At 46.8% G+C, this 70742-nt stretch overlaps 5 protein-coding genes and 2 pseudogenes across 5 annotated transcripts; 5 read left to right on the top strand and 2 right to left on the bottom strand.

Annotated features, from left to right (window-relative positions):
• Positions 1-39748: 39748 nt before the first annotated feature.
• LOC136547522 (ABSCISIC ACID-INSENSITIVE 5-like protein 3) lies at positions 39749-42174 on the top strand. The gene is made up of 3 exons (XM_066539467.1): positions 39749-40889; positions 41045-41116; positions 41958-42174. The coding sequence occupies exons 1-3, from the start codon at positions 40284-40286 to the stop codon at positions 42057-42059; spliced, it is 780 nt and encodes a 259-aa protein (XP_066395564.1). The 5' UTR covers positions 39749-40283; the 3' UTR covers positions 42060-42174.
• Positions 42175-43913: 1739 nt separating this feature from the next.
• Positions 43914-45113, top strand: LOC136547521 (L10-interacting MYB domain-containing protein-like). Its single transcript, XM_066539466.1, has 2 exons — positions 43914-44312; positions 44390-45113. The coding sequence occupies exons 1-2, from the start codon at positions 43959-43961 to the stop codon at positions 44948-44950; spliced, it is 915 nt and encodes a 304-aa protein (XP_066395563.1). The 5' UTR covers positions 43914-43958; the 3' UTR covers positions 44951-45113.
• A 305-nt stretch (positions 45114-45418) lies between these two features.
• On the top strand, positions 45419-46559 carry LOC136544699 (uncharacterized). Its single transcript, XM_066536766.1, has 3 exons — positions 45419-45448; positions 45639-45930; positions 46108-46559. Exons 1-3 carry the CDS (start codon positions 45419-45421, stop codon positions 46557-46559), a joined length of 774 nt encoding a protein of 257 aa, XP_066392863.1.
• A 2543-nt stretch (positions 46560-49102) lies between these two features.
• LOC136544698 (protection of telomeres protein 1a-like) lies at positions 49103-51956 on the bottom strand (annotated as a pseudogene).
• Positions 51957-53636: 1680 nt separating this feature from the next.
• Positions 53637-54029, top strand: LOC136544697 (DIBOA-glucoside dioxygenase BX6-like). Its single transcript, XM_066536765.1, has one exon. The coding sequence runs from the start codon at positions 53637-53639 to the stop codon at positions 54027-54029; it is 393 nt and encodes a 130-aa protein (XP_066392862.1).
• Positions 54030-55046: 1017 nt separating this feature from the next.
• Positions 55047-56669, bottom strand: LOC136547520 (E3 ubiquitin-protein ligase EL5-like). The gene has a single exon (XM_066539465.1). It carries the CDS (start codon positions 56635-56637, stop codon positions 56062-56064), a length of 576 nt encoding a protein of 191 aa, XP_066395562.1. The 5' UTR covers positions 56638-56669; the 3' UTR covers positions 55047-56061.
• A 2823-nt stretch (positions 56670-59492) lies between these two features.
• Positions 59493-61643, top strand: LOC136547616 (uncharacterized; annotated as a pseudogene).
• The last annotated feature ends 9099 nt before the right edge of the window (positions 61644-70742 follow it).

The following is a 70742-nucleotide window of genomic DNA, read 5'->3' as shown; positions in this document are numbered from 1 at the left end:
GATAATTGGAAGGAAGCTACTGGCTGATAATTAGCTTTTCGTTGTATTACACATGCAAATACCTTTGCTGCAATCCACCGTCTCTCTCTTAAGCCAATTGCATGGGCACCATGAGATACTAGAAAGAGCCAGAAAGGTTTCACCCAACTCAAAGGTAGAATGATGGACCACCTGTATATTCATTCAATGTGGACAATAAGACAAACTCATTAGCAGGCTTACATGATGACAATATATAGTATATAAATCACAACTTTTCATCATTAGAAAGGTTACCGCACCAACTCACTAGGGAAACCGTAATAGCACATTATATAGGAATTCAAGACATAAAATAGAGTTCAAAAATCAAAACTCATGATAACTGATCTAGATTATATTTCTCGACATGAGGGGGGTATGACTGCCCCCACAGCATTCCAATAAGAAGACCTCACCAGGCCAAGAAAACCCCCCGAACCCCCGCGGGCCGCCCCAACCTTACACAGCGGAATCCGTTGCCCAAGTGAGAATTGGGCCAGGCCTTAGACCTGTGCTTTGGTTTATGGGGCGGACGAGGGGATTTTTTTTACCTCAGCCTGAAATTCGCTCCCACGGGGAATCGAACCCAGGACCTGAGGTATGCTACTCAACATCCTAACCACTAGGCTAGGCGCCCTTTCGCATCTAAATTATATTTCTTCTAAGAAGCAAAACCAAAAAGAACTTAAATCTGAAACGAACATGAGATACATAGACTCAGATGTCATGATAGGAGGGGCAAACTCATAATTAGGAAGCAACATGGGGCAACCATGCAAATGCCCCTTTCCTTTATATAATGGGACAATATGTAGGATAGCATAGAAGTCAACAATTTCTTCATATGCTCTTGCAAGCAGGACATCTAATGTAGTATGTGACATCTTCAAGGACAAAAGATAGGCCTTACCCTAGAGCAGGTATTCCCTCTCCGGCAAGTTTCAAAAGAATAACCGGGCAGGATCGAATGAAGTTATCCTTCTCTTGGGTTGTTCGCCCTTGATCATTTCCTGAATCCAAGCAGAAAAACTTCATACGTTCACAGTGCTTCTCCTTACAAAGAACCTCATCTGACACAGGAGGATTTATGCTTTGCCTGGAGTCCCACAGTTCCCTACAGTCAGAAAGGAATATACCATGCTTCCCAGGGTGCATCCACATCAATGGCAACATATTTGCAACCTCTGATGACACCTCATTAGCATTTGGGGCTACATCTTCCTCCAAAACTTTGCTCTGCTTGTCAAGGGAGGCTAATTTAGAAGAATCTGTTCCCTTGACTGAAACTTCTCTGGGGTCATGAACTACCATGGATAGTATAGCACCAGGCTGAAGAATGTCAGCATTATCAATGACGGATGCTTTCGAAAGATGAGGGACGGTAAGGGAATCTAGGGGAGTATCAGTTGATGCAGAGATATCACTTGTATCTGATACCATGTTGATCTTACTTGAACTGCATTGTTAATAAAAAAGACATAAATTAGCATGCCTTGGCACCTTTGTTTTCTCACTGGTAACAGTAACTTAGTTCCCAAAAAGAAGAAGAGACTTACTTGGTTGGATGCAAAATCTTCTTAAGAGATTGCATAGCCTTGCATCCATTGACTTCCAATCTTGCAATTTTTCCCTCTAATGAGCAACATTTGACAACACCAGCGGAATCTTGAATCTGTAGTGCAGGGCAGGATATTATATGGTGAGATGAAAGCAGGAACCCTAGTATTACAAGGAGGAAACTTGCTTCTAGTAACTGTTACGCAGTAGTAAGGATTACATTGCACAAGGTAAATTATGCTCACCAAATAGCATCTTAATTCCTACATTCAGATCATAAAAGCAGAAATTTCTAAAGTGCTTAGGTACTGAGCAGGTGGATGTTTCTCATTAGGATATAAAAACTGGTGAATGATACCTTCAACCATGAAAATGACAAAATGACTAGTATTTTCTGGTCAACAGATCAAAACACAACACTCAACTCATCTGTTTGTTTAGCGAAGCTAACCAACAAAAAAAAGGCACGAGGTTTTCTTTTTGTCATTCCTCCTATTAAACACAAATTGCGGTGCATCCTGTATTTTCTGTGAGTAGTTTGCACTTTAATCTGAATAGGAAGTGCAAATACAGTTTTACTTGGAGTCATGTATTTGTGCTGGTTAAAAATAAAAAAGAGTGGCAAAAAAGTATTCTACATAACTTACATCTCCCTTGCATATCCACACACTCACTAAAAGTATAAGAAGTTCTCTACAAATTAGTGAAACTACCAATTCAAGGAGCGAACTACTTAAAAAACTATTTTCAAATTTTAGCGTACTGAAATAAGTTTCTCCTTTGCCCTCCAAACAAACCTGAAAACTGCAAGTTAAAGCCTTAGATAAGAAATTGAGGAAGCACCTGTCTCTCACATGCAAATCTTATTACACTAATCCCTTCATCAAGTGCAGCGGGATGAATCCATATCCACAACTGGCGTCGTGAGGAATTGCCGCTTTCGTTGTGAATGCTGTGAGAAGTGCATGGATCTCCTTCAATCTCAGATTTGTTATCTGCTCTTGAGAATGGACGCCACATATACGTTACTGGTCCAACAATTTGAGAATGCAGACTCCTAACATCCCAAAGCTGGAAAGAACAATTAAGTCAGAGTTGTCACTTTAAATACTTGTACCCCATACTGTCTGTGGTGAACATGTAAATACCATAGCATTCTCATAGCAAACACCTCGCATAACTTGATCTTGTAGATGCTTCAAATCAGGTGTGTTTTCTACAGGAGATGGGCGCAGAACCATTCTGAGAATGGATAACAGGGCGTCCTGGAGTGAGCGGCACACTCAGTAAGATTGTTGAACCATCAGAAGAGAAGCCACTCATAACAGCTAGGATGGGGAAAAATTACAAGCAAGCAAGGGAAAGAGAACAGGAACGTGTACCTCTGGACCATCTAGCTCAATTGGAATGAAGTAGCCAGCATCATGGATAGTCGTGCCATTTTTCAGACGCTTGAGAACACACCTTGAGCCCCTCGCCCTGGAATGTATAATAACCATGTTAGGGCTACAAAGTTTCAATTACACCAGGAGCATCTACATATCACAGTATACAAATCAGGTAATGGAGTTGATTAGAAAGAATTCCCTCCTCTCCTATTAACAGATGCTGCAGACAGGGAAAGGTACCAGATTGGCCATCTTACAACATCTGCATTTCAGATTGGTCAAGCATCCTCTACCAGGACTGCCATTTGTATACAAGCTAAAGATTGAAGCCAACATTAAAACAACAAAATACTCTTTCGTGGTGCAGTAGGGTTACAAAATAAATATCTTTTTCCCTGCACGGGCGGCACTACTGCCAATTTACTGAGGAGCAAACAACTTAAAAATACTGCTTTCTTTTACGATTGTAGCCAACTGAAGCCGAAAAAAATAAACACCGCCGTTGCTCAACTGAAGCCGAAAAAAAAAACACGGTCATTGCTCACCTCCCCTGGGCGCCGACGGGCAAGATGAATCCCCACCGCCTCTCCATGAAGAACCTTTTCGCATACCACAGGTGCGTGCGCAGCCGCCGCGCGCCGTCGCCGGCGACCGCGAACCCCTCCGCGGGGTTGCCAGCGAGCTCCCGCCGCCGCCTCACCGCCCTGGACTGTTTCCGCGCCGGGAGGCCGCCGTCGTCCCCGGGACCCACCTCTCCGGCTCCCCGGCGGCGGCGCTTGTTGGGGAGGTGCCCTGTGGTGCGGCGGCGCGCGGAACGGGGCTGCTGCGGGCCGCCGGCGTCGTCGAGTCTGGACGACACGGCTGCGTAGAGGGAGCGGAGCTCGCCGGCGCGGGCGGCCGCGAAGCGCCGCACCTCGAGCTGCCGCGGCGGCGGCGGCACACCGGACATCGAGGGGGAGGGTTTTGCGAGGGCTTCTTCTGCGACTTGTTTGGTCGACGGCGGCTTTCTTTTTATTTTTTTTTGTTCTTTTTTGAGCAGAGAAACTGATTTTTTTTTTTTTAGTGATAGCGAGATTGGAGATGAGACGTTCTGATGAAGGCCCGGCCCAATGCATTCGGCTTCCTGCAATCCAGCTGGCTGCTGCTCTCCTCCGGCCCAGACCACTGCACGGCACACCTGATGTGTTTCTAGCTTGTCCAGATTGAAAACTAGAAACATATGTTTTTGGACAAAGGAGTATGATTTATGCCAGAAATGACGCTATATTATTATTAGTAGACGCAAATACACCCCATCAAAAGTTTAAAAATAGTGAACATAATCAAAATTCACTATGTATATACTCCCTCCGTCCAAGAAAAAATACAACTATGGGTTGCGTGACGGTTAAAGTGATTCACATTTAACCAAGCTTATAGTGACTGGTATTCATATTTATGGCTCCAAATATATTTATTATGAAAAATACATTTTGTAACTAATCTAATGATATGTATTTGATATCATAAGTATTGATATTTTTTTTATTTATAATTAGTCAACTTAAGATACTAAAATATGACACTGTACTAGAATTGCATTTTTTTCTTGGACAGACGAGTACCTATATAGCACAAGTCTACACAACAAGGCAAGTGCCTTCCATATGATTTGCTTTAGGTCCGCTAGACCGCTACTGAATTAAGCAATATGTACTAGACAATGTTAACTAGTTTAGTCCAAAGGGATATGTTATTGCCGGTTATTTGTTGGTTATATAATCACAAAATGCACTTTCGGAACGGAGGCAATATATTACAGATTATTATTCAGAATCTAGAGAGACCATAGTGCCCGTTCGGCTGACAGAATTTTGGTTGAAACTGGCTGAAAAACACTATTCTGACTGAATTGTTGTGAGAGAAAAACACTGTTCCGACTGAAAAAAAGAAGCCGAATATGGGATAAGCCGAACGGGGCCTATAAATGTGGATTAATTCTGGTAAATCACCGTCCGAACATTTAATGCACTGCACTGCACTAGGTATATATTGAGATTATATATATTTTTTTCAAAATATAAATTGGAGCAATTAGGAAATATAAAATGGTGCATATCAAACGGCCGGGCAGCTCGTCTTACCAAGCACGATAATTGATAATCGTCTGCGAGGTTAATGATACATCTAGTGCGCGTGCGATGATGATGGTCACGAGCTATATGGATCTCTCAAATCCGGGCATGGTGCTCCCTGATGAGCCGGCTTTTTTATGTACTAGTATTATTGATTGATCTATATATCCTATTCCTCGTCCTCCTCGCAGCCCTCGAGATGGAGTGTCTGCCCATGGTTGAGCAAGAGTCTGGAAACTGGATAAACTACTCTATTATCACCTCATACACAATTGACAATGTCTCCCCTAGGGTTAGTTCATGCAGATTATTCAGATCACCTTAGCTGAGCCGCCGTGAACACCGCCCAAGTACCGCTTACTTCCTCCGTCCAAGAAAAAAATACAATTCTAGTACAATATCATGTTTTAGTATCTTATAAGTTTGATCAATTATAGATAAAAATGTATTAATATTTATGACATCAAATAAATATCATTAGATTAATTAAGAAATATATTTTCATATAATATATTAATCTGGAGCCATAAATATGAATACTCATTTGTTAGAAACTTGGTCAGACGTGGACCGCTTTGATTGGCACACAACACATAGTTGTATTCTTCTTGGGTCGAAGGAAGTACTTTCATTAGCAACAGCAAGACACTTGAATCTGTGGGTAGAATCTTCTTTAATTCCATCCTCTCGCTCATAAAAAAAAGGAAAAGAAAATATGTGGCAAAATAATAAAATCTGGATACACATTGCCAGAGGGAGATGAACACCTTTGTACTCCATCAAGCTTATTAGTAAACCACCCCCTCTCACTCTGTGTTTGGAATGGTGTAATCACCGGTCCTTAATTTTGGCTCGAGGTGCCATCTAGATTATCAAACTATATCACAATGCACATCCAAGTTTTTAAACTTATTAAGCGTGTCATATGAAGTCTAACCGAGTTAATCGATCGGCCTAGATGACACGGAGTATTTTCTTTATCTTTATTATCATATAAAAGAGAGGAAAGTTACCCTACCTAGGCAGACAAAGGGATATGTCAAGTATACATACATGCATTGGAACTTGAATTCTTGACTGGCCTATCCCCCCCACCCCCAAATATTGCAGCATACTCATACTCTCTCTAATCTAGCAACGAGACCATATGTGATATTTCTAGATATTTCTATGCCAAGTTGTGACTTGTTCTTTGGTTTCAAAATGAGGTTATCAGTATTTGGTAAGGCTCCACTCTTCATAGTCTTTGCCCTTTGTGGAAGTCAAGCGCAATGAGGTCAGGCAGCCATGAGTGCGTCCACTCCTTTTTGCACACAACAATACTATACATTATATATACAAAAGCCAAATTCAAAGATGGATACACTGCTCAAGAATCGTGAATTTTTGGTCCAGTACTATCGTGCAGTTTCAAACGTAAATACACTGTACGGATGAAAAAAAATATAGAGAATTTAGTACGAGTGGTCTACTAAAGGTTGCGACGGGAGTTGTGATTGGCAGGGAGCGTGTCTGCCAGCGAGCGTATGCTTCGCCATTTCTTTACTCGTCTTTTGCTAGTCTTTGCATGGAAAATAAAGGAGAAAGAAAAGCAGCCTGAGGGCTGAGGGGCATGTGCAACCATGCAACACTGCACAAAAGACTGCGGTGGATCCGATCCAAGAGCTGCTAATACTCTCTCAGTCCTAAAAATGAAAGCCATCTAGGATTTTTTAAGTTTATAAAAAAATATTAGCAATATTTGTATCTCTAAATAAGGTTATTGTAAAAATACATTCAATAATTAATTTAACTATACTTATTATATACCATAAATATTAATAATCTCTTGTATATGTTGGTGAAAGTTGAAAATATTTGATTTCTCAAAAAATAAGAATGACACTGGTTGTGGAACAGATGAAGTATTATAATTAACTTAAAAAGTTTTTCGGTTCTTGTGCATTAGTCGACCTTGTAGACTTACAACCAACTTTTCTTCTCTCTCCTCCACCCATTATAAAGTCTACTAATAATCTTTTATTATATAGGGTGCTCGGCTGGTAGCTTATTCCACTGTAGTTCGGTTGGTTTTGGATGATTCAATAGTGTTATGTGAGAGAGAATAAGCTGAAACAATATAAAACAATCCAAGACCAAATCAGTCGAACACCCCCTATATTTGCTCTAGCATGGTTAAACTATGACCATGCTGGTAGCTGATGTGGCAAAAACCAATGTTCGAATAAAACCAATGTTGAGCCTTGAAGGAGCAATAAATCCAAAGCGCATCGAAGCTGAAGGCTAATGAAGCCGCAGGTAGCTAATGGCTATAACAGCACACACGAGCGAGCATGGTACCTATAGTCATGTTGCATCATTGTGCTGTCTCTTTTTTTTTTTTTGACAACATGCGAATGCATCATTGTACTATCTGAATAATAGATAGAAAATGTAACTCTGGAGGGAGACCCCTACATACGGTACGCAGCTGAAAGACTCGAGCTAGCTTTCATATGGCTTTGGCATATGGCTTTATTCTTGGGCGCATGCATATGGCTTTGGCATCACATAAGTACGTTGATGAGCAGCAGGAGACACGAGCCCATGCCCATGCCCATGCATGCCTGCGGACCCTTGTTAAGCTTGGATTGTGTATTTCTTTGGAACAGAGGTAGCTCGTAATATACGAGTAAAACCAAGCCAAACAAAAAATGTATGGTCACTACCAGCAATTCAACTCAATCCAGGCAGAAATTGCACTGCTGAGTGCTGACTAGCTAGGAGTGTATATATATAAAAGGTTGATGCTTCCAATTTGTTTCGGGGTCGACCAGATTTGGCTGTCCCCCTGATTATCGAGTGAGTGCTTAAACAAGTTGACAGCCAAGGAACGAAGGAACTGCCCTGCCCCTGTGACTGACACTGACTGCGAGTGACACCGAGACAGTGATGGCGTGCTGCCACCTGCGACTGCGACTGTCTCGGCCACCGGGCCCCGATGCTTGCATTGCACAGCTGCTGGCTGGCACCTGGCAGCCTTGCAGTTGCCAGTTGCTGTGTACTCTGGCTCCTACAGTAACGTTCACCATCATCATCATCATGCTGCTGTGCTGCTTTCATCTTTATCCAACTGCATTTCTAGCACTGTAGTACGTAGATTATTGGATCAAACACAAGCACGGCTACAGTAGTAGCAGCTAGCGATGGCATCATGCATGTGTTTTCGTTTGCTTTTGCAGCACGGACCTGAATAATAATAATAATAATAATGGCGTTGAGTATACGTACTCCTACAGTAGTAGTACTACTCGCAAACTGAGCTGCTGTAAGTAACATCGGCTAACTGACTGTGGCCATGTTCCGCCAACGGTGTTTTACTCTCACGAGCAATCAGCATAAGCCAAATTTCAGCGAAACCAACGGAGCCGGTACGCATGGTAGCGCCGATTAGAGAGTGGTAGCAGCTGCTCATTGTCGTCATTGGCACCGTTAGACTTGTACGTACCACCTATGGTGACCGCTCGCAATCGCATGCAGCAGCCCTGCATCTCGATCATGCTTCAAGCAAGCATGGGGCTGGCTGGTTGCTTCCACTTCCATCCGAGATGGATACACAAGTGTCAAGTGTGGGTGGCGCCATAAGGGCATAATAAGGCCATTGGCTTGGCCCAACCCAAAGGCCCAAGGGACAGGTCAATAATATGAGTTACTGTACTCCGGCCATCTGCTGCTTCTCATCAAGCTAGGAGAGCCTTTGCCTTGTGCAGCTGTAGGTGCAGGTGCCACTGCATGCTCCAATATAAATCGCTACAGCAGCCTCCAGGACACGAGTACGTAGGAGAGCCTTTCCAATGGGCAATGGGCCACCCAAGTTTCGCTCTTTTCGTCGATCAAAAAAAAAGAAGAAGAAAGTTTCGCTCTTCTCTGAATTTGTCCTTGTCGAGGGAGCGAGCGAGGCTTGGAGAATTCGAGCAGGAGCAGCCCCAGCCAGGCAGCCTTGAGGTCTTGACAGGCACCAGCGGCCCTTCACTTCAGTGGGATCACGATCTTCTCGTACCATGTCCCACTCTGTCTCTCGCTTTCTTGCTTGCTTGCAAAATATCTGCACCAACACAGTTGTGTGAACCCATCACTCCATCAGTCCAACACAATGGTTACTATTTAATGTCCCTAACTAATAAAAATCAACTACTGGTATTAAGTTGTATGTTTTTCTGTTTTATTCATTTTATAATATAATATAGGTACAATTATAAAACTAAGCTATATATGTTGTCACTATCCGGTCGTGGTGATCTGTATGGAGTTTTATCTATATCCATAGTTTTTCTTTCGCATGACACGCTTGTGTATCTTGATTATGCATTTGATCAGAAACATTAATTGGGTCAAACTATTGTAGCTTTTGTTGCGGCCCATAACTTATGTGGCCATGAATCTAAAATTTCAATTTCCAAATTTTTAATATTATAGATTTGATACAGATCTATAATTATATTTGCGATGATGATTAGCGTCTACAAAATTAAAGACCATATGTCTATGACAATTGTGAGAATTTCTAGGATTTATATCTTCCCCTAGCGAGTCTGTTGTGCCTAGGGATAACTTTGGTTGAAAGATGCAATGATTACCATCATTAGCAGATAAGCTTGGCCCCAAATTTTGCTTACAAGAGAGGATTAATCATCTTTCTTAGTGCATCTGTTTAGCCTCTCATTGGGCCAGCGCGGCAACTAGTACCATGTGTGATTCTTCACTCTAAAGGTGATGCTGTTTCATACAACGGGAACCGATGAATTAATAAATTCAGAAATCACAATAGATCTATGTATCTATCTACCTGTCGGTGTTTCGAGTTGCCACCGACTATTAAATTTCTAATATTGCGCGTCTGGCTCGGATGGTGTGCTAAGAGGACACGAGGTTTATACTGGTTCGGGCAGAATGTTCCTACGTCCAGTTCGCTGCTGCTGCTCGTGTTACTAGCCCTGAAAGTTTGTAGTAGGGGTTACAAACGGTCGAGAGAGGGACATGTTCCAAGTCTCTGGTGAGAGGAGCGAACGGGTGCCGAGAGCTCGGTCGCTTCCCGACTGTGTGCTTATGTGTTCTTGTCGGTTCGGGATTCGATGGATTCGAGTCCCAATTGATGCGAAGTGTTTCGATACCTCTTATGGGACGCCATGCTTTTCCTTTTATAGGCCAAGGGAAAGCACGAATTACAGTGGAGGAAAAAGAGAAGAAGGAGATGGAGAAGAAGTCCTCCAGGATTGTCGGGTCCTTCTTTTTCTTCACGCGGGTCCCACCGACCCTGTAGACTTCAACAGGGACAGCTCCACATCGTGGCCCTGTCCGTCATTGGCGCCATGCGCAGGCGTCGTCTCCTGGTTGGGGCGCTCCACTCCGTCCAGGCGGACGTCGTGGTGAACTGACGCGCCTGCCAGTGCTCGTACGAGGGTTAGGCAGAACAGCACCGGTACGCCCGACGATGTTCCTAATGTGAATCCCCAGGTATGGCCCGTCACTGCCACGGGTTATATCGGGGCGTACCGGTCACCTCCCTGGTGTCAGAGCTTTGACCCAGGCCCATTCGCTTGGACATGGAGTGGTTGGTGGCGGTATGGGTCTTCGTCGGGCGAGACGGATCCCCCGGCCTCGGGTCGGTCGAGGCGGAGTCCCCCCCAAAGGCCGGGCGAGGCAGAGGCCTCGGTGTCGGGCGAGGCAGAGCCCGCCCTCAGAGGTCGAGCGAGGCAGAGCCCACGACCTCGGTGTCGGGAGAGGCGGAGCCCGCCCCCACAGGCGGGGCGAGGTGGAGCTTGAGCACCTGGGGGTCGGTTGGAGCTGTAGTCGCGCTCTTGACTGCTCAGATGAATCAATGTTGATGGTTATTAGCTCCTACTCTTCGGATACCTTCGTATTGGTTCCGACACTACCTATATATGCTGCCGGCGAAAAGGATACGGATATTCCGCGACTACATGTAACGACACCGAGGGAGCTCAGTCTGATGCTCCTTCATTATTATCACTTGTTAAGGGCCTTTTTTCCCTGATAATGTTGGAGACAGCACATTATTCAGTGTCATATATATTTCCGTTAGCATATTATATATAGATCTTTAGCCAGGTGTCTTATTTCAGTTATTTGCTAATGAAACATAAGGAATGTTCATGTTTGTGGTAGTGGTACAAATTTATTCCCTGTCGGATCAATTTCATTGCTACTGCATAATCATGCATTGTCATGAAAATGCTCCTCCTCCTTTACATAAATGATACTGATCCCTTTTTGCTTATTTTTTCTTAGGGAATCCGGGCTGTTTCATTTTTGGGTCACAATATGCTATGCTATTCTATAATTGAAAGGCATAAAAGAGAAGAAAAAGGGCGGGGTGAGAAAAAGAAGATTCGGTAAACGAGCACATTTGATTTCTTGGTGGGGAAAAGGTAAAAAAAAAACCCGAGCTTTTCTTGCATCATGGCAGTTTTGACAGCGCCCATTCTGAGAGATGAAAAAGACAGGGCATTAGAGAGTACGGGCCTGCTCCTTTGGCTGCAAGACTACAGGAGTAGTAGCATGGGACGTCACGTCAGCTCAATAGCAAGGGGGCTGTTTAGTTCCACCCAAACGACAAATTTTCCAAGATTCCCCATCACATCGAATCTTTCACATATGCATGAAGCATTAAATATAAATAAAAAATAAAACTAATTACACAGTTTAGATGAAATCCACGAGACGAATCTTTTAAGCCTAATTAGATTATGATTGAACACTGTTTATCAAATAACAACGAAAATACTACGGTAGCATTTTACCAAAAATTTCGTGAACTAAACCGGCCCCGAGCATCCTTGACCCACAGGCCACAGGAGCTCAGCGTCACTGCGTCTGCCAGCAGCCTCCATCTGTTATCGGTGGCCGCCTTCTCTATCTCTGTCCAACCGCAAAAGCTGCTGGTTTCTAAAGACCAGCACTGTCCCTGAAGATCATGCGCCCTTCTGTTCATGGAACAAGGGCAAGTGGGAAATCTACCATGGTTTGACACTGCTTTTGGATTATTTTCTCTGGACCGATGAACCCAACGTGCCTATCCCTCTGGTTGCGTGTGTATGGATCCCATGCGATTGCCAAAGTCTCTTGATAAGTGTTCTAGCCCACTTGTAGCGAGCTACAACTCATCCTTCCATTATATGTGAGTGGAGACGTCCTATCACATTCATTTCATTTCATTGGTGATAGCCGGTAGATTTATGACCATCTATATATTTAGGGATGTTTGATTCTTTAGTCGCTCCTAAAATTCATATCATATTGAATTTTTAGATATTAATAAAGAGCATTAAATATAGATTAATTATAAAACCAATTACATAGATAGAGGCTAATTTGCGAGACGATTTTTAAGCCTAATTAATCTATCATTAGCACGCGTTTACTGTAGCACCATGTTGTTAAATCATGGACTAATTAGACTTAAAAAATTCGTCTCGCAAATTAGTCGTAAGTTGTGTAATCAGTTTTGTAATTAGTCTATATTTAATACTCCATACATGTGTCTAAACATTCGATGTGACAAGAATTTTAAGAGGACCTGTAGAAACCAAACACCCCCTTAATTAATGTATACATTAGATCTATAATTGTTTTCCTCTGGATATTAGCCTCATACCTCCTTCATTTCACCATCTCAAAGAAACATGTCGACGAAATCTAGTCGGCAGTCTACCGAGTAGTATATCCACGGTAGTAGATGATTGGTGGAGGTGCGCATAATAGGAACCGGATGGTGACACGGCGCATAGACAGCGATTTAGACAGGTTCAGGCCGTCTGATCGACGTAATAACCTACGTCATGTGTTTTTGGTGTATTGTATTGAATATGAGCTGCATTCGAGGGGGTTCCTGCCCGCCTTATATAGTCTGGAAGGTAGGGTTATAGGTCGGTTTAGGTATAGATCTATTCAGCTATATGATAAGTATTTATAAGGAATACAATATCTATCATATCCGAACAGGTCTTCCTTCATCGCCAAGATGTCTTCTGATGGCCTTGCGGTGCACACCGACCAGAGCCGAGCACCGTAGGCCTTGATCCTATAGGATGGACCTCCCCTGGTGGTGCGGCCCATGTTCATTGCCGTGGGTACCTAGGGTTATACCCCCCACATCTAGTCACCGAGCGCCTTGTGTCGGTACAGAATGTGACCAACTAGTGAATATTTGTAGTTTTGCTGTACGTTGTGATCGAAGGTGGCCTAGCACTCAATGATACATAATTTATACTGGTTCGGGCAACGTGCCCTACGTCCAGTCAGGGTCGGTCGGTGACTTTATTCCTGAGCCTAGGTGCTCGAAGTTTACAGTGGGGTTACAAACGAGAAGGAGAAAGATGGGGTGTACAAGAGGTCTGATCGGCTCCGGTCGAAAGGGCCGAGAGTGACAGGAACTTCGCTATGAGCTAAGTGTTCAAGCGGGTGCTTGAGGCCCGAACCTAGCGGTTCTGTGGTTGAGAGCTATCGATCTAAGGAACTCTGATCAAACTAGAATCGGTCTCCCTTTGTTGGAGGAAGCGCACCCCTTTTATAGATGAAGGGACGACTTTACAAGTGAGAGAGAAAGGGTGCGTATGCTACCGAGCCTTATTGTCCACGCCTACCGAGCCTTGTTGCCCACACCGATGGGTACAAGATAGTGGTAGGCGCCTACAACATTGTTGCTGTCACTGTAGAATGTTAGATGCACACGGAAGGTCGTGCTACATTTTTTAGGGATGGTGGACGTCGGTATCTACAAATACTGTTTGGTGCTTAGAGTCATGTGAGGAGTCTCGCTATGTTCACCCAGTATGGTAAATCCGGGTGTTCATACCGCTATCGATGTCTAGAGACATGCGGGGGGGCTTACCGTATGAGAGTTTTAGCGGCCCCTACAATACTGTAGAGGGAGATGTCGGCACCTATAATACTATTTGTGTCAAGGTGGTTGTAGAGTACTGTTCCATGTAGGGTATGGTCCCTGGTATAGTGGTTTTGACTTGTGAGCCTTGCCTTGCCTTTCTCCGCACGTCTTCTAGTCCCTACTGAACGGGCGTCCCCGGTCGGATGGCTCTAGTCGGCTCTGAGTGCACCAATCGGAGAAGAGAGGTGAGCAGGGTTCCTACGAGCCCCGGTCGGAGGGACATGGGGTCGGAGTTGAAAGTAGCGCTTTGGGCTAGGTCTTTCGATCGGAGAGGGTGTCTAGAGGCGGCTGGAGGACGAAGCGAGTGCTCCGATCAGAGTGGTGGGCCCAAGGAGTCGACGAGCGAGCGCCGCTCCTTTCGATCCAGACCTTCTGGTCGGTGACTGGGCCATCCTTCTGCCCTGTTGTATTTAGACTCTTGGGCCAAGCCTTGGTGCGGAAGCCGGTCCCCGAGGGACCCCAGGTTTATGAACCCGACAGAAGCCCCTGAGCCCCTGGGCGATTTAGGTCGAATCGTTCGAGGGATTTTTGTCTTGCTGATAAGTGCGCGCGAGCGCACCCATGGGTGTAGCCCCCGAGCCCCCGAGCGGTTTGGGTAGAACTGTCTGGGGGTGTTGTTCTAGTGGGCGTGTGTACATGTTTTTAGTCTGAGACGGAATTTTGTCGCCCGAGGCGTCGTTTGTGCAGCCGAGGCGGTTTTTTAGTTTGTTTTGAGAGATTGGGTGAGAGGGAGCTTGTGGATCCCGGCGTCGGTGCGTGTCGTGGAATCGAGCGAGGGAGTTAGTCAAGGGTTTTGGATGAGACAGAGCTCACTGATCCTGGCGTCGATGCGCGCCGTGGGATTAGGTGAGGCAGTTAGTTTCGGACGAGACAGAGCTCACTGATCCTGACATCGATGCGCGCCGTGGGATCGGGTGAGGCAGTTAGTTTTGGATGAGACAGAGCTCACTGATCCTGGCATCGATGCACGCCGTGGGATCGGGTGAGGCAGTTAGTTTTGGACGAGACAGAGCTCACTGGTCCTGGCGTCGATGCGCGCCGTGGGATCGAGTGAGGGAGTTAGTTCGGCCGTGAGAGAGCTCACTGATCCTAGCGTCGATGCGCACCATGGGATCGGGTGAGGGAGTTAGTTTGGACAAACCCTAGCATCGGTGCGTGCCGTGGTTTCTAAATAGTTAGTTTAGGGGTCGGATGAGACCGAGACCGTGGGTCCTAGCGTCGGTGCGCGTCGTGGGACCGAGCAAGTCAAAGTCATGGATCCTGGCCTCAGCATAGCCTGGGCGGCCGAGGTAGTTAGTTTAGTTAGTTTTCATGCGAGTTCAGAGTCATGGTCCCTGAATTTTTGGAGCGCAGTCGGAAGTGAAGCCATTACGCGAGTTTAGAGTCGCGGTCCCTGGATTTTTGGAGCGCAATCGGAAGTGAAGCCGTTACACGTGTTCGGAGTCACGGTCCCTGGATTTTTGGAGCGCAGTCAAAGCGTAGTTAGTTAGTTAAAGATCGGATGAGACAGTGCTCGCGAATCCTGGCGTCGGTGCGCGCCGTGGGGCCAGTCGAGTTGGAGTCGTGGATCTGGCGAGTTCGAGGTCGCTGTCCTTAGCGTTTGTCTTGAGCCCCCAAGCCCTGTCGGGCCTTTATGGGGGTCGATGTGAGTTGTGTGCATTACCCCATCCGGTTCCTCACAATCGGAGGGGCTGAGTTTCGTCTCTTGTCCTGATCGCTCAGGCTCGAAGACTAGCTCGGTGAGTTCGCTAATGGGTGTGATCGAGCAGAATCCGGGTCCATCGTTCGTGACGGAGTTGGCATAGCCCTCTTGTGACATTCCACTACTCCTTTACCTGCAACCCGACAGATGCCTTGGTCATTTCGGAGATCGACCTGGGTGGCCTAACGGCCTCTCCTCAATGGAGATTCTGTGGATTTGGCGAGAGGTTTAGGATCGAACGAGAAGGTTGAGATGACCTGGTCTGCCAGATCGGGCGAGGGCCGCATGGGGCTCATCTACGATTTTCTCCCCTGGCTCTGTTGGTTGCTCATGTCGAATGAGGCAACCGCCGCTTCGTGACGCAACACGGAATGTTGTGATGCATTTTGCTGCACGTGCGATGCTTAGTTCCTGAGCCCTCGGGCGGTTTAGGGCCTGAATCGTTCTGGAGGCACGGGCGTATGGAATGAGATGCGCGTATGGATGTATGAAATGATTTATAAGAAAATAGAGGGGTTCGGTACTGCTCACCTTAATGGCTTTAGTGACGGGGTTCGGAAAGCTTCAGTCAGAAATGTCCGACCGGGACCCGCGCTCGTCAATCATGGGTGAGCCCTTGTGTGAATAGTTTTTGTATTTAATGAACACATGCTCACCTTGATGACCTGAGTGACGGGGTTCGAAGAGCCTCAGTCGGAAATGTCCGACTGGGACCCATGCTCGTCGTTCGTGACGGAGTCAGCATGGCCTACATGGGGCGCCCCTTTGCTTCCTTACATGTCTCTTGGTGTGTGTCCTGAGTGATTTGATCGACTCAGGGGGTCAGATGGTTTCTCGATGGAGATTTCATTTTTGGTCTCCCCAAGTCTGTCCTGGGGAAGTGGGGAGTCGCCCGCATGCGGTGGCGCTATGGTTCCTGTGCCCATCATGTGGTAGTGGTTGATCGTGCGGTAGTGGTGGCCCATGGCCAGGCCACGTCCCTTCTGATCAGGAGCTGTTCCGTCGGGCAGAGCACGTCTCATCAGTCAGGGCACGTCTTATCTGCATTAAATGGAAAAGAGAAAGGTTCTCGCTCTATCGTTCTGGCTTCCCCGATCAGCGCGTCCTTCCCTAACCGCTGTTCCCTTTTCCTTAAGTAGAAGGGAGAGGGTTTTCGTTCTGTTCTTTTGCCTGTTCTTCATCTGCCACAGCCTTCTCTCTTCCTTTTTGCCGTGAGCATTCCTGAGAGCCGTGGAGGTTTCTAGGAAAGAAACGGGAGAGAGCGAGGGAGGAGAGAGGAACTCACAGAAATATTGGACCAGAGGTCGTCTACCATGAGGACGTCGGTGCTGGATGCTTTCATCACGAAGGGGCTTTTGCCGCCATAGGAGGTGGCGCACTGGAGGGTCCCGGGAGGGAGGAGGTCCTACAACCTCATCCCGACAAAGGTGGTTTCTTTCCTTACCTTTCATGAGCGCGGATTAGAATACCCCGCGCACTGGTTCCTACGCGGGCTCCTCAACGAGTGGGGTCTGGAGTTGCAGCACCTCAATCCGACAGGGGTGTTGCACATTGCTGGTTTTGTCACCGTCTGCGAGGATTTCCTCGGGATGGAGCCACATGTGGATCTCTTTCGGCTTTTCTTCTCCAAGAGAGCTATAACAGCGGGGAATTCGGCCGTGACCGCACCGATGGGTGGGTTCGCCCTGTAGAGGAAGCTGAGCATGGGAGGCTCGTATCCCATGTACACCCCATGTGACTCCAACCAGGGGTGGCATGGGGAGTGGTTTTACATTCGACATTCGGTGGAGGCGCCGTTTCTGGTGTTCACCGGTGGGCGGCTGGTGAAGCAGAAAAGTTGGTCATGGGGTTGCGCCTGCACGGAGAGGCACAAGGTGGAGGTAATCGAGGAGGAGCTCCAGAAGCTCATAAGGCACGGCCTTGATGGGGTGCGGGTGTTCCACACCCTCTTCCACCGCTGGGTTGCACCATTGGCGGAGAGGACATAGCCGATGTGGATGTACGGTGGCCAGTCAGACCCGGACCGTGTGTCACCGGAGGACCTGCCAGACGACAAGGTCTAGAGTCACCTTGGCTAGGTGCTACAGTTGAGGTCGAAGGATACGGTTGTGGGGAAACCCATACCATTCAATGCCTCGGTCGTGTCCAACCTAGTATGATCCCTTATTTTGTTCGTGTTTCTTCCTCTACTTTTGTTGTTTCTTGATCCCGGGCCATCCGTTCCATAGGGGCTTGAAAGGTATAAGTCCCAGCCGCACCTTCCTAAGGGACCAAAGGGTAGGGCCTGGCAGGCCGCCCAGAAGGAGGCGACAGATGCCCAAAAGAAGAAGAGAACTAGGGAGGTTTAGCAGAAGGAAGAGAAGAAGGAGGTCGCTCGACGCGTGAGGGCCAAGGAACATAGGAGCAACGTTGAGTCAGAACTCGCGTCAGATGATCCTATGAATTTAGATGACATGGTCTTCTCCAATGAGGAGGAGAGTCAGGGGGTCGCTGTGACCTCGGCGGAGCATCGCGACCCTACGGCGACGTTCGCTGGTGAGGAGCAGGAGGCCACGCGGCGTGCGGAGGTTCCTGCATCGAGGAAGCGTGCAGCAAGTGCGGACGTCGTAGGCGAACGGGTGGCAAAGCAGACATGGTCACCGTGCCTCTCGGTGGCGTCGCTGGTTCCATCATTGCCTGTGGCAGACGCGGCTGAGCGAGCCGGGCAGTTTGAGGAGCGGACTGGCATTTGTGCGCCGATGGGACCGGTGCCAATGCCTGGCTCGCAACCGGAGGAGGTCCTGCCTACCGTGGGTGTGGTCGAGCAGTCCAGGCAGTCTAAGGAGCAAACTAGCATCCGAATGACGTGCAACTTGCAGTCAGAGGATGCTCCGCCCGCTGCTCCGGTCGGGGAGTCCTGAGCCAGAGGTCGTAGTGACCCGCAGGCCGGGAAGGAGCCAGTCGGGATGACTCTGCCTCTGTCTAAAGTGAGGGGGGCATGGGCCGCTACCTAGGAACGGTCCTTGTGCTATGGGCCCATCGACATCGGGCTATGCTTTTAGAGTCATGTCGCTCACCACCCGGTATGTTTTTCTTTCTGTTGTTTTTCGATATTCTGTTGGTTGAGCTTTTTCGGGGGGTGACTTACCCACACTTTCTGTTAGTGGACGGGGGATGCTGGGGTTGAGCGTCGCTTTGACCCCCATGCAGAAGATTCGGAGGGCCACCCTACAGCGTGTCATGGCGAGCGAAGGGGGCAGCAGGGTGGCGGTGGTAAAGCCTTCCCTCCCGGAGGTGGTGCCCCCTAGGTCAGGTGTTGATAAGGCGGCAGCGGTGGTGGTGGTGTTGGTGGTGATCCCAGTGTCAATGGTGGGGGTTGCATTAGAGGTAACTCTCATGGCTCCTCCTCGGTCGGTCACGGTGGAAGAGATGAGGGAGGGCGAGCTTCCTATCTCACCGGGTGGAGGGCCATACGGCTTATCCTTGCCATCAGAGCTAAAGGCGCTGGAGGGAAGTGCAGCTGGGATGGAGTTGGGACGCTTGGCGATGTTCCACGTGAATGAGGTGGTGGACATCCCATCTGATGACAAGGCGGATGTCATGGCGGAGCCGCCAGTGTCACCGCGGGAGCTGGCGGTGGTCTAGTTGGAGGCTGGGCCCTCCAGCTGTTCATCGGAGGGTGACCTAGAGTGGCCCTGCCCAAAGGACCCATTGAAGGCATGGTTCATCCTCTGGGATTCCCGGGAGCATCAGCTCTGGGACATTTTTGGGGGGCAAGGGCATGCCGTGGTGTCCGAGCTCACCAAGCTGTCCACGAAGCTTGAAAGCGCCCGGAAGCAGGCTTAGTTCACTCGGCAGTTGGTTGAGGGCGACCTGCAGCTCGCCGTGGAGGTGAGTTTCTGGTACTTGTCCTTGCCCTTTGAATCTTTCGTCGGTTGCTTTTAGCATGCTTGTTTTTCATAGGATATAAGAAAGATGTAGTCCCGCAAGTCTTACTTCCTCCGGGCAGAATACACCTGGATGGCTGAGCTCGAGCGTCGGGTAGAGTCCGCTTGCCGTGAGTCCTAGGACTAGGCAGTCGAGGCAGCCACAGTGCGGACGAAGGGGCAGCATGCAGCGGAGCGGGTGACTACCACCGAGCAGGGGCTCAAGGCGACAAAAGCCCGCCAGGTGGAGACTGAGGCAGGGTTGCGGGCATCCCTAGCGAGCACCGAGGTGGTGCTTCAAGAGGCCTTGGTGGCCCTTGAGCCAGAGCGGAGTGCTTTGGCGTCGGAGCGGGTCACCCTGGAGTCGGTAAGGAAGGCCCTGGAGGCGGGGCAGAGGGCCCAGTCAGAGGCGGACCAGGAGGTGCTCGCGCTTTGGGGCCGGGTGATGGAGATGGAGGAGGCGAACGCCCGACTATGCGCGTGGGTGGCTCGATAGGCGGAGGAATTCTCCGCCCTTGAGAACTCCCATGTTGGTACGTACCTCTTTTTTTTGTTTGTCGTTGTGTTGGTTTCCTCAGCCTGTTTCTAAGCTTGTCGCCCTTCTTCTAGAGCTGGGTGAAATGGTGAAGACGCTGGAGCAGGACCTAGAGACAACCAAGGCGACTGTCAGTCAGAATGCGGAGGAGCTAGCCAAGGCCCATGAAGAGCGGCATGCTCTCAAGGGGGACCTTGACTAGATCCACAGCGTTGCCCAGCTCGTCGTCTCGGAAGTCTTCAGGTCGACACCAAGTACCAGCGCGCCCACGGTCCAGCTGGCGGAGGTCCCGGACACGGTCAAGGACCTTGTCAGGAGCAGGCTATTTTATAAGGCATCGGGGTGCAGACCTCAGTGGCGACGCACCACCCGAATCTAGACTTCGCCACTATCTGCAGCGGGTATGCTGAAGGTCTGAGCATGGAGGATATCTAGTCGATCGAGGAGAGCTTACTGCCGCACACGTGGTCGGTGTTGGAGCAAGTCTCCGCCGAGTGGGTGATGGATGTTTGTCGTGAAGACATGGCCCACAACATGCGTGGGGAGGACGCTTTCGAGCCTACGAATAACACGGAGCCTGGTTTGGGGGGGGGGACGTTGCCTTAGCCTTGATCAAGCCAAACATCATGCTGCCGGGGAGTGAGTAGCCTGCACCTTCATCGGTCGCGCCGTCAGCAGATGCCGCCGGGGCGATCCAATCGCTTGCAAAATATAAGTAGTTAGTAAACATAAAAAGTTTAAGTTTGTGGGGGAGCCCTGTGTAAATAATACTGTAGGCTTAATGACTACCGTCGGTTTTATTTTCTATGATGGAATTACCCTGTTCGGGGGAGCCTGTTCCCTTTTGTTCCTTAGTTTTTCCTTAGCATAATTTTGTTTTTTATTCTTGCGTTCTCGTACCTGCCCGTTTGACCCATAGGCCGCGACCTTGTGAGCCTAGGGCATGGCCCGCGAGGCTCGGCTGCTCGTAACCGTAGGGAAAGGCGGGGTGCGATCGGTTGGAATGTTTTTTAAAGCAAAGCTACATAAAGCAAAACTAAGGAACGAACTATCCCGTTAGTTGGGTAGGAAGGAATTCCATCATATGTAAACAAAACCGGGAGGTAGTCATTAAGCATAATGATAGTAGTGTATGTAACACCTCGGGTGTTTAAATACTAAAACATGCCATGTCATCATATGTATTGCAAAGCATTTGACATTTAGTGAAAATTTTGAGATGCATACACTAAAACAAGTTTACCTTTATGTGGTATGTGTTGAATTGTATTGTTTGAATGAAGTTAAAAATTTGGTTTGGATTTGAATTTTAAAGAAAACCCTGATTTTCAGTATTTAAATCCTACCCTGAAAACTCATTTCAAAATCTAAGCATATTTTGGGGTTGAGCCTAAAATCAAAAGTGTAGAGCTTGTCAAGTTATACAAAGTTTGTTTTTGGAGTTTTCAAAGTTGTTATGAAAAATTTGAAGTAATTTGAAAAGGCGAAATTCTTTAAATGTCCCCTATTTGAATTCAAATTTGGATTTCAAAATGTAGACCGAATTAGGGGGTGGTTATAAAAGAAAAGTTGTAGAACTTTGAATTTTGAGCAACTTTTATTTTTGGAGATTTTTTAGTTGTTATACAAATTTGGAAGTAATTTGGCTTTGAAAACGAATGACAATTTTGTAAATAAGTGGAACAGTGCCATGGCGATCGCCCCACCGCCGGCGTCCTTCTCTGGGCTTCCAATCATGCCTGTGGCCGCCCTTGGCTTTGTGCTGGCGCGGAGCAAGCCGCGACGTGTCTTCCTCTTGCTTCCTTGGTCGCTCTATAAAGCCCTGGTGCTGTCGCCGTTCTTCCTGTCCCTTGCTCTATTTTTCCCGTCGCCTCAGCTCAACTCCGGCGAGCCCGCACCGTCGCCGTAGTGCTCCACCATCACAGCCAAGCCAGTTCTAGCTTTGTCTCCTTCTTGCACATCCATCCAGCTAGCTTGGGTCGCCTGATTCCACCAGGAACCCGCGGTGCGAACCTTTCTTCCTCGTGGCCGGCAACCTCAACGGTGATCTCATTTCACCGCGGCCAGCGCTCTTCGGTGAGTCTTGGCTCTTGCTCAGTGTACCTACAGCTTCGTCTCGATGCCGTGGTGCTAAATACCTCATTGCTTGGTCAATTTGTCCATCACAGTCACCAGTTCACCGCCGTCGTCGTTGTTTGCGCCGTCGTGATCACCGTGGACGTCGACCAACATCTCCGTTGATCCTCCGACCTCGCTCTTTGCTCCATCGCGTTTGGGGTGAGCTGCTGGACCTTCCTGTGCCATTTATTTAATCGCTACCGGGCTCCAGTCGTCGGCATAGTGTCGTCGAGCCACCGCATCCGCCATGGCCGGCGTCAGGCTTGTATTGTGTCGTAATTAATCTCCGTAGTGCCACAAATCGATGCGCTAGTCATGGTGAACGTGTTGGTATCTTCGCCGTCGCTGTTAGTCTCACCATCGACGAGGAAGCGTCGGTCAGCGCCGTCATTGCCGTAGTCAAACGCGGGAGGTTGAAGATGACATGTGGGGTCACCTTGTCAGTGACTCAGCGTTCAAAATGGATTTTTCTATTTTGTATATTTGAATGAATAGTGATAGGTTTTGTTATTTTTGTGTAGAATTATTTAGAGTTCCAAAAATTATGAAAATTTTTGTGTGACCTCTCTGTGATGTATATTATTTAATAAAAATATGAAATATTGTTTTTCAGTACTTTTTGAATGTGATGAAAATTGCTCAATTAATTAATAAATGGGTTTCCATGATTTTTCTAGGCTTAATTAATTATTCAAAAAATATGAAAATTGTTTTGCCACTTAGTTATCATGTGATGAACCTTTACAAAAATTTTCAGCTCAATTGGAACAAGTTGATTTATTTCGTAATTTTGAAATTATATAATTAATTCATAAAAGCAAATAGTAACCTTTAATGATTTAGGTTTTGTTTGAAATTTTGGATTGAGTGATGACCTTGGGTCATTAGTTGGTAATGATCCTTGACAATTGGTGTATGTGTTATGAAAAAGGTTTAGTTCGATTGACTTGCAACTGTACCGCGAAGGAAAGTTGTATTCGAATTGTTAATTTTGCATCCATTATCAAGCATCATATTTCGTATCCCGCATCATGTTAAACATGACATTGTTACTACGTGTAGTGAACGAAGGTGAACACATGGTAGTTAATCAAGTTGCGGAGGAGGTTAATCCGTCTGTTGAGGTCGGATCGGATAATTGTGATACGTCGTAGGAACCTAACTTTTCTGTCAATGAAGGCAAGCCCCGGATGCATTTAACCCTACCTTGTGTTTTACAAATTTTATCACTTTTGCTTTTATATACTGCGTTAAGTGATTAGGAGTCCAGTGGAAACCTAATTGGTGCATTACCAACCTTGTTTTTCCATATCTACCTTGTTACCAGTTTTAATTCGTAAATGACTAGTTATGCTTAGTCCTGCTTAGCCAGGTGATTACCTGTCACCTAAGAGTTTTAAATGGATCTTTGGTTACTTATGTTATCATGAGATATGAGCATGGGAAGTAATAAATCTAGATCGGGCGGACTCAGTGTGTGAGAGCCACATGACATGGAGGTCTTGTGAGCGGCTTCTTTCCACCTGTGTCGATTAAGGTCCATCCGTTGTTGAATTGCATGAGGTGAGACTTTGAAGTACTAACCACATACTCCGGTAAGCCTTAACTCGGCTATTCTATTACGAGAATGGCTACTCGCGCACTGGGAGTGGAGAGATGGCGGGAATAGCGTGTACCCATGTGGCAATGGGTAGGATTGGTGGAGTACTATATTCTCGGGTGGCGCGGACCCGTTCTTGTTTTAGAAGATGTGAGGGTTGGTTGATATATGTAAGTCGGGGACCTGCATATGTTGTGTGGTCTAGAATCCCCAGCTGGGTTTATAATCGATTTGAATCGTCGTTACTCCTCGGTTATGTTGACTCAACTCACTGTTCATCATCGTAGTTAATAACTGGAACTTGAGTAAGGATTAAGAAAGTGTTGGATATGAAGTTTCATGATCTCATTACGGATCATGTCAGCTTTGTATATGATCTTTTGCAGATAAAAAAGTTGATATAAAGAATTTTGCTAAAGAGCTTTTACGTAAAAGAACTTTGATTATTGCTAAAGCCAAACCTTGAATCCCTGAGCCTGCATTCGTGAGTCCTCTCAGTTTTTATTTTGGTTAAGTCTTGTTGAGTACTTTTGTACTCAGGGTTCGTTGACCCTTGTTGCAGGTGATCCTCATGAGCAGGTCTATTTTGGACCTTGTTGCATGTCTGTTGTTCCTATCGATGACGATAAGTGAATGTATGATCCTTGGGCAGGATGCTTATTTTGTGTGTTATGTTTATGTTAATTATGCCACTCCACTACTACTATGGTTTGTAATAATTATCGAACTTAGTTTGTAAGGTTTGAAACAACTAGTTTGTAAATTAAGTTATCGTAAGACTTCTGCTATTTTACTCTGATGTATATATTTGAATAAATGTTGTAATACTGCAACGACTCTGTAATGTGATCCTGCTCAGAAATCGTGGATGATTCGGGGTTCCTCGAGGACACCCAATAGACTTCTTAAGTTACTTGGAACATATGTATAGTTGTCAAAGGTCGTTGGACAGTGACAATTGCATGTGGGTCCTATAATTTAGGAGGTTCTACCACAATGTACCCTAGTGAAGCCCCTGAACGCCCTGGGCCGAAAAGTGTTTAGGTCGGGGTGCTTTTGTAGGAGCATATACTAAGTAAATAAAGGTAAGACTAAAACTTAGGAAAAGAAAAAAAAACAACATAGCTATTCCAAGGTGCTCGGAGAGAGCGTCATCGTTGTTGTCCTTCCGTTGGTAGGCATCCGATCGGATCACGTCATCCTTCAGTCATCTGGATCCTTGACCGCTGCGCCCCCTTCTTCGGTTGCTACCTCTCCGCCTTTTTCTTTCCTTGGCATGCCAGCTTACCTCTGTAGGCACTTGAGGAGTTGGTAGTCCTTGTATAGGTGTTTTATGGGGTAGTCGTGGTTGGTGCACGGGCTCTCCATTAGCTCGTGGAAGTGGCCCGGAGCGTCCCGCCAGGGCTGCGTGCCCGCATGATCAGCCGTGGCGACCAATACGGAGTTGGCCGATCGGCGGCAATTCTTTCTGTTCTTTTTGCCCCTCTGCATGGAGGGACTTTCGTCCTAATCCTGGCGCCTGGCCTTGCCCTTGCCTCGGCCTCCGTCAGAACGTGGCGGGAGCAGCGTTTGTTGGGGGTTTTGGACAAAGGTCCGTGGTCCCGGGCCATTAGGGCTAGGACTCCAGTCGCTGCTGCATGTGTCTCGATTTGGTCCGAGCCGCGTGAATATAGGCGGCCGGTGTAGAGCGATCGCTGGGTCAAGATGAGGTGCCAGTGTGGCCTCCTATGCCGCACTCGGTGATTGTAGCGACGATCGGGTGGAGCGACCCATCTGCCGTGTCCTTGTTCCCCTGGCGGAGAGTGAGGACACAAGTTGGCGTTGCGATATGGAGCACTCCGCTTGTTGAACGGCGGCGGTCTCCACTAGTGCCCAGAGGTTCCGGTGGACCGCCTATTCATGAGGGTTGTTCGGCTCGGACAGGCCACGCAGAAGCATTGCTGCTGCGGCGATGTTCTGGTTCGCCCGAGCAAAGTGTGGGGGATCGTTCCCCCTGTCCATGGTGTTGTGCTGGACCTGATGGGTATGCCTCCAAACGCCGCTCACCAATCTATGCGCGTGGGGCGTAGTGTGGTGCACCGGACGTGCTGGCATAGTTGGTGGCTGATGCAGCCACCATTGTCGTAGTTCCTCCCCGTGCTCAAGTGTGAGCTCGGGGGTCTCCACGTGAAGGTCCAGAGAGGTGCGAGTCTGTGGGGACTCCGCTTCCGCTGGTGGGTGACCCGGTGGGTCCACCATGGCGCACTCCCGGGATGGATGGTGGCTAGGTGCCATGTCGCTGATGCTGGAGCTATCACTCTCGCCATCATCATCCATGAGGTTGAGGAAACAGGTGGGAGCATAGCTCGCCATTCCCACAAATTCAGATGCGAGAGGGGGTGGCGCAGCCATCCTTTGGAGCCCCCGGGCGTATGCGTCCACGTAAGACGCGAGGCCATAGGGGAACCAGTCATACTGCGGTTGCCTTGGGGACAACGGGGTTCCACCGAGTAATCAGTGGAAGATAGAGAATAGTAAGTAAATAACAGCGTGCATTTTACTCACAGTGGGTTTTGAGCAGAGAGTTTGCTTAGAAAGAAGCACAGATGCTGCGCCGTCAAAGTCGCGTGTCCTAGAGTCGATGGAGGATGTCTCTTCGACGGGTGCCGGGTCGCGAGTCTCCTTGCGGAGGTGGAGTACGCTGAGCCGATTGGCGATGAATTCTAGGCTTCCGAAGAGGAAGGCCTGGGATGGCTCAAAGACGGGTGGAACTCGCATCCCGATGGCGCGAGAGTACAGGAAACTCCAACGAGCCAAAGCGAATCATATCGCCCGAGCCCGCCATGGCGAGGGTGGCGGAAAAGTGGGCCATCCAATGACCAAAAAGTGTTGAACGTACAATGTCTTCCTCACGGACGGCGCCAACTGTCGGTGCAGAATGTGACCAACTAGTGAATATTTGTAGTTTTACTGTATATTGTGATCGAAGGTGGCCTAGCACTCAATGACATAGGATTTATATTGGTTTGGACAACATGCCCTACGTCCAGTTGGGGTCGGTCGGTGACTTTATTCCTGAGCCCAGGTGCTCAAAGTTTGCAGTGGGGTTACAAACAAGAAGGAGAAAGATGAGGTCTGGTTGGCTCCGATCGGAAGGGCCGAGAGTGATAGGAACTTCGCTATGAGCTAAGTGTTCAAGCGGGTGCTTGTGGCCCAAACCTGGTAGTTCTGTGGTTGAGAGCTATCGATCTAAGGAACTCTGATCAAACTGGAATCGGTCTCCCTTTGTTGGAGGAAGCGCACCCCCTTTTATAGATGAAGGGGACGACTTTACAAGTGAGAGGAAAAGGGTGCGTATGCTAGCAAGCCTTGTTGTCCACGCCTACCGAGCCTTGTTGCCCACACCAGAGGGTACAAGATAGTGGTAGGCGCCTACAACATTGTTGCTGTCACTGTAGAATGTCAGATGCACACGAGAGGTTGTGCTGCCTTTTTCAGGGATGGTGGATGTCGGTACCTGCAAATACTGTTTGATGCCTAGAGTCATGTGAGGAGTCTCGCTATGTTCACTCGGTATGGTAAATCTGGGTGCCCATACCGCTATCAATGTCTAGAGACACACGGGGGGGCCTTATCATATGGGAGTTTTAGCGGCCCCTACAAAACTGTAGAGGGAGATGCCGACGTCTACAATACTATTTGTGTCAGGGTGGCTGCAGAGTACTATTCTAGGCAGGGTATGGTCCCTAGTATAGTGGTTTTGACTTGTGAGCCTTGCCTTGCCTTTCTCCGCACGTCTTCTAGTCCCTACCGAATGGGCGTCCCTGGTCGGATGGCTCTAGTCAGCTCTGAGTGCACCGGTCGGAGAAGAGCGGTGAGCAGGGTTCCTACGAGCCCTGGTCGGAGGGACGCAGGGTCAGAGTCGGAAGTAGCGCTTTGGGCCAGGCCTTCCAATCAGAGAGGGCGTCTGGAGGCGGCTGGAGGCCAAAGCGAGTTCTCCGATCGGAGTGGTGGGCCCAAGGGGTCAACGAGCGGGCGCCGCTCCTTTCGGTCCAGACCTTTTGGTCGGCGGCTGGGCCGTCCTTTCGGCCTATTGTATTTAGACTCTTGGGCCGAGCCTTGGCATAGAAGTCGATCCCCGAGGGAGCCCGGGTTTATGAACCCGACACCTTGTATCCGCTAAGCAACGCCGTCTTGAGCAGGTCCGAGCAATTTAACTTGGGGTCAAACAGTTAATCTAGCAATCTGACCAGTTTAACTGGTAATCCAATCAACAAAATGAAGTACCAGCCAGTTTGACTGGTAATCCGATCAGTTTAACTAATAATCCGATCAACAAAATGAAGTGCCGACTAGTTTAACTGGTCAATAGGCCTCGAACATACTCAAGTAAGGCTTGCCAGAAGAATATAAAGAGCTCAAGTTTAAAATTTAAAAATTCTCCACCTTAGGTGAAGTGTACACACTTAGGTTTCATTGGTGAAGTCAGATGATCATCATCCATGACTTAGTCAAAGAGGATGTTAGTATTGATACATACGCCGCAAGGTGCAATGTATACATTATAGTCCCCGAGCCTGACAGTAGATCAAGAAAACACCTAGTGTCAGGATCAAAGAATATCAACGACTGAGAAAGAAAACGGGAACTTAGCCAACCGTTAAAATTGATACAAGCGCCGCAAGGTGCAATGTATACATTGTAGTCCTCGAGCCTGACAGTAGGTGAAGAATACACCTGGTGTCAGGATCAAAGAAGTACAACGATCAGTTAATCAGAATAACTGAGTCCTAGCTTAGACAAGCACACAGCCAACCCCTAGCTTAACTGAAGACCAGTAAGAGGAAAAATAGCCCCCAGCTTAGCTAGGTGAAGTGTACACACTTAGTCTTCGAGCCTGCTGTAAGATAGAGCAACATCTTGTAGCAGGATCAAAGAAACTAGTGAAAAGGATAAAATCCCCATGCTTAGCACTAGACATTGGAGTAAAATTTGGAGAGTGCTGAGCACTTAAAAATAGAGAAAAAATAGAGAGTGCTTAGCACTTTACCATTGGAGAAAATTAGAGAGTGCTTAGCACTATACCGTGGAGAAATTAAAGAGTGCTTAGCACTATACCTTGGAGAAATTGGAGAGTGCTTAACACTTGACCGTGGAGAAAATGGAGAGTGCTTAGCACTTGACTATGGCAAAATTTGGAGAGTGCTTAGCACTTAAAAATGGAGAGTGCTTAGCACTTTACTGTGATGAAATTTGGAGTGTGCTTAGCACTTAAAAATGGAGAGTGCTTAGCACTTTACCATTGGAGAAAATTGGAGAGTGTTTAGCACTTAAACTGTGGAGAAAATGGAGAGTGCTTAGCACTATACCGTGGAGAAATTGGAGAGTGCTTAGCACTTGACCATGGAGAAAATGGAGAGTGCTTAGCACTTGACCGTGGCGAAATTTGGAGAGTGCTTAGCACTTAAAAATGGATAAAAAATGGAGAGTACTTAGCACTTTACCATTGGAGAAAATTGGAGAGTGCTTAGCACTATACCGTGGAGAAATTGGAGAGTGCTTAGCACTTGACCGTAGAGAAAATGGAGAGTGCTTAGCACTTGACCGTGGCAAAATTTGGAGAGTGCTTAGCACTTTAAAATGGAGAAAAAATGGAGAGTGCTTAGCACTTTACCGTTGGAGAAGATTGGAGAGTGCTTAGCACTTAAACCGTGGAGAAAATAGAGAGTGCTTAGAACTCGACCGTGGCGAAATTTGGAGAGTGTTTAGCACTATATCAGGGCAAAATTAGAGAGGTAAACCGACAAAGCAGGCTTAGCCATTTAGTATACCCGGAGGCCCATTGAACCGGGCCAATAACCATTGTCGGAGAAGTTGGAGGGGTGCGAATGACACAACGGAGTCAGCGTGGTTTCCCAAAAACCCTAAAGGTGAAGGGTCGGGGTCAAACCATACAAATCTGCCCGCCGCGATGCACTTCCCTCATTCCTCCTAGTGCGTCTTCTTCCTTGCAACCACAAAATACTCGGCGCTTCGCCTTCGCACACCCTGCTATAGTTGCATTACAACCGCAGCGCCTCCTCAATCGAATCTAAGTGTAGCCAAATCTAATCAGATCTGATCCATGGTGAAGGGTGGGAAGAAACGCAGCCGCTCGAGCCCAAATAAGTTAGGGAGGGAGGTGGTGGAGAGTACCGGCGAGGTCCGCCATGACCAGGAGTGGGTCAGATCTACCATCACCTAGGAGACCCTAGATGAAATGGTGTTCGAAGGCATCCTTTAAGATCAAGTAATCGTAGGATGGCGCCCCATTGTAGGTGAACCGTTCCCAACCCCTGTGGGGGTATTAACCCCTATACCCTTACGGTTAGGCTTGGGCCGGCCCAGATCAGAGGGTCCGGTCCATCTAAATACGACGCGCGGTCCGACCAACCTATTCGGAGTCCCGCGCAAGGAGTCAAGACGGATTTGGCGATCAAGCAAGATCCTGGTCGGTTAGAGTAGGAATCCTTATCCGGCCATCTATGGCAATTGTAACTGGCTAGGATTAGTTTCCAGATCTGTAACCCTGCCCCCCAGACTATATAAGGCGGGTAGGGGACCCCTCTAAAAACATCTCTCATTGACATACAACAATACAAATCAGACACAGGACGTAGGTATTACACCTTCTTGGTGGCCAAACCTGGATAAAACCTCGTGTCTGTCTTGCGTCACCATCTTGTTTTGTGGCTTGCGCATCTGTCTGCCGACAATTTACTACCTTGGGCATACCCCTAGGTAGACTACTGACCATATTTCGTTGACAGTGGCACGCCAGGTAGGGGGTGTGCGTACTGCTCTCCAAGCGAACAAGATGGTCATCGCCTCCACCTCCATGGCAACGCCGAACGGCCTCAAGTTCACCGTCGGCCAGATCACCTAGACCACCGGCTCCGACGACTTCATCGCCACGACCACGGAGGAGGTGTGGATTTAGTCTGCACCGACCACTGCTTCACCTACATCGGCTACGGCTCCAACCACGACGGGTACCAATGAATTTGTTGTATTCGAGGCTTATTTCGTTCGTGGATTTGGGATTCCTATGCTTCCTTTCTTGTGGAAGCTTCTTGGCTATTACGACATTAACCTTTGCCATCTTCATCCCAACAACATTCTTCGTATCTCCCTCTTCATCAATCTGTGCGAAGCATTCATTGGAATTGCTCCGCACTTCAAACTCTTTTGCTATTTCTTCTGCCTCAAACCCTTCCTTAGATCTAGGTCCCCCAAAGTGGTCGGCGAAGTTTATCTATAGTTGAGAGATGGTATGGTGAAGGAACACATATAAGTGCCTCTCAACACATTGTTGAAGGGATGGAATGCTAAGTGGTTCTATATCCAAAATGCTGAATCGAGCCTATCGGTCGACATAGACCATTTAGCAGTGCCAAGCATAAACTGGTTGGCAAGACCGATTAGTTCAGATATGACCCAGGTCGATGAGCTTCTGCAAATTCTAGGTCAGATGCGTAACAATCTTGACAGAGTTGGTGTAGCCATCAACTTCGTCGTACGCTAGATCCAGACAAGCAAGGAGAGGTTCCACCCCGTGTATGAATATACATGTGATGAAGATACCGCTCAGGAAGCCCCAGAGAAGATAAATAAGGGCAACACCCATATTCGCCTCCTAGAGCTCTTTTCGAGTAACACCAAACTGAGCAACACAGGGCAACAAGTGGCACACATCATCACGAATCCACCACTAGTAAGAGTATATCGTTGGTAGTCCTTGTAATGTCAAATCTTGTTGATGTTGAAAGGTCTTCTTGAAAACTTGTGGACAGGATCGTGATGTGTATGTCTTCAACGTGCTAGATGGGACCTAGCCAAAGGGCGTAGATGCCTGTGCAACCCAAGCTCTGACCGGCCCTCCTTCAGAAAGCTGCTCATAGTCCTCATCCGAGGACATGGTGGAGAAAACTCTAAGGTGTTGGCAACCATTGTGCAGGAAACAACTAGCCCGAGCAGAGCTGGTGAAGAAGAAGAAAAAACCGAACACTCTGCCACCATGCAAGAGTGGTGGAATCTCGATTAGAGAGCCTTCAGCATGTCAACAAGTCATCGTGTACTGGTCAGATGATGATGAAGACATAGGTGAGACGCTGCAACAATGAGCTACACGGATGACCACTCCAACACCGACTGCTAAAGCCTTCGACTAGCCAGCCCAAGGCGCAGCCGACCAGAGATCCACTTGGGGCAAAGTCCCCAAGCCTAGACAAGGGGCTTCGGCCAAGAGAGCCACTATGGCGAGGTTAGAAGCGCCAGAGGCGAACCGGCCGCCTCTGGTGTTCTCAAGATTCGTGACGACAACTGAAGGACAGGGGAGCTCCAACAAGCCCCGACCATTTAGGAATCATGTTGCAGGGAAGCATCGACGGAGGAACTTCACCCAATCAACATCGGCGATGCTCAGCAGGATGCCAAGCCAAGTGCCATGATTGTTGGTGCTTGGGGTGCTGGGGCAGGACAGCCAGAAGAAACATGAGAAATACACGAAACCAGGCTGGTCCCCGAGCCAAAGTCCCCGAGCACCCAGAGCAAATGAATGAAGATGTTGCTACCGAGCCGACCAGTTGCCTAGAGCTTAGGGCTAGTCCCCAGGCTCAGATGCCAGTGATGGATCTTGGCCCCTGCGTTCGGCCACAAGCCGACCAGGCACCAAGGCAGGCGAGGGAGTCCCCCGAAGTGATTGAATAAATTGAGCGTGAAACGCCAAATACTCGGGATCCTCCTCCTTAGCTTGTGCGGACCTTTATGTGCCACAGAGATACGATGGAGGTGGAGGACGAGGAGGTGAGTGAGCAGGTGAAGGAGCTTAGGGCAACACTAGCATCAGTGTCTGGCTAGATTGAAGTAAGTTAGTCTGCATGACAAATTGAAGTTGGAGGTTACGCCAATTAACTATTGTTTGCCGCAGGAGCTAATGAAGATCTCCGAGAACTACGCATGCCAGCTAAAGTGGGCGGCTTCATCAATTGCTGAGAACCAGAGGCGGCGTGAGTCTGTGGATACTCTGGAGAAGATGTTGGCTGAAGCGCACGCCGATCGGGAGAAGTTGCTAGTGGAAAAGACGCAACTAGAGATGGAGAACTAGGAGCTAACAAATCAGCTAGGCGATGGCGTAGACCAGGAGAAAAGTAAGGCCTTAGGCCCCATGGTGTATTGCTTTCATATCCTCAATTCACCCATGCTAGTAGTAATCTTTCATTGGTGTAGAGCTTGATGAAGCGAAGAAGTGAGCGGAGACTGAAGCACGCCTAGCGCGTGATGCCAAGGTGGAGGCGGAGATCCAAGCTTTGCTAGCGCATGAGGCCAAATCGCTATCAGAGAAAGGAAGAGATGAAGCTCTAACAACAAAAAAACAACTCGTCGAAGAACTAAACCATAAGTTATTCCTTATGTCAATACCCCTCTTGCTATGAGAAATGTGTTTAAGACGATTTCCCTTCTTATTTACAGTGATCTGAACCAATAGTCAGGCGTAGTTCCATGACTTTGAGCTTCGGCTAGAGGCCAGTAAAGAAAAGTTGAAGACCATCTCAAACAAGATAAAACCCATGCTGGATCTCATCGACCAAGAAGTGTCGGAGCCCAACAGAGCGCAACGGCTGGATATCATCACGGAGAGGTGCAAGTCAGCGCTAAAGAACTTCAAGCATTATGCTCGTGGTGTCGCTTGTTCTACCGTGGGCTATACACTAGTGGTTGTTTGGTTAGTCTACCCCTCGGTGAAGCTCGAAAGAATCGACAGTGGCTTTGCCCGAAATCTGAGCGACGAGCAAATCACCGCGCTAGAGGAGGAGGTGTCAGATTCGGCGATCAAACTGGCAAACGACATGCATCTGTTTGGCGATGCTAGCAATGAACCATGACAACTTAGAATGTAACAGGCTTGTCGACATTATGTCAAGTAGTTGTAAATGAAACTTTAGTGTTTAGTACGTATAAAGTGTTAATATTTAATATTAACGATGCATTGTTTTTTCCTTTATCTTGTTATCAGCCTCGGCTATCCCACATCCTATGGTATAAAGAGCTTAGCTCCTATACACGCTTAGGAATATAGGCATCACCGAAGAGCCACTGTCGACCGCCCATGACGCAGAGCGCTACTGCCCATGCACGTTTAGATGCTAAATCGAGAACATGACTACTTCTGAATAACGCGAATGAGAACATGGCTAGTTGACAAATCGAATGATGATAGAATGCATTATCTTAAAGATGTTTAGCATGAAGAAAAACAAAAGATAATTAGAGGAAAATTATGGAGAAAACAACAAATAGAGAAAACATCATGGAGAAAATCATTATTGAAATGCATAAATACATAAGGGGTACATATCTTAGTAGGACATCTCAAGGATAAAAACACCTGAAATGTTCGATGTGCCAGGAGTTAGGGATGTCTACACCATCTTGATCGCATAGTCTATAGGATCCTGGTCGGGTCATAGCCTTGATAATATATGGACCCTCCTAAGGTGAAGATAGCTTGTGCATCCCATCGATCTTCTATTTCCCATGGAGTACCATGTCACCGAACATGAAGGATCGCTCCTAGATATTGCGGTTGAAGTATTTACGCAGACTGTGTAGGTACTTGGTCGTCCGAACACATGTGACTAAGCGTTCTTCCTCAAGTCGGTCGACATCGTCTTGTCATGCTTGATCGTTGTTCTCTTCATCATAGTTCTCTATAATTGGTGCTCAGAAAGCGACATTGGCGGGTAACACGTCCTTTGATCCGAACACCACTAAATAGGGGGAGACTCTAGTGTTATGACTAGGCTAGGTCCTTAGTCCCTAGACCACAGCTGATAGTTCTTTGAGCCATTTTGCCTGGATGTTTCTGATTCTTCTCATATAACCTCTTCTGTAGGGCATCTAAAACCATGTCGTTCGCTCGCTCAACCTGGCCATTAGCCCTAGGGTGCACGACCGATACATACTTAATGGATATGCACCGATCCTCGCAGAAATCCCAGAAGTCACTGCCGATAAATGTAGAACCAAGGTCGGTGATGATACTTGTAAGGGACCGTGACGCCTAAGAGGGGGGTGAATTAGGCAACTTAAAATTCTACTTCTAACTAGGGTTTCTAATTACACCTAGTCAAAACCTATGCAATAAAGTAATCTCTCTGAATATACAACTATGGTTTTGCTAATGTGTTGCTATCTCTACCGCAAAAGGAGTTATGCAATCAATGTAAATGTGGAAGCTAAAGAGTAAGGTAGAGATATACAAACTCTCAACGACTCTGGTATTTTTACCAAGGTATCGAGAAGCGCGCAAGCTTTTCCTAGTCCTCGTTGGAGCCTCTTACAAGGAATCCCTCGCAAGGGTCAAGTTCCCGATTGGGTAACTCTGTGAATAGCCCCGGGCCTTCCCCACACGCAAGTGGGTCTCCGGTGTGCCTTCCGACAAGCCTCTCCCAGACCGCTCCCCGTCATCTTCACTATCAAGCTTTTGGCCGAACCGCCATGTGCCTTGTTCCCTTCGGTACACGGTGGCGGCCACACCAGAAACACGGTTGGTGTGATGTCGCAAGACTACAAGCCCCTCCGATGTACAACAATGGTGCGCGTACGCACCGAGTGGCATGTTTTCTCAGCTCTCCACATCTCAAATGATCAGTTGGGGGTCTATTTATAAGCCCCATAGAGAAAGTAGCCGTTGGAGGTGAAACCCAGCTTTCTGCTATTGACCAGACGCTGCTTTCGTCCTGACCGGACGCGTTTGGTCGTCCCGCCCATTGGAGCGCGCGTGTTGATCAAACTTTGGGCCGAGTCCGGTCACACTCAATCGGACACGTCCGGTCACGCTGGCACCGCTCTAGAACCTCCCTAGACTCGATCGAATGCTGCACTTTGTGCGTCCGATCGTCCAGTGCCGTCGCGTCCGGTCATGCTAAAACATTACTGTGATGATGAACGGTATCATCGGTGCGTCCGGTCATGTTTCTTCTTCAGTGTTCGGTCGCCTGCTGACGCTTGCCGCTGTCTTGGACTACCCATTGGACACGTCCAATCCTTACGAAGGGCACGTCCGGTCACCTCTGCTAAGCGTGTTTCTTTACGGTCTTGTGTCCGACTTGGTTCCTATCTTCGTGCTTAGACTTTGCTTGATATCTTGGGTCTTCTCTTGTGCTTCTAGGGTCTTGCTTATGGTGTTGATCGTTGGATCATCATGTCGCCTTCGTACAAGTCACGTCTTACACCCTATTGAACTATAAAACAATTACTTGTAAATTCATTAGTCTAATTTGGTTGTCTTGGTCATCAAACACCAAAATCAAAAGTAAATGACCCTAGGGTCCATTTTCCTTACAGGGGCAGGATTATCCTGCATTGCCTCCATGATCTCTCTGTTGTCATCGGTGTTGATAATCCAGGTTATGGATCCAATCATGAACGACTTGCCTGGCTCAGGGAAGATCATGGATCTCGGGAATTTGACCATCTGGTTGGCCATGGAATCAGCACGCACACCCCTACCTAGCGCGCCACTATCGATAAAATCTAGTCGGTAGTCTATCGAGGGGTATAACCACGGTAGTAGAGATTGGTGGAGGTGCGCGTAATAGGAATCGGATGGTGACACGGGCGCAGAGACAGCGATTTAGACAGGTTCAGGCCATCTGATCGACGTAATACCCTACGTCATGTGTTTTCGGTGGATTGTATTGAATATGAGCTACATTCGAGGGGGTCCCTACCCGTCTTATATAGTCTGGAGTGTAGGGTTACAGGCCAGTTTAAGTCTAGATCTATTCGACTATATGGTAAGTATTTACAAGAAATATGATATCTATCATATCTGAACAGATCTTTCTTCGTCGCCAAGATGTCTTCTGATAGCCTTGCGGTGCACGTCGACTAGAGCCGAGCACCGTAGGCCTTGATCCTATGGCTGGACCTCCCCTGGTGGTGCGGCCCATGTCCATTGTCGTGGGTACCTGGGGTTATACCCCCCACAAAACCTCATGGCACTAATTGTGTATCGAGTTTTTTTTTCTAACCATATACTTGAACATTCACTATAGTTTTCTTAGAGCCCGTTTGGCATGGCTCCTAGGGGCTCCGCTGTATCTACACCTGCCCTGTTTAGGGCTTATTTGCTTGAGTTATTGCAGTTACAACGCCAATTCTGGTAGAGAACTACCCCTTCCGGTATCTCCTATATCGCTAGGGCGGACTATATATATAAAGCGAATGAGTTATTTTTCCTTCACGGCAATAAAAGTTGATTCCGGCAGTTTTTAGCCATTTTGGCTTAAAAGCTGGCTTCCGGCTTCTCAGCACACCAAAAGCCAAAAAAAAAAAAGTTTCTCAGGCCTGGTTTAGATTGCAAATTTTTACAATCTGGACATTGTAGCACGTTTCGTTTGTATTTGACAAACTTTGTCTGATCATGGACTAACTAGGCTCAAAAGATTCGTCTCGTGATTTCTAACCAAACTATGCAATTAATTATTTTTTTACCTATATTTAATGCTCCATACATGCGTTCAAAAATTGATGTAATGAAAAGAGAGTGAAAAAACTTGAAACTTTGAGGTAATCTAAACAAGGTCTCAGAACGTGTTGTTCACCTTTTTATTTTATTTCCTCATAAGTAGGCTTTTCAAAAGAAAACCCAAAACAAACAGATCCTTAGCACCGTAGATCACTGTAGGGAACAAATGTTCCGGCTCTGACATCCTAGATATAAAAAAGTTGCTACAGTATCTATCACATCGAATATTTTTGGTTCGTGCATGGAGCATTAAATGTAGACGAAAAGAAAAACTAATTGCACAGTTTGGTGGAAAATTGCGAGACGAACGTTTTGAGCCTAATTAGTCCATGTTTAAACACTATTTATCAAATAAAAACGAACGTGCTACCGTAGCCCAAAATCCAAATTCACCCAACTAAACAAAGACTGAATGGATGACCTGATAGATTTTCTTCTATCTACAGCGAACACCCCCTTTCTCCGGACTGATGAACCCGGCGTGCGTATCCCTCTGGTTGTGTCTCAAAAGGCTATTTTTGTGTATGGGTTGCACTTGCACGTGATTGCTAGTCTCGTGGATAGGTCTTCTAGCTATCCTGTAGCGAGCCAGAACTCGCCCTTCCATATATCGGGGCCGTTCGGCTGGTGCAGATACCAGCCCGAAAATACTGTTTCCAAACGAAAAACACTATTTACGTTTCCACAAATTCCTCTGTCATCCAGATTTCTTCAAATTTCTTCCCGCGAACTGGGCCATTAGGCTGTGTTTAGTTCGCAAATTTTGGGAATTTGGTTACTGTAACACTTTCGTTTTTATTTAGCAATTAATGTTCAATCATGGACTAATTAGGCTCAAAACGTTCGTATCGTAATTTCCAATCAAACTGTGTAATTAGTTTTTTTCGTCTACATTTAATGCCCCATACACGTATCGTAAGATTCAATATGATTGCTACTATAGCACTTTTTGGGAAATTTTTTAGAACTAAACAAGCACTTAATATGCGGGGCATAGAGTACCACATTCATTTCGTTTCATAGAGATAGCCCACAGGTTTACGGTATACGTTAGTTCTATAACTGTTTTTTTCTGGATACTAGCCTCGTATCTGTTTCACTTAACCATCTCAAAGATACCTCATGGCACTAACTATATATCGAGTTCCAAATGCACACAATATACTTCAACATTAACTATGGCTTGGCTATAGTTTTTGGCTACTTTGGCGTGGCTACCAGGGGCATCGTCTCCATCTACTCTTGTATTGTTTGGCATTATTTAGGGTTTATTTTTTTGAGCTATAATTTTTGGCTTTTGGCCCAAAAGCTATATTTCTGGGTGTTGTTTTTTTTTCTATCAGCATTTGTAATATTTTTTTTGTAGCTTCTCAGCCCACCAAAAACCATAAAAGCTCATCAGAACCTATTTTTCGGCTTTTTGGTTCATTTACTCCAAACCAACTTTTCAGCTTTTCAAAAGCTAGCTCATCAGCTAGACTATTTGTTTTCAGCTTCTAGCTGGTAGAAGCTAGCAAAAAACCAAAAAAAAAGTGCCCTGACCTAGCCATACAAACATGAACTATGGAATGGAGGAGCCGAAAGAGCTGGTTGTTGGGAGACTTCATCTGCTCCTGCTACAACAGTGTTACAATAGAGGGAGCCCTAAACCTTTTTCGGTTTGGTAAGATTTAAAGAGAGATGGTAAAGGATTTTTTTTAAAAAAAACCTCTGCAAATCAAACCTTCCTCGTCCCTTTCAACCGGAAGCGGCTTGAGAAAGTGATTAACCGAACAAAACCTTTTCAGCTTTGCGGTCCCCAATGTTTAGTTCCACCCTAAAACGCCAAATTTTTCAAGATTTCCCGTCACATCGAATTTTTGGACGCATGCATGAAGCATTAAATATAAATAAAAAATAAAACTAATTACACAGTTTAGACGAAATCCATGAGACGAATCTTTTAAGCCTAATTAGACTATGATTGGACACTATTTACTAAATAACAACGAAAATGCTACAGTATCATTTCGCCAAAAATTTCGCGAACTAAACCGGCCCCGAGGAAACAGAAAAAATCTGGAGCAGAAAACCCCAAATGACTTCTTTTGTGCATTAATGAGCTCCCTCCAGTGGGCCACCAATGCATAGCGCATCAGTTGTACCTCTCACTTCACTTGTGCTGGGCTGCTGTTCATCTCCCTCCTTTCCTCTCTCACAAAAGAAAGCAAAGCCGAAAATAAATAAAAATGCAGCAAAGCCTGGAGCATCGGCCTTGCAAAAAGGCATGCACTCGCACTCCCTCCCTCTTCTGGTTTCGATGCTCCATTTCACCTTCACCTTCACCTTCACCTTCACCTTCCTGCCTAGTGCCTGTGGCTGTGTTTGGCTTGGCTCTCCTCTCTCCCACTCCCAGTCGGCCAGTCCAGTCCCAGTCCCAGTCTCCTCCCTCCTCTTGGTGGCTCTGGCCGGCGGCCTCTGCTTCCTTCCCTTCCTCTTCACTCCCCTTCCCATTTTGGACCCTCCTCACCCTCTTGCGGCTGTGGCAATCCTAAAATTAAGGCTCCCATCTGCCCCTCTTCTCTGATTGATACATCGATCTGGTCCCTCCTCTTCCTCTTTCTCCCCTTGCTTGCTGCACAACCCCCCTCTCCTTCTTCGCAAGATTCTCCCTTTGTCGTCATATGCTCCCAAAGATTTTGTTTCCATTGCCGCCCGCCGGTCGAGCAAAGCACCTGCTGTTCTTGCCATTTCCGATCTCTGCGTGCGCGCCCGCCCTCCCCACTGCGCCGCCGCTGCGCATTGATTTCTTTGCAGGTGCAGCCGTGCAGGTGACTAGGTGAGGTGATCGCACGTGGGCGCGCGTGGATGGGAGTTCAGACAATGTCGTCCCACTCCCACGGCGACGACGGACGCCGCCGCCTCCCGCGGCAGGGCTCCGTCTACGGCCTCACGCTCACCGAGGTGGAGACGCAGCTGGGCGAGCCGCTGCGGACCATGAACCTGGACGACCTCCTGCGCACCGTGCTCCCGGCCGCACCCGCCGCGGGCCCGCCCCCGCCCCCGGCGGCCAAGAAGACGGTGGACGAGGTGTGGCGCGACATCCAGAGCGCTGCCGGCGGCGGCGGCGCCCGGCAGCCCTCCATGGGCGAGATGACGCTCGAGGACTTCCTCTCCCGCGCCGGCGTCGCCGTCGACGCCGCCCCGCATTGGATGCACCAGTACCCGCCGCAGCAGTACGCGCTGCCGCGGCCCCTGCCGCTCGGCGCTGCCGCCCCCGGCCCGGCTCTGGACGCCGCGTACCGCGGTGACCGGGCCGGGGTTTTCCTCTCGCACTCGCAGGTGGCCGGCCGGAAGCGCGGCGCCGCGGCGGCCGTGGCCGAGGACGGCGTCGTGGAGAGGACGGTGGAGCGGCGGCAGAAGCGCATGATCAAGAACCGCGAGTCCGCGGCGAGGTCCCGGGCCAGGAAGCAGGTGGGGTTCCATTTCCACTTCCATCGTTCCACACCCAATAGAGTAGAGAATGTTTGTTCCTCCACAGTCCAGTCCAGTCCCTAGTCCCTACACAAGATTTTCAAGCTCCATCTCCATGGATTTCCTTCTCTAAGCTGCTAAAGTGACCTCTGCAGGCGTACACCCACGAGCTGGAGAACAAGATCGCCCGGCTGGAGGAGGAGAACGAGCGTCTCAGGAAGCTCAGGGTAAACATCATTCTCTCTAAGTGAAGTGGTCCCAAACTTGTCTCTGCCTCCATGTTTTCATTCAGTTCTTTTGAGCTTCAGCGGAGCTCTTTCTTGGTGGATTCATGCCTGCAAAAACTCTCCCTGTCTTTCTCTCTCTGAAACTGAAAGCGAGTCATTTTCTAGTCTAGACAAAAGTGGTAGGAAGATACCGCACCTTGTTTGAGTGTTTGTTTACACAAGACAGGATGTAGGCTTAAACTTGCTATGGATGTTTAGTGGAGGGGGCTAAAAATGGAGCATAGCAATAATAGATATTGCCTCACCGATTTGGCCAAACCTTCCCTATGTTCCTAGCCTAGAAAGATGAGCTAAACTTGTAGTACCAGCTGTGGACCATTTTGGCTTGCCTTTATATTTATATTTATATAAACGGGGATTGTGGACGATCACGTAGTCCTATATATATTCTAGCATCTTGTTGCAAATCAAATATGCATTTGCAGTGTACGGACCTGCCTAATGCGCTCTTATAGGGCAGGCAATGGCAGTTGTGGCTGTTTTTTTTTTTAAGTTTAAGCTGTCACAACATTCCAAATTTCAGCCTGATGAGACAAAAAAAAAAAATGGAGCCCAATGAAGAGCATGTGCATTCCTTGGATAGCACCATCCATCCACAGTTCCATTCCAAGAGTTTGTCACCTACTTCTAATGCTGTACATTGAGTTCCATACCATGCTGATTGTCAGTGACATGGTGCATCCTTGGTTGTATCATGGATGGAGGGGGTAAGATAAGAAAGAAAGAGAGACCTCTGTAGATGCTGGCAGCTAACAATGTGCTTGGTTTGGGTGTGGTGCAGATGCTGGAACCACTGGAGCCGCCACCGGAGCAGGCGCAACCGGAGAGGAAGCAGCAGCAACACCACCACCACCTCCGGCGAACGAATTCCGCCAGTTTCTGATGAGGAGACCATGGGCCGGGCGGCCATATATGTTCATAGTGAAGCTCTCTAGGGCGTCTAATTAACGGGGTTCGCGGTCTGTACTTGGATGCTTTGAAATGTGAATGAACAAACCATGCTCTGCTCTGCTCTGTCTGCAGTAGTTGCCCGCCCCTCTCGCCGTTGCTGGCTGCAGACTGGTCTGCGGATGGGTGTTGTTGCAGTGAAAGCTATTGCTTTGCATTCGTGCTGCGCTCTGTTGCTCCGTTCCATGCCTGTGCTAACCGTACAATTGTGCTAGGTTGGATGGAGATCATCATCATCTACTCATCTGGGTTGCTTTGCAGTTTGCAGCAGCAACGACCAGCGAAAGAAGATCTTAACTTGAGATAAAATCATTCGGCGAGGAGGCCAGGCAAACCCTGCTGTGAGCTATGCATGCAGAACAGAAGCTGAATCGCCAAAGCACATGGTGGCTGAAAAGCCCAAAATCGTTCTTCCTCTTGTATGGTCTGGTCAATATTAGCTAAAAAGCTCAACCTCCCAATGATCAATCAAAACATATAACAAGCATAAGAATCAAACACTGGTGGTATGCCATGATTGGGCCGGACAACATAAGGACTGACAGAAAGCATACCCAAGTGATTGGTGATCTATACTATCAGGAACTTATGTAAAAAGCGCTGTAGAAGAGTCTTCGACGATAAAAGGCAAACGCCAGCATAGGTAGCAAGGCTAATCCAACGAGACATCTTGCTATGTGATAGTATGGCGCATGAACATGTTCTTGTAAATAACTGACGTATAGGTAGAACCACACCGTTGACTGCAGCTGGTGTGCAGTGTTTTTTTTTTCTTTTTCATTTCTGTTTTTTGGGTTTCTTCCTGTAACTCTAAAGTCCAGTCCGTTTAATTTGCTGTATGTTTTCACCTTCTGCTTAATGCAAAGGCAGAGCACCTGCCGTTTTCATACCGAAGAAAAACGACCAGCGAATGTGGAATGTACAACGGCCGGCTACTGAGTTCCGTAAGCACGAACCGATTCATTCAGAAAGAAAATATAGAATTGGACTGAAAATCGTCCCATTCCTAGCTAGCATCCCAAAGTCGGCAAAGCAGGGTGAGGCCCTTTTGGTTTGGCTTCCAACCTGCTGTAGCTTTTGTAGAAGTCAAGAAACTAACCAAAGGCCCTTAGTTGGCCCAATAGATTGTACAAAAGCTAGCTTTTGGGTAGTTCATTTTTCACAGCAGGGGGAGGGCTGCTTTCACCGGCTGTGGAGGATGGAAATTACCCGCACTGCCACAGGTTACAAAGAAAACGCTTCGATCTTTTCCTCTTCTTCCCGTCCACGCGAGAAGACTCGTCTGTCCGCAGGTGGCGACGCCCAGGCAGAGCTAGGGTTTGGCGGCGGCCGGTCCTCTCCGTCGCCGTCCCCATCCTCTCCGGCGCCGCCCGGTCCTCTCCGGCGCCGTCCCCATCCTCATCGCCCTACTGGTCACCCCGGCGGGAGTCCCTGTCTCTGCCCCTTCTCGGTTGCAGGTCGAGGTCGGGCCTCGACGCCGACGACTTCCGCCACCCACTCGACAAGCAGGTTAGCTTTCTTGGATTAACAAGCTCCTTTCCTTCTATCCACGTATAGTGTTCGATTGCAGTCGCGGATGATAGATAAAGGTCCTGTCTTCTGAAAGAGAAGCCTTTTCCTTTTTTTTTCTTGTTTCATCACAAAACACTCTGCTGCTAAGAGCGATTCCTGGGCTCAACGACATTGGCAAACCAAGTCCAAGCTCCATCGATCTACACTTCCAGTGACCGGATCTACACAGAAGGTATCTCAATCTCTCATAAATGGTTTGATACATGTTATTTATTCTCAGTTCAGTGTGCTGTGTATTTGATAGAAATAATGGCATGATATTATGGTAATTAGAATGTCTGAAAATTTTGTTTTGTTTGATTCAAGAATGGGTGACAAGGCAGATTGGGGTGATTTCTTTTTGAAGCATTTGATTGATGTATGCAAAGGGGAGATAGAAGCTGGGAATAGGCCCCAGGGGCTTTGGACTAGCACTGGTTGGAAAAATATTGTAGCCAAGTTTGAAGCCAAAACTGGTGACAAGCGAACAAAGATACAATTGAAGAACAAATTAGATAACTTAAAAAAAGAATATGTTTGGTTCATGGAGTTAAAAAATTATGCCACTGGACTTGGATGGGATGCGGCTAAGGGAACTGTTGATTGCCCCCAGGATTGGTGGGATGAACACCTTGCTGTAAGCACTATTTCTGTTGATATTTTGTCCATACTATGATATGGTGTGTCGTGCTAAAATTTTTCATTCAATTTCAGAGGTGCAATAATCGTGAAAAAGGGCTTAAATGCAATCATGTGAGGTTCAGAAAACAAGGACCGAAGTACCTTGATGATCTTGATCTGATTTTCGGCAAGGTACATGTGACTGGGGCCACTGCAGCTTGTCCTGGTGATATATCTTCGGATGAGAGCGATGATTGCGTGGCCGATGTGCCAAAACCTCCACCTAAAGATGATGTCAAGCTGGCTGATTTGAAGCAAAAAGGGAAAAAGAAACGCAAGAGCTCCTGTACTATTGCTGAAAGCAAAGAAGAAAAGAGTCTATTTTATCGAATGTACAAAAACACATGTTTGAAGATAGAAAGTGCAGCAGATAGGATCTCTAGTGCATCTGCCACCTCAGCTTCTCCCACTAATGTTGTCCCCACTATTGGAGAGGCTATGAAGATGGTCGAAGAGTGTGGGGTGGAAGAAGGAACTCCTCTAATGCACACTGCCACCATGCTGATCATGAAGCCTGAATTTAGAGAGGTCTTCAGCTATCTGAAAACAAATAAAGGAAGGCTGGATGTCCTTGAGAGAGAGCATGAGAAGTAGATGAGGCGCTAGTGAACCAATTTTTATTTCTATTGTTGCTGTGTGAACCAATAAGAATTTGTATTGTGAGCACTATTAGTTGTATGGCTACCTGAACCAATTTTAAATTGTACTCTAAGAACAATTTGCTTGTACTGAGAACAATTTGTACTAAAATTATTTGTATTGTGAGCTTATTATCCTTCTGTCAGATTAGTATCCATGTGCATGTATACATATATTTTTGTCCTTGTACTGTGAGCTTATTATCATTGTGTCAGATATATATCCTTGTACTGAGCTTAATAAATGTTAATATTTTTTGTAGATGGATGAGAACCTGGAAGGTGTAGCCTAAGGACAGAAGAGATTGCTACTCCTAGCTGAGCTTTCCCAGCATGCTGCCATTATTGGTCAAATGGGTGCACAATACACTAATCGTTATTGGAACAAAGGAGAGTACAGGGAAACACCAGAAACTGGACTGCAATGGGTGATGAGGTGCTTTTCTCGTCCAAGGTACTTCTATAAGATGTTTCGAATGAGCACCGATGTCTTCATGGCACTGCATGAGTTGCTAGTCTTGAACTATGGTTTGACCTCCACTAACAATGTTTCATCCATTGAGTCATTGGCGATGTTCTTGTGGATTGTCGGAGGACCGCAATCATTTTCACAAGTGGAAAATCGCTTCACTCGTTCACTGTAGACAGTTCACACTAAGTTTCATGAGGTGCTGAAGTGTTTGCGCAAGTTAGGTAAAGACAATATTAAGCCAAGAGATGCTACTTTTTCTTCGGAACATGAAAGAATCAAAGAAGACCGTTTCTGGCCATACTTCAAAGGCGCTATTGGAGCAATAGATGGTTCACATGTTCCAGTGGTTGTGCCAGCTGAGGATACGGTTAATCACACATGCCGTCATGGATATACATCTCAGAATTTGCTAGCTGTTTGCGACTTTGACATGAGGTTTATCTTTGCGGTTGCTAGTTGGCCCGGTTGTCCCCATGACACACGTATCCTCAATCATGCTTTGGCAAATTTTGATGATTTTTCTGTGCCTCCTAAAGGTATACACATATCACACGTATTATGTATTTGCTTCCTAATGGTTGGACCAGCAGTACGTGAGGTACTTGTATTATTCATTTGCTTACATTGATTTTACTTTGTAGGGAAATATTATCTTGTGGACTCTGGATATCCAAACCGAACAGGGTATCTGGCCCCTTTCAAAGGAAGCACATACCATATTCCAGAATTTCGTAATCGTTCTGGACCACCCCAAGGGAAATATAAGGTGTTCAATTTCAATCATTCATCCCTTCGAAATGTCATTGAGCGGGCCTTTGGAGTATTGAAGGAGAAGTGGCGTATTTTGAAGGGCATACCAAGTTTCTCAACTCGTACTCAGAAGCACATCATTCTTGCTTGTTTGGCATTGCATAATTTTATTCGTGATAGCAATTTGCATGATAAGGAGTTCGAAAGATGTGATGCTGATGATGAATACTTGGTACAAGAGGATGACACGACACCGGAAGATGAGATTGAAGATGTGGAGAATGAGGATGCCATGAATATCATTCGTAGTAGAATAGCCGATGCTTTGTTTAGTGTGAGATAGTTATGTTGAGGGATGACATAATTTGATGAGCCCTTATCTTTTGTAAAATGCTAATATTATTATATTTGTATGGACCAAATCACTTTGAATACTAAAAAACTTGGAACAAATTTATTTTTCCTTACCAAAATAGTCATTTACATACAAATAAGTGAGTACAATATTTATTTACAAGCAATTTGAATATAAATAGTCCCTCAGGCCTTTAAGGGCATTACAGACATTTCTACACATCCTGCAGTTTCACAGCTGCTCTAACCAAACGGCTTTCAGCTTTTCCCATAGCTCTCAGCCCACAGCAGCTTTTTCACAGCCTACAGCTCATAGCAGCTTTTTTAAAATCCACAGCTCAACCAAACAGGCTCTGAGAAGTACTGACGGCCAAGAAGCATGATGGATTGTTGGTGCAGCCCACAGCCCACAGGTCGACGTCGTGAAGCCCCGCTAGGCCGATGCATTGCCATACTTCGCTGCTAACTGCGCAGTCAAACAACACACGATGCCTGCCTGTCTTCTTCGCAGCGACTGCAGAGGGCATCATCTTCCGAAGGGTTAAGTCCAATTTACACCTTCTAACTTGCAGTAAAGTTCAGATTTCAACCTCAAACTTCAAAACCGGACAACTTTGGCCCTCCAACTCTCGAAAAAGTTCACCTTTCAACCTTCTGGGCGGTTTTGCGGATGAACAGTAACTTTTGATATTTTCGAGAGCGCCGAAATTTTATATTATTTTTTCGAGCATCTTAACGTCCTCAAATGAAAAAAAAACTCAAAACTACAAAGTTGTAGATCTCATCGAGGTCTACAATTTACATATAAAAATTATCTTCATCCGACATCGTATTGAAGGGTTTTCTATTTTTTGAAATTTGAGTCTCATCACGCGATAAAATATGGTGCTGAAATTTTATATTATTTTTTCGAGCATCTTACTCTTCTCAAATGAAAAAACTCAAAACTACAAAGTTGTAGATCTCATCGAGATATACAATTTACATATAAAAATTATCTTCATCCGACATCGTATTGAAGGGTTTTATATTTTTTGAAATTTGAGTCTCATCACGTGACAAAATTGTTTCACACGTGATGAGACTCAAATTTCAAAAAATAGAAAACCCTTCAATACGATGTCGGATGAAGATAATTTGTATATGTAAATTGTAGACCTCAATGAGATATACAACTTTATAGTTTTGAGTTTTTTCATTTGAGGACAGTAAGATGCTCGAAAAAATAATATAAAATTTCAGCACCATATTTTATCGCGTGATGAGACTCAAATTTCAAAAAATAGAAAACCCTTCAATACGATATCGGATGAAGATAATTTTTATATGTAAATTGTAGACCTCGATGAGGTCTACAACTTTGTAGTTTTGAGTTTTTTCATTTGAGGACGTTAAGATGCTCGAAAAAATAATATAAAATTTCGGCGCTCTCGAAAATATCAAAAGTTACTGTTCATACACAAAACCGCCTTAAGGTTGAAAGTTGAACTTTTTCGAGAGTTGGAGGGCCAAAGTTGTCCTGTTTTGAAGTTCGAGGTTGAAATTCGAACTTTGCTGCAAGTTAGAGGGTGTAAATTGGACTTAACCCTCCTCCAAAATATTCTTGTGCAACAGATTCGTTTGTGTCGAGCCTGTCCTTGAAGGTTCGTATAGAATTTTAGGAGTAGAATTGGATGGTCACGGGCCACAGCACAAATGGTTGATGGTCGACCTGGCCAAACAGCAGGTCTCTTTTACTTGAGACCCACGAGTACAAATCTGTTATATGCTAAAAACGAATGATACAGGCCGAGGGCGCGTGACAATCGCGAGGATCAAGATACTATGACCAGAAGAGAAGTCCATCGCAAGCTTCTTCTGAAACGGAAAACTGCAGCATAGCAATATCAAAGCGCAGAAAATTCACATGAAATATATCCAGAGAACTGTAAGGCGTCGAACAATAAAATAAGGGGTTCTTTAGATTAAGATAATCTAGAGTGGAGGTTTACAATTGGCACATACGGACTTGTACAGAATGCCACAGTACCACCAGTGTTCTGGATAGAATAATTCACTTACTGTACAAAAGCATATGGTGAAAAGTCATGACTGTTCGCTGATTTGTCGTGAAAGGAAAACATTATTCATTCGCTGAAACAGTACGGCTCGTAAGAAAGCGAACAGGGCCAAAGCCACGGATCGACGGCAATGCAACAACATTACGTAAGGCAATAATCACCCTGTTCGTTTATTGGTTTCAGCCAGCCCAAATCAGCCAGCCAATAGTGTTTTTCTCTCACAACAAACTAGCACCAGCTAATCTAAACCAGCCCAGAAACCAATCAGCGAACAAGCCAAACACTGGCAGTAGTAGGCTACAACTATAGCATGTCGCCCTGCATCCTTGCAAGATGCTGTATAGCTATAATGCCCCCTCCAAAATACTACAAAATACTACTACATAAGCAGGCTGGCGGCACATACAAAATACTACACATTTGTTCGATTCATTTGCGAGGTTGTTCCTGCATATTCAAACAGCATCCCTGCTCAATTCCTGATCGTTGTGTCAACGATTCGGTACCTTCTGCTGCCCTAGGGATCGTTTTTTTCCCGACAGTATGATATCAAGACACCATATCCAAGGTTGATTCCTGGTCAAAGGGGCAACTTCCTCGCTGTCCTCTGGTTCTGGGACGCCCAGTAGCTTTTTCATCTTTTCTATGATCACTTCTTCTGTCAGAAAACCACCGAAGAATTCGACCTGCCAAGGATTTAGATGAAGACATGATCACCTAATTCAGCAAGACTTTTAAGCATCCATAACTTTTTTTTACCACCAACACTGATTTTTTTTCACTAGTGATGAATGTGGACACCTGGGCTGGCCTGTAGGAAAGGAAATCAAGCATAAGGGTTATTTAGTAACATATTACCAAATCATCCTTATGGGCATACGCATGAATTCTCGCTGTAGGATCCTCAAGAGTCAACAGAATACAATACTTATCAGTCAAAAGCAAACCGAGTTCACTAGCTCGACAAGGATTTGCTGCCACAACACGGACCAAGGTTTTCACTTTGTGCGTCACCTAGCATAAAAGAAAAATGAGATATTGAAGCTGGTTGTCTTTAGAGGCAGAGTTCAGAATACGCACGGTTCTGTGTTACTAACTAGGGAAGCAAAATATATAGTTTCCTCATGAAAAGGGAGAGATAAATCACTGGGATATAACTCAAAGTAAACATGCTCGCATGTTCTCAGGGGTGTTGGATAATATTAGACCAAAACGAAAACAGAAATAAAACTAATAAATAACTGGAGAAAAATGGGAAAGAAGTAATACCTCATCATGAGTTAAAGACTCCATTAACGTTGAGTAACCTTCTTTCTCATATACATCTGACAGAACTGATAACAAATTGTCATGAGGCAAGCCTTTGTGGGCAACAGATGGCAGCAAAAATGCATTACAACTTTATGCAGCACTTCATCAATAAAATACTTGTAAACAAGCACTTTGACAAGATCATCATGTGTTTCATTCAGATCTCCATATATACATAGCACACAAGGAAAATATTGAGGTTTGTTTTTATGCACAACCTTCATATGCAAATAGAGCGGTGGAATGCTATAGTATACACTCATTCAGATAACAATGAAGATAAGGCCTGATGAACAAACTTAAATATTGCTATTTTAATCGATTAAATGCTGAATCAGTAGCTAAGTTCATGATATGAACGATGAAACAGAATATGTTCATGAGTGATTCAGAGGAGCAATGCTCTATACCAGCAACATTAGAGGGGAAGCTTGCCATCGGCTGGCGGTGAACTTTGTTGGCGTTGCGGTTGTCATACATCCTGGAGGTGTTCATGTAATTGGTAAAGTTTACTTATATAATGTCCAAAGAACAGTAAAATTCATCAGAAAAGAAGATTACTTCAGACGATCAACAACGCTACCATCTTCATGAGATAAAAGGCGAACTCTACTAGAGTCCAAGAAAGCACCTTTCCAAATGCCAAACTTGTCTTGCTTGCAAGTAATGTTGCAGAACCTGGCCCAATAAATACCCTTTCACATGTGTAATTCTTGCTTGACAGGACTGTCTGAAAAAAATCCTCAGAACAGTTCCGACACATGGCATTGTGCATAAAACCTCCCTGGGTAGAGGTGGTCCTTCAAGCAGAGGGGGTGATGCAACTGCCTCGGCATCCGAACTATATGTTCACCAATCAATAGCCGAGAGGCACACAAAAAAAACACAGGTTAATTAAGTAAAAATAGTGACGCGACTGACGTCAGCAAATGTTTTTCTAAGATAAGACTTATTTTCTTTTCATTGACTATGCTTAAGTTCAGTGCACCATATAAGAACAACCAAATAAAGATTAAAATCTGCAACAGTATTGCAAAAACACTAGAACACCATCCTATATTGCATAGATGTTTTTCTTAGTTATTGCTAAAAAATTAGAAACAATAAATAAACATAGACAAACCTACAATCCTACATTGTCTGAAGCTCAGCTGCAGGGGTATCAGTTCCATCCCAAACATAAAATATCCATTTGCCGTTATCTTCAAGGACACGCAAAACCTACAAGAAGGCAGAGAGAATTTTTGGAGCGTTCCCTGCACAAAAATAAGTCTCGAGTTTCAATATGATTGAATAAAGAACTAACCTTGCATACTAGATCAAAAGTAGAATCAGACTTTAAACTCCTTAACTGCAATTCGAGATCTTTCAGACCAAAATCTTTCAGACCTGCGGTGCACCGTCGGACAGCAGGTGAGGGCGTCGTCGTCGTCGTCGGGCCAGGGCGCGGGCACCGTCGCCTGGCCGGAGCGCCGCCGCCGCCGCCGGGCACCGCCAGGGCCCGAGCTGTCGAGGCACAGTGCGAGCGCGCGCACCGTCGCCGGGCCAGGACGCAGGCAACAGCGCGCCACCGCCTGGAGCACCGCCGCCACCGGGCATGAGGTGCCGCGCCGCAGGTGCCTGGGGCTACCAGCGTGGCCAACGCTGGGCGCGCGAGTTGCCGCGGCCGCCAGGAGCACGGGGCGAAAATGCTAGCTGCGTGGGTGGTGAGAAAAAGGGTTGGAGGAACATTTCACACGTCCCGCTAACTCGAATCCACGTTGCACGAGGAGCTAGAGTGTCACGTAAGCAAAAGTGGTAAATTTGTAGCTGTTTCTTTTCTGGGCCGACGGAAATGTATTGTCATCCGTTAAAACGCTATTTAAGAAGATGTCATTTGTTATAATGGTAAAAAGTTAAATCTCCCGTGACTTGTGACTACTGTGTGCTACAAGCTGCAAGCAATCCTTACCCTAGGCAGTTCAAATAGTAAACATTTTTTTTACAACAAATAGTAAACATTAACCGGCGGTCATCGAGACTGTCTCGTCTCGTGGTGTCATCGTCCCAAATTTTTCAAAATATATTTTTGGCTTCCTCAAATTATAATAGGTTCATCTAGATTCTAGTAATATACATTTATCCGACTCATTATCCTACGTGATGATTCGACAGATGAGACCCACTTGTCATCGATAAGAGCATCTCTAAGAGTCTTTTCAAAATTCACTCTCTAAATCATCATTTAGAGAGTCATTTGCATAAAAAATGCTTTCTATATCTTCTCACTCTCCAAATAGCTTTTCTATATCTTCTGCGTACTCTAGAGAGATAGCGAGAAATCCAGAATAGATGATGATTATATTTGGATAACTAATTAAAGAAACTGTTGTAGGATGTTTTTTCACCAAGATCTCTATTTCTAACAATTAGAAAGGGTACAAAGAGCCTCTTGGAGTTTCTCTAAGGCTTCACCTTAAAAGATCATGCGACATCGGATGAGGATTATCTTTTTTATATGAAAATTGTAGCTCTCGATGTGATCTACAACTTTCTAGTTTTGAGTTTTCTCATTTAAGATCGTTGAGATGCTAAAAAATAACATAAAATTTGAGCAGCATATTAATCGTGTACCAAGCCTTGTTGCCTTAGAAAAAATATATCTTTCTTGTATGGTGTTAGATAAGGTTACTTTGTATATGAAAATTATAACTCTCAATTTTAGAGGTATGAAGTAAAGATTGTTGCCTGGACTGAAAATTGCCTAAGAATGTCCGAAGGCCGCCTAAATAGGATGGACGATCGTTTAGGTTCCAAGGACGAACGAGGATAGGATAGAGAGCCCCCCTCTTCCACCTAGTGCTTGGTTATGGAGGGAGTGGAATGGGTGGGATATATATTCGACAAAGATTTGAGGCAAGCATGTCCCTCCAAAACGAGAGAACAGACTCATCCCAATTGACGTGGTGTTTTTTTTGTCTTTGGGTAGACACAGGGAAGCCTCATTGGCGAACTCAAGGGTGGTGGAGGTAGCGCTATAGCTAGGAGCGATGACAGGAACTCTAGTCACTAGATCTTGTGGGGGTGGTAGAGTCTCTGGCGGATGGTGTCAGTTGTGTGGCGCGGGCATTCTTGGGGCGAGGAGTGAAAGCGGGCGATAGGGTGGCCATATGAGCAGGCGACACATGATTGGTGGAAGGCCAAAGGCTGGGAGAATGGAGGCTTGAGCCCCTCCTCACCCCTAAACTTACCACTAATCATAAGAAAAAACCGGAGAGAGACGTAGAGGACCGGAGCAAGAAGATGCCTTTAATGGTGTCGAAGAAGTAGAACTGACTAGGAGTAACGTAGGTTTGCTAGCTGATGAGGTCATTAGAGGATAGGTCGATCTACTTGTAAGAACATCTGTCAATCCATAAGCTCATTAGCAATAGTTGAACTTAGGTCTGCCAGCCCATGAGCTCATTACTGGTGGATAGAGCATCTCCAGGAGTTCTCTATTTTTTCCTCCTAAAACTTGTAGTTTTTCAACTCCTAAAAAGGTATTGGGAGGGAAGAAAGAAAACCATCTCCAAGAGTTTCTAATAAATTGCTTTTAAAAAATCAAATTTGGGACGAATTTGATGAAGCATCCAATCAACCACGCCACGAACATCTGACACCTCATCTCAATCCATCCAACTCGCCTCAATCGCCGGCCCAGCCGGCCGGCAGCCATGTCCACCACGGAAGAAGCCGCTGGTGGCTACGGCTACGACCGCTTGAGCGAGCTGAAGGCGTTCGACGACACCAAGGCCGGCGGCAAGGGCCTCGTGGACGCCGGCGTCACGACCGTCCCCGCCATCTTCCGCCACCACCGCCAAGACGGGCCGCAGGTATCGCCCTCTAGCAGCAGCGGCAACACTATTAGCGTTATCCCGGTCATCGACCTCTCGGCGGTGTCGGCGGCGGACGCAGCCGCGCGGGCGGAGGTGGTCGCGCAGGTGAAGGCCGCGGCCGAGACGGTGGGGTTCTTCCCGCTGGTGAACCACGGCGCGGGAGAAGGATCCGCGCGACTCAAGAGCCACGTAAAGTTACGCGGAACTGGCTCAGTTTTCCCAAGTGCCTAAATATTAAGAGGATGGATTATGAACTGTTGGAGATAGATTTTTTCTGATTTTCTTAAAAACTAAGTATTAGGAAGGCAAATAGGGAACTCTTCGAGATGCTCTAAAGCTAGAACTTAGCAACCATGTTCCCTTCCGGGAAGAGGAACTTGGAACGGAAACAACTTGAGGTGATATTTTGTATAATGTAAAAACATAAATATCGCCGAATCGGAAACATGGAGGTTCCCGGCATAAGAAACGTGACCATATATTCCACTGCCAGCGACGGAGCTAGCGGTGGGGCTAGGGGGGCTTCAGCCCCCCCTACCTATCCTGCGCACGTGGAACCCCTCTAAGTCATCTCTTAAAATTTTATGCATATATGTATTAGGTAGGAGGGGCTAAGGTTAAGAGAAGATAAAAAAACCTCTATTCTTTTGTTCAGCCCCTCCTAAATTTTTTTCTGGCTTCGTCACTGCGACCATCGCTGCCAAGAGTCAGGAATTAAGGAAAGGCAGCCCCCAGCCCATGTAACGCAACATAGAAGGCCTACTAGTCCATGTGTGGTTGGGGTTGGGGGATTGAGGCCCAAACGAGGGGTCGGCTCAGCCTTTCGGGTGCCCTGTGGAACTGGAACATCCATTGACTGCCAATGCCAAAGCCGTCGGCAGCCGCAGCGCAACCGGCTGGCGTTCAATTCAATCACGGGGACGGGGAGTTGACATGCATCCAAATGCAATGCAAATAAATTTTTTTTTGAGATGGAAAACATAGTTCCATTAGCGTGGGCCGGACACCAAATAAGCTGGTACATGGCCTTGCCACAGCAGAGGACCATCAGTACAATTCAAGCCTATCATGTTCGTTTGGCTGTAGCTTGTCGTAAACGATCGTAAATTTCCAGCTGGAACAGTATTTTTCTCTCACACAATCCAACCAACAGTACTTCTTCACGAACCAGCAACGATACGAACCAGCCAACCAAACATGCCGTCTTTCGAAGCAATTGTCATTTAAGGCCTTAACAATAGCAGCCGCATCAATCTCTAAAATAACTCGCCTCATTCCCAATCGAGCTGCATGCTCCAGGCCTTTTAAACAAGCAGTTGCTACGGCATGTTGAGCTGACATTAGAAAATTTGCTGCTCCTGCTCCTGCTCCTGCTCCTACTCCTGCTGCTACAACTATGCCAGCATGATTTCTAATAATAAAACCTCACCCAGCTTTATTTGATCCAGGGATAAAAGCCCCATCGCAGTTAATTTTGTAGTCATCTTCAGGTGGAACTCCTATCACCGGCGTGCGGCTGCGTCGTGGTCAACTCTTGCTCTGTTCCTGTTCTCTGTTCCACCACGCTAATAACTGTGGAGGACTCCTACGTGTACATGCGCCGACGACTAGTTTGCTGTGCGTGTGTGGTGGAAGTGAAGTGCCCCCGGCCCGGGCCCGGAGCCCAGTGAAATTCCTGCGCCAAACATGCCGGGAAGGGGATCGAGGACGGAGGAGGACAGAGCAGCCAGGCATCAGGCTGGCATGGCCGCATGGCCTCCCTCGACGCACGTCGGAGCAGACGACCCCAACGTGCACGCGCCGCAGACGTACGTGTCGTCGTCTCGCCGTCGCCGCAGCATGATGCATGCAAGCGCCTCTCCTTCTTCGCCGTGCTGCAGCATGATGCAGATGTATGTACATGCACATCAGATCGATCAGTCCATACCAACATACAAAGTGCATGCGTGGTCGATGCTCCATGCCTGCCTCATGGCGCGCCCTGCTGCAAAACACAGCGTATGTACGTGCGTCCTCTCTCCCGTACCACTACTGCTGCCAACACTGTACATACATACACAACTACACATCGATCGGCCAAAGGAAAAAGAAAAGAAAGAAACACAAGCAGGATCGTCGATCGGAGGAGAAGCAAGTTTCATTCTCTAGAACGCACCACCAACTTGCGTAACTATATATACGTTCCTACAGTACATACGTGCAGTCCATGACGAGCCGACGTCCGATCCGCCCATCATATCGAGCTAGGCACGGCCACGAGTCATCACGACGGCCACAGCCAGCTGCTGCTGCTGTGCACGCACGCCATCAACAGCATCATGTCCGAGTCCTCCACCGCCTCCTCATCGCCCTCCTCCTCGAAGTCGTCGTCGTAGTACCCCGCCACTTCCCACGGCGGCGACGCCAGGAGCCGTCCGCGGCAGAGCGGGCACGTCGCCGCCACCGGCCGCGCGCGGACCCAGCGGTCCAGGCAGGCGCGGTGGAAGAGGTGCCGGCACCGGAGCTCCCTCACCTCCGACCCCTCCTCGATGCCGCTCAGGCAGAACACGCACTCCTCCTCCTCATGTTCCTCCTCGCCGACGACGCAGCGCCGGCGCGTCGTCCTCCGGGAATAAAGCGCCACCGGCAGCTGGCCGCCGCCGCCGCCCTTGATGTCCTCCACGGACGACGAGGAGACCAGGTACGGAAACGACGGCCCGCCGGACGGGAGGCACGCCAACTGGGACCGCGCCAGCGCCCTCAGCTTGCGCGCCATCACGCGACACAGACAACGCGCCGCCATGGCCACCACGACGGAGAACGGCGGGAGAAGCAGCAGCGCTGCTCGCAGGCTCGTCATCTCGTCTGCCGACTGCCGGTCCACGATATGGAAGCAAGGGCCACCGCCCAGCTAGCAAACATTATATTATACACTTGTAGCTTCCAAAAATATAAACAAAATCTTGTTTTTTGACAAGCCAATCAATCAAAAAATTAATTAAATATATACAAAAACAATACAAATATTTAAGATGTAGTATAGGTATTAGTACTAGATTAATTATGAATATATTTTTTGTAAAAATCTTTTGAGAGAACTATGATACTGACAAACATAAAAATTCTGTCTTCTCAACGAAGCAAGACTTTTTAATAATTCCTATTATTTTTTATTATTTCATATGCTCCCAAATAGATGGTGTAATTTTCAAAGTGGCCTTTCTTTCTCAAGAGATCTTTGAATTCGTTACGTTTTCCTGTTCTCGGTCAGAGGCAAAGAATTAAAGCTGAAAGCAAAGTCGATCGCTTAGCTAAAATGGCCTAATAAATAAATAATAAAAAGCCTCTGCAGGACATGCATGCTTGCGGTAGTTTGCAAATTCAAGTGCCTTTTTTTTATATAATAAATAGTTTCGCGACAGCAAAATAAATAATTCTCATCCGATCCAATCATCCAACGACTCAACTTTGAAAAAAAAAGGAGAACATACTAATAAAATTTATAAGAGCCACCAATTAAAACACGCCCTTAATTAAATTCCAGCGCTGTACTGTGCACACACTGCCGACAATTTTGTCACGATATATACTCCAACCGATATCTTTGTTTAAGGTGTAATCGCATGTGTCAGTTAATGGAATCAAAGCATTCTCTGCAAAATCAACGGACGACTCGATGCATATGCTGCATGGGTCCGTCCGTGGAACCAAACACGCTAGCCTTCCCCCCAAAAAAAATGTAGGAAAGGGAAACGCTGCGCTTGGGGTTTCCGATCCAAATGTTCTAGCAATTGATTTGCTGCTATGTTAGTTAACACGGTCCGTTATTAAACCGTGGATTTAAATGACCAAATCCATCATTATTGTATTGTATTTGTATATACTCTTGCGAACACAAGGTTGACAAGTACCCTTGTGTGTTCGTTTTGTGATAAGTGATTGTCAATGTGATCCACGAAGTGGGTTGAGTGGTGACTAACCCTACCATGGCGAAAGCTATGTGTGCGACATGTCTTTTGGCTTGTGTTGTGTAGGTGTGGAGCTCGGATGCGGTGGTCGACGGCGAGGTGAAGGTCAAGGAGGACGTGCCGTGCCGACAGATCGGGAGCGGTGAAGGACGGACGTGGGGCTTGGACCGAGGGACCCAGAGGCCGGGTGACTAGCCGCGGTGGCTGACACTTGGGACATCGACAAGTGCAAGAAGACATGGAGTGACGGTATTGACCGGGTCAAGACAGCGGACGCGTGAGTCGAGTGAGGCTCAGGAGGACTTGGCGGGCCGGCCGGTCGAGGACGGCGGTGACACGCGTCGGATGGCGGGGGACGCGTATGGAGTACGCTACCCACGGACGGTTTGATGGTTTGGGTCTCAAAACCATCAGATGGACGGTTTACGGGTTTGGGCCTCAAAACCCGGGCGGAGGTTCCGAGGAGGGACGGACGGCACGTGGCGGCATCGGAGAGTTCGCGTCGAGGCGAAGCTACCGGTGAGAAGGCGCGGTGCCCGTCGGATCAAGACTACACCGGGTTGGACAACAACGCCCTTGGGCTTAGCGGTTCAACTCATTTGTATCCAGGGGCAAAACTGGGAATGTGTAATAGCCCTGTTAAATAGGATGAGGGAGCCCCCATCTCCTTTACCTCCTCTAGTTTTTCATTTTCTCTTTTAGGGTTTCTTCCTCTAGTTGGCTTCCATGTATGAGAGAGGTCCACAACTCAAATTGTGACTTGGTTTTGAAGAAATCGATGGCCGTAACCACCGTATGCCCTCCAGGATTCATGATTTAGTTGTGTTCTTGATGTGATTTTGGTGTTCTTCACGAGCTCCTTTTGTCCCCTCTTGTTTCCCCTCTCATTTCTTCGTTTCGGGATTGTTTTGGTTCGGTCTTGTTGCCTTGGTTCGATCAATGACATGAGTGGAAGCTTTCTACCGAAGGAAATCCACTAATTCCTCACGAGATCGCAGATCCGGGCAATTTTAGTTCTTGACCTATTTTTTGGGGGATTCTTCAATTCCTTCGATTCATGGAGTTATAGTTTGTCTCGGGACATGATCCTTTAGAGGTTGCCTTTCTACTCGCTTGTGAACCCTTGTGCAAAGTTTTAAGTCATTTGGGGTTGATTTGATCAAGTTATGGCTTGATTTGATTTTTCCCGAGAAACTGCTCGCTCATACCGGGCGCGTCCGATATGATCTAGGACGTGTCTGATATTTCTAACTTTGGAGTTTTGAGCTGAAATTTGGTGGAGACTTTCCCTTGGTGTCTAAGAGCTATGGTTAAAAATTTCATGTTTTTTGGACACCGTTTGACGGGGTTTTAGATTTTTCTCCCTTGGTCAGCTTGCTGCTGAAAATACCGGACGTGTCCGAAAATACCGGACGTATCCGACATAATACCGGACATGTCCGATATTTGCAGGGGTAGTGCTGTTTTTTAGGAGTTTGCTCGTTTGGGCTCTGATCTGTGTTCCGTTTGCTTTGTGGTGATCTGCTGTGTTCTGAGGGAGCATCCACCCTTCTCTAGGGTCATGGTCATCAAGTCTATCGTGTATGCTTTTTGGGGATTGATATTGGGACAGTGGTCGAAGATTTCGAAAGAAATTTGAGGCTCCCATTCACCCCCCCCTCTGGTCGCCATTTTTGGTCCTTCAATTGGTATCGGAGCAGGTTAAGGATCATTCCACCTTAATCGGTCCGTGATCCACGAAGGCGACATGGAGCGTGGTTCTGGCAAACCACCGCACTTCGATGGGTCCAACTATCCTTATTGAAAGATCCGCATGTCTGCGCATCTCCAGGAGATTGATTGGCTCGTCTGGAAAATTTGCGAGGATGCTACTTATGTTGTGCTCCCTGTCACGGCCCGTACCACCCAGGATCATAAGGATCGGCACAACGCAAATAGCAAAGCTCGCAGTGTGCTTTTCTCGAGTCTTTCGCTTTCTGAGTTCGAGCGTGTCTCCGATTGTACTACAGCTCGAGAGATCTGGGTGAGGCTTCAGAGCTATCATGAGGGGACCGCACAGGTCAAGACCAGACTCTACGAGACGTACAAGCACGAGTACGAGAACTTCTCTCAGCTTGATGGCGAGTCCATCGATGCCATGTTTTCCCGCTTTCAGACTATCGTCAACAAAATAAAAGCGAACAAGGCCAACCTACCTTATGATGATCATGAGAGGGCGCTCAAGCTTCTCTATGCCTTTGATCGGAAGGTATGGGATGTGAAGGTGTCGGCGATCATCGAGTCGGCCAACTACGACACTCTCACTGTCGACGAGCTTTTCAGCAAGCTCAAGTCCACGGAGATCGACTACCAAACCCAAGCCAAGCTCAAGAATCCTTCTGCACCAACCATGGCTTTAGTCTCAGGTAGTGGTCCAAGTTCATTGACTAACCCTTCACAAGCTTCTTTCTTCTTGTCGTGCTTGATGTCAGTCACAGAGGAGCAGCTGGAGTCTCTTGGGGATGATGAGTTGGCGCTCGTCATCGGTCGGTTCTCTCGATTTCACAATAACCGTTTGAACCGCCGACGCAGTGGTGGCCCGAAGGAGGGATGCTATGGATGTGGAGATCCGGACCACTTCGTCGCGCACTGCCCCAAGAAGAAGCCCTTCACCAACAAGTACTACTCCGGCAAGCGCAAGGATAAGCGCGACTACACCTCCGGCAAGCACAAGGCCAAGGGTGGCTTCGACAAGGAGGCAATCAAGAAGGCATACCGTAGGAAGGCCAAAGCTCAAGAACACGCCTTCCTCGCCTCCCTTAGCGACCTCGACGACGACTCCGACGATGATCACTCTTCTTCTCCCTCGACCGACGATGAGTCCGAGAAAAAGCGCGAGGACAAGCTCAACGGTCTTTGCTTTATCGCCGGTGCAAACCGTGGTGGGTTTTGCACTATGGCGGTTGACGGTGGAGCAAAGCTCAAAAAGGACGTCGACGTCGACGACGACGAAAATGAGGTACCGCCCACACTTGACTCACTTATGCTTGAGCTTGATACTATGAATGATACATTGATGAGTCAAGATAAGTTGCTTAAGCGTGGTGCCCGCGAGAAAAAAGAGTTTAAGGACCAGCTAGAGGTTGCTTTGAAGGAGTTGGAGCTTGCCAAGAGTGGTGTAGTGGTGTCAGAGGAGGAGGAGTGCGATGAGTGCGCTATACACATGTCTAACCTCTCTGACTTGCAATCTAAGTATGCTGTTTTGCTTGATGAATGTGATGAGCTAAAGTCTCATTCTAGGTTGCTCGGTGCATGCAAGTCCTGCTCAGGCTTGCAATCTAAGTTGGCAGAGAAGGTTGCCAAACTTGCTGAGTTTGAGAAGGCTAACTCGGATAGCACCACCACTACATGTGTTCGATGTGAAGCTTTGGTGTTAGAGCTTGAGTCCTGCAGGCACGACAAGATGGGAACCGAGGAAGAAAACACACAACTTCGGTCCATCTTGAGCTGGGTGTCGTGTAGTGAGCCCCAGTTGGGCATGATGGTGAGCCAGTTCAGGCGGGGAACTGACTCATCAGGAGTAGGCTTTGCTATAGGTGGGAAGAGTGAGCATGTCTATGGCAAGGTTGGTGAACATAGTGGTTTGAACCCAAGTGAGAAACCCACCAACACTCCCAAATTGATCAAGATCCCTCCACTAGAGCCTACCAAGCCTATGATCAAAGATGGTGTGTTTGAAGAACCACCAAAAGCTCCACCATCCAAGCAAGTTTGGGTTCCCAAACCGAACCACTTTTGGAACTCACTCGATACTCTACCCAACATCTCTAGTGCACCCCTTCCTAAAGCCAAAAAGCCTCAGAGAGTGAACCACACCCACAAGAGAGTGAGTCAACCACCACCCAAGAGAGAGGTGAGGTACCACTATGACTATTGCCATAGAGATGGTCATTTGGCTGAGTTTTGCTTTAGGAGGAAGAGAGATGAGCGGCGTGAGTACGAGTTGAACAACCGGAACATGTACCATCCTCCACATGGCATACATGTACCACCTATTCAGAGGCACAGTGTTAGGCCTAGAGGTGCAATGCCTCAAGGTGCTAGGCCTCAGGTGGCGAGACCACGAGGTGGTAGTGCCCGGCGTGGCCCAAGTCATGATCAATATGACTCTGGACCTTGCGACCGTGGCTTTTAGTCCCGCACTCTTAGCGGACCGCGTTTTCCCCCACATGGTGATCGCTTCTCTCCAATGGGACATGGCAAGTATGGTGTTTTTCCTAACACTTTTCCAGGGCAAATGACTCAACACTGGTATTCTCCTCATTTCACTAACCCCAGTGTTGTGCCATTTGCTCACCCCCTGTCTTTCTATTGATGCAGAGCGGAGGCCTAGAGAACACGTGGCTTGTTGATTCTGGCTGTTCGCGCCACATGACCGAAAGTTTCCAATGGTTCTCCAGCCTCGACCCCATGCAATACAAGGAGTACATCACATTTGGGGACAATAGCAAAGGTAAGGTGCTGTCTCGTGGGACCATTCGGGTCAATGAGTTTTTTATCTTGAAGGACGTTGCTTTGGTTTCAAGCCTACATTTCAATTTGCTCTCTGTTTCGCAACTCCTTCAAGATGGGTTTGAGGTGCGCTTTAAGACTGGACTTTCTCGTGTGCTCGATTCTCAGGGACATCTAGTTTGTCAGATCGTTCCTTTCGGCCGAGTTTTCAGAGCTGATTTCTCTCAGTCTTTTGGTTCTTCTCGTTGTTTGGTTGCCGGATCTTCTTTTGATTTGTGGAAGTGGCATAGGAGACTTGGTCACTTGAGTTTCGATCTCCTAGTGAGGTTGAGTTCTCTTGACATGATCCGAGGATTGCCCAAACTTAAGTTTGAGAAGGATCTGGTATGCCATCCCTGTCGCCACGGGAAGATGGTGGCTGCTTCCCATCCTCCAGTGACTCAGGTCATGACCACGAGACCCGGTGAGCTACTCCATATGGACAATGTTGGTCCGGCTCGGGTTCGGTCAGAGGGAGGGAAGTGGTATGTTCTTGTGATCGTGGATGATTTTTCTCGCTATTCTTGGGTGTTTTTCATGGAGGGCAAGGATGAAGCGTTTTCTCATGCTCGTGACTTGATCTTGAGGTTGCAAACTGAGTTACCAAAGAATGCCATACGAGTTGTCCGCAGTGACAATGGCACTGAGTTCAAAAACTCACAGTTTGACACCTTCTATACTTCGTTGGGTCTTGAACATCAGTTTTCTTTGCCCTATGTCCCTCAGCAGAATGCTGTTGTTGAGCGTAAAAATCGGACTTTGGTTGAAATGGCCAGGACGATGCTCGATGAGCATAGGACTCCTAGGCGTTACTGGGCTAAAGCCATCAACACTGCTTGCCATGTTTCAAACCGCATTTTTCTTTGTGCTTTCTTGAAGAAGACATCCTACGAGTTGCGGTTTGGGCGTCCACCCAAGGTGAGTCATTTTCGAGTCTTCGGTTGCAGGTGCTTTATTCTTAAGCAAGGTAATCTTGACAAGTTTGAATCTAGATCTTCAGATGGTATATTTCTCGGTTACGCTTCTCATTCACATGCGTACCGTGTGCTTAATCTTGAGACTAACCGTGTCGTGGAGACTTGTGAAGTCACCTTCGACGAAACCATGCCCTCTTCTATTTCTGTCTTTGAACGTGCAGGTGATGAAGAGATGGGTGACAGCATTTTCGTTGAGGATGACGATGACGTCGATTGGGATGATCCCAAGCCATCTCAACCGGCTGCCCCGATCGAGCTAGCTTCAACCACTTCGGCTCACGGCCCCGAGCCCTCCACCTCTACTTCATAGGGTCCGTGCGAGCCGCTTCCTCAATCGACTGAGGAGGCCCCAGCTGTGGATGAGGGGGAGGCGACTTCGTCTTTGGGTGCACCTCGACATATCCAGCGACGCCATCCTCCTTAGACCATGATCGGCGACATCGACGAAAGGGTAACGCGTTCCAAGTCTTATCATATTTCCCATTTCGCTCATTCTGCTTTCGTAGCTTCTTTTGAGCCTCGAGATATTGGACACACACTATCTAATGCCGATTGGGTTAATGCTATGCACGAGGAGTTAGAGAACTTTGAGCGGAACCAAGTGTGGGTTTTAGTTCCACCTCCACCAGAGTGCCACCCCATAGGTACAAAGTGGGTTTACAAGAACAAGCAGAGTGAGGATGGGGTGGTGGTGAGAACAAGGCGAGATTAGTGGCTCAGGGTTTTTGCCAAAAAGAGGGAATAGACTATGAAGAAACCTTTGCTCCTGTTGCCCGTCTAGAAGCCATTAGGATTCTTTTAGCATTTGCAGCTTCGAAAGGGTTCAAGCTGTATCAGATGGATGTAAAGAGTGCCTTCTTGAATGGGTACATAGAGGAAGAGGTTTATGTGAGGCAACCCCCTGGCTTTGAAAATCCAAAGTACCCCAACCATGTTTTTAAACTCCACAAAGCCTTGTATGGTTTGAAACAAATCCCTGAGAGCCTGGTATGAGCGTTTAAAAGCTTTCTTGCTTGATAAGAGTTTTAGGATGGGTTCCATAGATAAGACTTTGTTCCTCCTCAAGCAAGGCACAGACATCCTTTTGGTTCAGATATACGTGGATGATATAATCTTTGGTGGCTCTTCTCATGCTCTTGTTGCCAAGTTTTCAGATACTATGAGCAGGGAATTTGAGATGAGCATGATGGGCAAATTGACTTTCTTCCTCGGGCTGCAAATCAAGCAAACTCATGAGGGGACGTTCGTGCACCAAGGTAAGTACACCAAGGACGTGCTCAAGAAATTTGATATGGGTGAGGCCAAGCCTCTTTCGACGCCCATGTCAACCACGACGACCCTAGATGAGGACAAGGAGGGAGAAGCCGTGGACCAGAAGGAATACCGAAGCATGATCGGGTCCCTGCTGTACCTAACGGTGATGAGACCAGACATCCAGTTCGCAGTCTGCTTGTGCGCGCACTTTCAGTCTTCACCGCGCACATCTCATCGTCAAGCCATTAAGCGGATCCTCAGGTACCTTCGTTTCACACCCGAGTTTGGTCTTTGGTTTTCAGCCTCCTCCTCTCTTTCTCTTTGCGGGTATTCTAATGCGGATTATGCTGGTTGTCGTGTTGAGAGGAAGTCCACTTTGGGGACTTGTCAGTTTCTTGGATCTTCTCTTGTGTCTTGGTCTTCTCGCAAGCAGTCTAGCATCGCCCAATCCACCACAGAAGCTGAGTATGTTGCTGCTGCTGCTGCTTGTTGTTCCCAGTTGCTTTGGATGATAGCTACTCTAAGAGACTTTGGGTTAGAGTTTAGGCGAGTGCCTTTATTTTATGACAGCACCAGTGCCATAAGTGTAGCCAAAAACCCAGTCCTTCACTCAAAGACAAAGCACATAGAAGTTCGCTTTCACTTCTTGCGTGACCACTATGAGAAAGGTGATATCGATCTGCACCACATTGATATCCAAAACTAGCTCGCAGATATCTTCACCAAACCACTTGACCAAGCCTAGTTTGCTCGCTTGCGAGGGGAGCTTGGAGTTTGTTTCCCTTTTTAGAGGAGGGAAACTTTGGTTGTTGTATTCTAGTTTTGCTTTTCTTTGAAGTTTAGCCTTTGTTTTTATATCATACTTGCATATCATATCATCATGTATCATATTGCATCCTGAGCTTCATCCTTATAGTAGCTAGATTGACACTATGCTCTTGTTGGGGATGTTATGGATATACATGATGTGCTTTTGGCTTAGGCTCCTTTTGATCAATTGATGCATGTTATGAGCTAAGCTTGTTTTCCAAACTGTGAACTTGATTAAAACTTGTTGAAACATGAAATGTGTTCACCACTACTTGTGGCACTAGCATGTGTAGAATGTGTCGAGATCTTTTTCTTGCTTCATGTATATGCTTAGTTGCTACGGCTCATACTTCGAGTTACACACTTGCTTGAGAAACTTGAATTTGTGCTAAAACTTGAAAATCAAACTCAGTGATTTGAAAAGATCAGGATAGGTCTGTACTATCCTATGTCAGAGTATCGAGACAGCTCCAAATTGCATTTATTGGTGAACTTGAGCTCTGTAATGGATACCGAGATCATTGTCTTAAGCTTCTGATTGCCTTTGGCATAGGCTTGACATGGTCGCTAAGTCAGGTTTTGATGGCACAGATAACCTCCCGCACACACTTGTCTGACAAACTTTGGTAATAAGCTGCATAACTCCGATAAATTTCAATTGGTGTCTAAAATTTGATCAAACCACCAGTTTGTCTCATGACATGATGTGTGAACTTTGTTTGGGGTAGTTCACTTTGCGTACATGTGTAGCACAAGGTCGATCTCCTGTCTATTTTTGCTATGTGCTCTTTTGGTGGTGAACCCTCTTTTAAAATTGCTCAAACTTGATCAAACTTGCTTAAATGCCATGTTTCGTCTCATTTGGTCACCTTGAGCATTTGCTAGCACTTGTATGTGTTGCTATATATACATGACAGCATCCACTAGAGCATTCGTTCAATCTACTTGCTATAATCTTGAAGCTTCTGCATTCGTGCATTTCTGCATTCATAGCTTGTTTTGAGGGGGTGTTGCAATTCTTGGGCTCTAGCTTGATAAGTGCATGTGTCAATAAGGGGGAGAAGTTTCCACACTCACAATGTCACAAGGGGACACAAGGGGAGAAATATTCAGAAAAGGGGAAATATTCAGAAAAGGGGAAGAAACTTCCAATTTCACCTAAAGTTGAGAGATATGAATTCATTTGAGAGAGATTGCACTTGTTCAGGGGGAGTTGCATTTGAGGTGTTTTGCTAGATGTGTTGAGCCTTTGCCTCTTCTGGAGGGTCTAGCAGTTTTTCAGCTTTTCGAGCTTTGCTAGTGGTGTTGAGCCCGTTGCCTCTTCTTGAGGACTAGTTTTGTTTTACTTGGTTGCGTCGAGCCGTTGCCCATGTCTTTGAGGACCAAGTTTTGCTCATTTTCAAATGACCTGGTTCTTGGCTTTTCTTTGGCTTTTGGTCATTTGGGTGAGTTCTTTCTTTTCTCTTCTTCTTCTTTTTCTTTTGCTCAAGTTGTTCGTGTATTGGTGTTGACAATGCACTCATCAAGGGGGAGATTGCGAACACAAGGTTGACAAGTACCCTTGTGTGTTCGTTTTATGATGAGTGATTGTCAATGTGATCCACGAAGTGGGTTGAGTGGTGACTAACCCTACCATGGCAAAAGCTATGTATGCGACATGTCTTTTGGCTTGTGTTGTGTAGGTGTGGAGCTCGGATGCGGTGGTCGACGTCGAGGTGAAGGTCAAGGAGGACGTGCCGTGCCGACAGACCGAGAGCGGTGAAGGACGGACGTGAGGCTTGGACCGAGGGACCCAGAGGCCGGGTGACTAGCCGCGGTGGCTGACACTTGGGACATCGACAAGTGCAAGAAGACATGGAGTGACGGTGTTGACCGGGTCAAGATGGCGGACGCGTGAGTCGAGTGAGGCTCAGAAGGACTTGGCGGGCCGGCCGGTCAAGGACGGCGGTGACACGCGTCGGATGGTGGGGGACGCGTATGGAGTACGCTACCCGCCGACGGTTTGATGGTTTGGGTCTCAAAACTATCGGATGGACGGTTTACGGGTTTGGGCCTCAAAACCCGGGCGGAGGTTCCGAGGAGGGACGGACGACACGTGGCGGCATCGGGGAGTTCGCGTCGAGGTGAAGCTACCGGTGAGAAGGCGCGGTGGCCGTCGGATCAAGACTACACCGGGTTGGACAACAACGCCCTTGGGCTTAGCGGTTCAACTCATTTGTATCCAGGGGCAAAACTGGGAATGTGTAATAGCCCTGTTAAATAGGATGAGAGAGCCCCTATCTCTCTTACCTCCTCTAGTTTTTCATTTTCTCTTTTAGGGTTTCTTCCTCTAGTTGGCTTCCATGTATGAGAGAGGTCTACAACTCAAATTGTGACTTGGTTTTGAAGGAATCGGTGGCCGTAACCACCGTATGCCCTCCGGGATTCATGATTTAGTTGTGTTCTTGATGTGATTTTGGTGTTCTTCACGAGCTCCTTTGGTCCCCTCTTGTTTCCCCTCTTATTTCTTCGTTTTGGGATTGTTTTGGTTCGGTCTTGTTGCCTTGGATCGATCAATGACATGAGTGGAAGCTTTTCACCGAAGGAAATTCACTAATTCCTCACGAGATCGTAGATCCGGGCAATTTTAGTTCTTGACCTATTTTTTGGGGGATTCTTCAATTCCTTCGATTCACGGAGTTATAGTTTGTCTCGGGATATGATCCTTTAGAGGTTGTCTTTCTACTCGCTTGTGAACCCTTGTGCAAAGTTTCAAGTCATTTGGAGTTGATTTGATCAAGTTATGGCTTGATTTGATTTTTTCCGAGAAACTGCTCGCTCGTACCAGACGCGTCCGATATGATCTGGGACGTGTCTGATATTTTTAACTTTGGAGTTTTGAGCTGAAATTTGGTGGAGACTTTCCCTTGGTGTCTAAGAGCTATGGTTAAAAATTTCATGTTTTTTGGACACCGTTTGACGGGGTTTTAGATTTTTCTCCCTTGGTCAGCTTGCTGCTGAAAATACCGGACGTGTCCGAAAATACCGGACGTGTCCGACATAATACCGGACGTGTCCGATATTTGCAGGGGTAGTGCTGTTTTTTGGGAGTTTGCTCGTTTGGGCTCTGATCTGTGTTCCGTTTGCTTTGTGGTGATCTGCTGTGTTCTGAGAGAGCATCCACCCTTCTCTAGGGTCGTGGTCATCAAGTCTATCGTGTATGTTTTTTGGGGATTGATATTAGGACAGTGGTCGAAGATTTCGAAAGAAATTTGAGACTCTCAGTCACCCCTAATCGCCATTTCCGGTCCTTCTACTCTTCAGCGGAGAGAACAAGTCAGGATAACGATCGCTAACCTCGCTTGGCAGGGTAGCTGTGTGGGCAAGTGCTTGCTTGGTCCTTGCGAGTTGTATGGAGAGAACATAGCCTTTTGGTTTGGAACAAGTACGAAAAACTTCTAGAATATGTGAATTTGAGTCAATTCCATTAATTAGCCTGAAATGAGGAGCGGATCAGATCGACTCTTGTTCGTTTTCAACTGCTCCCATGCTTATCCCCTTGCCTTCACACATATTTATTGTGACGATCGAGCAAACTTTAACAACTATAGCATTTCGCCAGAAATAGACTTTTTTTTTTTGTACCTAGACCTCGAAAGTTTACTACTATAGCAAGAAACTCCTTTTCTCTCTCCATAAGAAAATGAACCACCAAATGCAAGGAGTCGGTGAAGCATCAGCTCTGGCTCCTTCTTAATAGAGTAGAGCCGGATGCCGTGAAAGCTCCACCATAACATACCCAAGTTTTTCTAGCACTAGCATCGAGAATTGTACTAATATCTATATATGAACCAAATAAGTGCACTATAAAAATATATATAGTATATACTCCTATATACTAATGCTACTAATTTGGTATCATAAATATTTATAACATTTTTGTACAAATTTAGGCCCCGTTTGCTGGTCTGAAACTTGGTTGAAACGGGCTGGTTGTTATGAGGAAGAAACACCGTAGCGGTTGAAAGATGCACAGTGATTTGTGAGAGAAGCAGTCGGCTGGTCTGAAAAAATCATATCAGCGAACGGCGCCTTAGTCAAATTTAACATATTTTCACTTAGCACAATTTTATAGGTATAAGTTGATTTCTTTTGGGCAGGAGGAAGTCTACTTAAAAAACAAAACATATTAAAGATTATCCTGTCCTGACCTTCATATATCATTATTTTAGCTTACTATACAGTACAATTTTTTCCCCCCGAAAGGAACCATACAGTACACTGGGTTGGCCTATTTAAGGGAGGCCGTATGACCCAACGAGAAAAGTCGTGTTCTTATATAGGCATCCTCTTCTTTCCTTATGCAGGCTATCATTGTCAGTCAACTTGGATTACCACTTTGGAGTTGGTAATTCATCACTATTTGATTTTCCACGGACATGACAGGTACAATCCACCAGCTAAAAATTGAAAACCAAGGCAAACTTGGATCAAAACTCCTGGATGTAATAATATCTTTTTTCAAAAATAAAACAAACATCCAACGGTACAAAAAGTGTAGATATATTCTGGGCATCCATCCCCATCCTTCCACATCACAAAAATGAATAGAGACGTACAATAAATTTTTGACCCAGCCGTGCGTCTAGTCTATCCCAATTACTATATGGGTTACATTAATAAACTATTATATATAAATGCACATCAGGATAGCGGTGGATGCAGACGACACGGCTGAATTTGCAGCTGCACTACGTGTGCCTGTCCTGTGCCCAACTAGGCTATATAAATGCATGGCTAGCTTCGCCTTCAGTCTCTCTCACTCTCTCCACTAAACATGTTACTTCCAGGACAACGAGTCAACGACATGATTCATGACACCAGACATGCATAATTGCAGGAAAACTCCGATCGGTCCACGTGATTATTTATGTGGTTGAATGCTTTTCAGAGAAAAAAAAGGATGCCACAGTTATCACTAGCACTGTTTATTTGCACTGACCCAGTAACTGAAGAAGAAAAACTAAACAGGGTTGTAGTTGGCACTCCAGAATCTCCAGAGAAAAAAAAAACAGCCTCTCAAAGTCACTGAAAAGTTAATTAGGTTCGTTAATTCCAACTTGCATCTGAAATGGACAGCTCATATTAATGTAAGCAGCCGGTTACTGAGAGGGCGTGTACAACCCGTACCCGATGGGCTCTCAAGGAAAGAGAACAATAAAATAATAACTATATAAAAGCCTTGATCTTGCATTGGGGAAAAGCTAACCTTACATGCTAATCTACTCGTCCAATAAGACGCTCGGAGATGCGGGCATCTTCTGTAGCTAATGCTAGCTCTGCCAGATATACATACCTCCTTGTATATAAATAAAATAAAATAAAATCAAAGCAATAAATACGATGACAGTGAAGGTCTACAGAGACCACATGTGACGCATTCAGCG

The sequence above is a fragment of the Miscanthus floridulus genome, chromosome 3 (genome assembly GCF_019320115.1).
Source record: "Miscanthus floridulus cultivar M001 chromosome 3, ASM1932011v1, whole genome shotgun sequence".
NCBI lineage: Eukaryota > Viridiplantae > Streptophyta > Magnoliopsida > Poales > Poaceae > Miscanthus > Miscanthus floridulus.
The sequence above is the reverse complement of the archived record's forward strand: the minus strand, read 5'-3'. Positions and strand labels throughout refer to the sequence as shown.

Coding starts and splice junctions, on each gene's coding strand:
- LOC136544697 (XM_066536765.1), top strand. CDS start 53,637: ATGTCCACCACGGAAGAAGCCGCTGGTGGCTACGGCTACGACCGCTTG.
- LOC136547522 (XM_066539467.1), top strand. CDS start 40,284: ATGGGAGTTCAGACAATGTCGTCCCACTCCCACGGCGACGACGGACGC. Junction 40,890..41,044: donor GGTCCCGGGCCAGGAAGCAG/GTGGGGTTCCAT, acceptor TGACCTCTGCAG/GCGTACACCCACGAGCTGGA. Junction 41,117..41,957: donor AGCGTCTCAGGAAGCTCAGG/GTAAACATCATT, acceptor GGTGTGGTGCAG/ATGCTGGAACCACTGGAGCC.
- LOC136544699 (XM_066536766.1), top strand. CDS start 45,419: ATGGGTGATGAGGTGCTTTTCTCGTCCAAG. Junction 45,449..45,638: donor AGGTGCTTTTCTCGTCCAAG/GTACTTCTATAA, acceptor CGTTCACTGTAG/ACAGTTCACACTAAGTTTCA. Junction 45,931..46,107: donor TGCGGTTGCTAGTTGGCCCG/GTTGTCCCCATG, acceptor TTTACTTTGTAG/GGAAATATTATCTTGTGGAC.
- LOC136547520 (XM_066539465.1), bottom strand. CDS start 56,637: ATGACGAGCCTGCGAGCAGCGCTGCTGCTTCTCCCGCCGTTCTCCGTC.
- LOC136547521 (XM_066539466.1), top strand. CDS start 43,959: ATGGTAATTAGAATGTCTGAAAATTTTGTTTTGTTTGATTCAAGAATG. Junction 44,313..44,389: donor GGTGGGATGAACACCTTGCT/GTAAGCACTATT, acceptor ATTCAATTTCAG/AGGTGCAATAATCGTGAAAA.